This window comes from Suncus etruscus, chromosome 12, assembly GCF_024139225.1.
Source record: "Suncus etruscus isolate mSunEtr1 chromosome 12, mSunEtr1.pri.cur, whole genome shotgun sequence".
In the NCBI taxonomy this organism is placed as follows: Eukaryota; Metazoa; Chordata; class Mammalia; order Eulipotyphla; family Soricidae; genus Suncus; species Suncus etruscus.
The window spans coordinates 98936402-99008490 of NC_064859.1; positions in this window are offsets into that span (position 1 = coordinate 98936402).

The following is a 72089-nucleotide window of genomic DNA, read 5'->3' on the forward strand; positions in this document are numbered from 1 at the left end:
TACAAATACAATATGTGGCCCGTGGGTCATAGTTTGAGGACCACTGGTTCGGGCAATTAAAATAGTTAAAGTTTACAGTATTAATATACAGACTTACTGGACTTCTCCCCCAAAGTGCCCACTGACCCTTCATCACTGACTGTTACCTCTAGTCTGGTCTTCTGACCCCCACTTCCACAGGCTCCATTGTCATTGGTTTTCTATCCTATGCTGAGAGTTAGTCATTGTTCAATGCTTTCTAGTCTCTTGTTTTTTTAATTCAATTTTATTTTTTCTAATTTATATTATAATTCTGTGATTTATAAAGCTATTCATAATACAGTAATTTCAGGCATTAAATGTCCCAACACCAATCCCACCACCCATGTGACCTTCCCTTCACCAGTGTCTCCAATCTCCCATTCATCACCATAGCCTGCCTCCATGCAGGCACAAACATATTTACCTCATATATTCCAACACAAAGTCAAATGGAATTATCAAAACTTAGATCAACAAGGGTCAATCTGAAACAATCATTACATGATGCGTCTACAGTTAATGTCTGAGGATTTATTGAACTATGGTTGGTACAGGTTGAGCCTTCTGTGTTAATGTTTAGGCTCACCGAGTTTGGTAGATTTCTTTGGAACATTCCCATCAAATTTTCTGTGTTATTACTGGGTTAATACTACTACAAAATAGTTGAAGTGTTGCAAGGTCTTGTGCCATCATGTAGTCCAGGATTTATAAATCTAAACCAAATTTGGTGACTTGGCAGTTTGATAAAGTTAAATCATGGAGCTGGGCGGTTTCTGTGGGAGGGTGTAGGGTGTGGTGTTGGGCTGCTGTAGTTCACACAGAATGGGGAATCTGATCCCCTCCCCCCATTTCTGAGAATGTCATAGAGGTGTTAGCTTAGACTGGGCTAGCTGGGAAGTATTGGTGGCCATTATTTTCTTTTGGAGCTTGGTAGAAAAGCTGAGTAATTTTTCTGCTGGAAATCTGTTTTCTTGTTTCTCTCTGTTCTATAGATGAGAAAGATATTCTGACATCTGTCCTCCTTCTGACTTACTTTGCTTAACATGATACCCTTCAGTTTCATCCATGTTGTATCAGGCATTTTATTTTATTTTTTTCTTACAGCTGCATTGTATTCCTTTATACCTGTATAATATATAGTATACAAATATATATATAAAAACATATATAAATATACCTTTATTCCTGCATACCACAGGTTTTGTCTAATGACATCTTTATTGCTGCTCATTGCAGACAACATGAGAAAGACTAAAGCAGAGATTTAACCATGTAGAGGGACAGAGACACACTTTTCTAAGAGGAAAGTGGGGGAATGATGAGAATGATTAAATGAGGTGTTAATTATTTTTTTATTAATTTAATTCAACACATAGGAAAAGCTAGCCATATGTTATATGTTGTTTTTTTTCTTTTTGAATAAGTTTGAAATAGAACTCCAGGCTTTCTAAACCAGTAAGACATAGATCAAATTCTTATTGCCTTCCTTTAGGAAAGCTACCTGCTAGAAAAGACAGAATGATTGAAACTTCATTTCTCAGGTTGGAGAAACACATTACAGGAATATATTTGATTCCGAAACATTCATTGAAAAAATGATCCAAAAAAGATCATCTTGTGCTTATGTCTTTTGTTAAGACTTTGTTTTTCTTATTCTACTGTGACTGATGTCTTTGATGACATGTAGTATTTATTTTATTTTATTGAGGAGCGGTGTGTTAGATCCTACTGTACTTAGGGCTTACTCCTTGTGCTCAGGAATAATTTTTTATTATTTTTTCTTTTATTTAAACATCATGGTTACAAAATTATTCTTGGTTGAATTTCAGTCATACAATGCACAACATGCTTCACCAGGGCATATTTCCAGCCACCAATGTCCCCAATTTCCTTCCCATCCATCCTCCCCCCACTACCTCTAGGGCAGGCATTTTATTTCTTTCTCTCTCTTCATTTAGCTATCTTTATAATGGGTTGCACTATTGCTAATGCAGGGGTGCAACGCATATCACTTTATCACCTTTCAGCTCCCAATTCTCGTCCAGAATGATCAGTTCCAATTATCATAGTCACAATGGACCAACTGTTCACTATCATAAATGCATTCACCACTCTCTGTGGCAAGCTTCCTACCATGGACTGGTCCTTCTTACCCTCATATCCATTATCTCTGGGTATTATTGCCATACCATATTTTATTTTTCTTATATCTTACCAATAAATGAGATTATTCCATGTCATTCTTGGCAGTTTTCTGGGGACAATTTGCAGTGCTGGGGACAGAACCTAGATTGGGTACTTGCAAGGCAAGTTCTTTAACCCCTGTGCTATCTCTATGGCATGAATATTTTAATCCTTACACACTTGCACAAAGAAATTCATTAACATGAAAGGTGGCTTCTTTTATATTTTTGAAGTGCTTGGAATATGGGAAGGCTAATTTAGTTCTTTTGGATCTTCTAGAGTAAATTAATTAAAATTGAGAAACCCAATGTTACTCATAGGAATAATGTCCTAAAAGTGTCGAGCACACAAGATATTGCCCTTTCCATTCATGTCTGGTGGTTCCTAGAAAAATATCGTTAAACAGTGGTAGCATAATGTGTCCATGGAATTCAATTATTTAACCACCTAAAAAGGTGGATTCCAGGTCTATGTTTCCAGCCTTATTTTCTGCAGTTCTGAGAGGTTGAGAACTTGGAGTATCTAAGACCATTCAGGTCTTTTAACAGAGTTCTTTTCCCCTCATCCCACTCATCCCACTCATCCCAGTACTGCCACCATCATGGCATGGTGAAATCTGAAATATGGACCCTGTATATATTTATTGATTGCTAACCAAGGTTTCTTTTATTCAAATACATTTACAGCTGAAACGTAAATCTTACTGCCTACAGTATTAGTCACCAGGATAAAAAGGGGTCAGCCAACAGTCATGGTGCTATCACATCACAATTATTTGACTGTAATTCATTTTGGCACTTGACCTTCGTGATATTTGTGTGAAGGTAGCTGAGCCATTCAGGCTGTTGTTGAGTGAGTTTCAATTCAGGAAGTCCCGAGTTGGCTCCAACCTTAAAGTCTATTCCTGAATGTTCCATTATGTGCTCATAGTCACCAAGAAAGAGTTTATGGGGGAGTGGTCTCAGCAACGTAAGTTGGATTGAGAAATAAATATCAGTGCAAGAACTATAGAGTGGATGCTAGCTGAATTTATTATGCTGGTGGCATAGAGAATTGGCAAACAATTTATCTTATGGCTCGCAACTAATCTCCCCTAAGCACAACTTTAATTTCCATGAACAAGGCTTTACAGTGGTGTCTCCATGGAGCCTCATTTTCTCCTCAATAAATGAGGTATTAAATGACCTTGAGAGAACAGTATGGGAGTAGGGATTGGGTAATTACTTCCTGAGTTTCTCGACCTGGATTGCCCTCATACTTCAGTAGCCAATGTGGAAGCTAGCATACTTAGATGAAATGGACTATGGGCAGGCATGTATGAAATAGCAAATTGTTTGGTTATCAGAGATAACCAATGTTAGGGTATCTTCTTGGTGCCAAATGAGTTATATATTATGAATATACAATAGATTGTGTTCTCACAATATTGAAAGAGGATTGAATAATTTTTGCACTGGGGAGCTAGAATGTGTGTGTGTGTGTGTGTGTGTGTGTGTGTGTGTGTGTGTGTGTATTTGACAGTAGTACAAACTTGAATAAATGCTTACCTGGAGAACATTTGAATTGGAGAAACTATTCACCCAATACCCATCAGATAAAGGACTAATATCCAAAATATACAGGGTACTGACAGAACTTTACAAGAAAAAAACATCTAATTCCATCAAAAAAATGGGGAGAAGAAATGAACAGACACTTTGATAAAAAAGAAATACAAATGGCCAAAAGGCACATGAAAAAATGCTCCTTATCACTGATCATCAGGGAGATACAAATCAAAACAACGATGAGATACCATCTCACACCACAGAGATTGGCACACATCACAAAGAATGAGAAAAATCTGTGCTGGCGGGGATGTGGAGAGAAAGGAACTCTTATCCACTGCTGGTGGGAATGCCGTCTAGTCCAACCTCTATGGAAAGTGATATGGAGATTCCTCCAAAAACTGGAAATTGAGCTCCCATAATATCCAGCTATACCACTCCTAGGAATATAACCTAGGGACACAAGAATACAAAACAAAATACCCTTTCTCACACCTATGTTTATTGCAGCACTATTCACAATAGCCAGGCTCTGGAAACAACCAAGATGCCCTTCACCAGACGAATGACTAAAGGAACTGTGGTACATATACACAATGGAATATTATGCAGCTGTCAGGAGAGATGAAGTCATGAAATTTTCTTATACATGGATGTACATGGAGTCTATTATGCTGAGTGAAATAAGTCAGAGGGAGAGACGCAGAATAGTCTCACTCATCTATGGGTTTTAAGAAAAATAAAAGTCATCTTTGCAACAATCCTCAGAGACAATGAGAGGAGGGCTGGAACTCCAGCTCACTTTATGAAGCTCACCACAAAGAGTGGTGAGTGCAGTTATAGAAATAACTACACAGAGAACTACCATAATCATGTTAATGAATGAGGGAACTGGAAAGCCTTTCTGGAGTACAGGTGGGGGTGGGGTGGAATGGAAGGTGATTTGGGACATTGGTGATGGGAATGTTGCACTGGTGAAGCAGGGTGTTCTTTACATGACTGAAACCTAGTCACAATCATATTTGTAATTAAGATGTTTAAATAAATAAAACATACTAAAAATAAAAGAAAATTAGTCTTGGAAAAGAAGTGATTTGTGGTGAGTAATCTGTCAGTCTCCATTTCTGGGATCACAGTTTGATAATTATCTATACACTGAAACTGTTGTTTATTAATTTGTAGAGTTTAGAATTATAATTTGGCAGCCTGATGGCCTCATTGTCTTATATATGAATATGATCTAAATTATGCATGGGGAGATGGTAATAAATGGGCAAGTATCCACCTCTGGCCAATGAGTGAATTTAGAAGAAGAATTTTGGGGTAAATAACTTTTAAGTCCATCTGAATTCCAAGGTGAGTGACTTCAACAAGACAGGGACCCAGAAGTTGTGATAAAATCACCCTGGCAGAGTATATCTCCACTGATGAGTGGTGTGTCCCTCATCCACACGAGTACTTCTCTTCATTTATTTTTATATAGTTTTGGTTTTGGAGTCACATTCAGCAATGCTCAGGGCTTACTCCTCACTCTGCACTCAGAAATTACTCCTGGTAGTGCCCTGGGGACCGTATGGGATGGTGGGGATAAAACTTGGGTTGGCTGCATGCAAGGCAAGTGCTCTACTTCCTGTACTATCACTCAAACCTCCAAAATACTTATTTTATTTATGCTTCTTTAGCATGTGGCTTTGGATGTGATTCCTTTACTTGGAGTTTGATTTCTGGTCCAGAAGAAGGCATGAGGTTTTGCAGGTTGTTGTCAATTGTGCCTGCAGTTGACCTGATGGGCACAAGATTTTTTTTCCCTCAACCAGTTGCTTCTGTTTTTACTAAATATAGTTTGGCACTTCTTAATAGGACTGGGCCTTCCAGGACCAGCATTTGAGTCCCCAAGGTACTGACAGTCTGAGCGGAAGCAGCTTTCATCCCTGTGGTTGTGCACTGAGATGAAGCACTTGTTTTCTCAAGCCTGAGAAGGAGCTGTGAGCACTGATGTGTGTGAGGGAACTGATGAGGAGCGGGCCCGAGAAGCTGCAAACATCTACCACATGCCCAAGGGGAACTGGCAGCTCTCACTGTTAGAATTTCCAAGACAGATTCAAGGGCTGGAAGTGCTGAGACCCAGAGCCCAAGATTTGCTGGGAAGACAAAGGCAGGGAGTTGGAACAGATGTCAGGCAGCTACTGATAAACCTTGAAACACATAACTGAAACCAATTTAGCTCCTCAATGTGGAGGCACTTACAGGCACCATGTTTTTGTTTTTGTTTTTTTAAAGAGGTAATAGACTCTTTATTGCTACTAAACCTCAAATAATCAAGGGACTTGATCATTTTGTTTACATTCATTGGCAATGAATCAATGACTAAGCATACCATGCAGTTAATCACCTAGTTACTGTGTGATTTATAAATTCACCATTCCAGTAAAAGGGCTTCTATGGACCCTGGGTAATAGGCCCCAGAGATATGGTTGTCTTATGACACATCAGCTGATGTCTCCAAATATCTGGGAACTCTCACATCTCATTAACTCTTGGAAGAATGGGTTGAGTTACTGAAGCTGGTTTTCACAAGAAAGATTTTTCCTGGGGAAATAGACTTATAGATATCTGATTCTAATGAGAAAGTAGGTCTTTATAATTCCAGGGCTTGTAACAGCTTAAGCAAGTTAAAAAACAACAGCAACCTTTATTCATTCTCTTTTCTTTCAGAAACAATGTCCTGAGAATAATTTTTCATTTCAGTTTATTCATGCATGGATGTATGATATTTTAAGGTCACACCTGGCAGTTAGCAGGGCTTGCTCCTGAGTCTGTACTCAGGGATTACTCTTAGAAATACTCATGGAATCATATGCAATGCCAGGGGTCAAACCGAGGTCAACCATATGTAAGATAAGGACTTTCATCACTGTACATTTTAAAAAACATGCATTAATGAGCTCTTGCTATTTTCCTAACACAGAGTCACAATCTGCCTGCAGGTAATTGTTGGAGACACACACATTTGGGTAGACCACTGGGTTGAAAAATTCTTCTGCAGCTCTGGATGGTGACAAAAGGTCTATGCACTTAGCAGCTGACACAGTCTTTTTTGGAGCCTCTAAGGTTTTGTTTTTTGAGTAGTCTGCAAAAAAGACTGTCTTTCCCCCTTAACTTAAGCAAAGGCTGAAATATTTAATAAGAAAAAATAAAGCATAGGAGTGTTTGTTATATCAGTTATACAAGTGTGTATTTAGACAGTGAAATATTTAAAAAGTCTCCAATTAAATTTAAATCAGTTTTAAAGAATGCATATAGGACTGGGCCAGGTTAGAAGGTGCTGAAGGAACAAACATGTCCCAGTATCTCAGTGGCATTGAAGGGAACCATGTATCCCTTGCTCAAGCAAAATCAGCTGCAGGCTCTGTTCAGCTTTCTTCCTCCTGTCTAAGAGAAGACTCTGGTTATACTATCTTTACCCCATCAGTCAATACAAGCTCTATGGTCACTATAGTCAGGGTAGAGAATAGAGGGGGATTTATAGTTTCTGGGAAAGGACAAATGTTAAATCCCAGCCCAGTTTCTATGGGAAGCACTCGCTGCTGGATTTCATCCACTTGCAAAGTTCCTGAGCAGCAAGATCTGTTTGAGACTTTAGAAATAGTTAATCAGACACTGGAGAGCACAGATAATAGAGTAAGTCCTGCAGTGTGACCTCCTGGACAGAGGGTGGAGCTAAACAGGTGGGGGGTAGAGTTTGCCCAAGTAAGGATCTCACAATCTAGTGGTTTAAAAATGGAGTGGAACTCTTATTCACTGCTGGTGGAAATGCTGTCTAGTCCAACCTTTATAGAAAGTTATATGGAGAGTCCTCCAAAACCTGGAAATTGAGGTCCCATATGATCTAGCTACACCACTCCTAAGGATATGCCCTAGGAACACAAAAATACAATACAAAAATCCCTTCCTCACACCTATATTTATTGCAGTGCTATTTACAATAGCCAGACTCTGGAAACAACCAAGATGCCCTTCAACAGATGAATGGCTAAAGAAACTGTGGTACATATACACAATGGAATATTACGCAGCAGTCAGGAGAGATGAAGTCATGAAAATTCCCTGTGGTACATATACACAATGGAATATTACGCAGCAGTCAGGAGAGATGAAGTCATGAAGATTCCCTATACGTGGAAGTACATAGAATCTATTACACTGAGTGAAATAAGTCAGAGGGAGAGAGAGAAAGACGCAGAATAGTCTCACTCATCTATAGGTTTTAAGAAAAATGAAAGACATTTTTGCAATAATTCTCAGAGACAAAAGAGAGGAGGGCTGGAAGGTCCAGCTCACAACATGAAGCTCACCACAAAGAGTGATGAGTGCAGCAAAAGAAATAACTACACTGAGAACTATCAGAAGAATGAGAATGAATGAGGGAAGTAGAAAGCCTGTCTCGAGTACAGTCGGTGGGTGGATGTGGGGAGGAGGAAAATTTGGTACATTGGTGGTGGGAATGTTGCACTGGTGAAGGGGGGTGTTCTCTACATGACTGAATCGTATTTGTAATCAAAGTGTTTAAAGAAAAATATTAATTAAAAAAGGAAAAAATGGAGTGGGAATGATAGCTCAGAGGGTAAGGCATTTGCTTGGTATGTGACCAATCTGGGTTCTATCTATATGGTTCCTGAGCCTGCCAGGAGTGATTCCCTGAGTGCACAGCTAGGGGAAACCCCTGAGCATCTCGGGGTGTGCCCTAAAATGAAGATCTATGGGGAGGTCAGAGTGATAGTACAGAGTGTAGGGCATTTGCCTTGCATGCTGCTGACCTGAGTCACATTCCTATGTTCCATAGGCCTCCCCCCTCCCACCACCTAAGCCTACCAGGAGTAACCCTTGAATGCAGGATCAGGAGTAAACCTTGAGCCTACTGTTTCCCCCACCCCAAATAAACCAAAACAAAAATGCTGACAACACTCAGTCAAGTAATGGGAATTCTCCATATAATCTAGGAAGAGAACTGGTCTGGGATGGCTTCGATTGCATCAAGAGTAATTGGGATCAGTCATTCCACAGAATGAATAGCACACACTCAATAAAATAATGGCCTCTAAAATGTAAAGTTATTTACTGAGATTCAAATATCATTCTGCATCTACCTAGAAACTTGGACTTCTTACATCTTAGAGGTATTGAAAAAATGTATAGGGGATCAACAATCCTGCTTTGTTAATATTTTTGAGCTGATTCTGAGGGTCAGGGGAGTGTCTTCATGGCAAAGAAACTCTAATCGGGCTCAAGGGGACAGATGGAAGTCAGTTTTTAGGGGAGGCTGGGCAGAGGGGACCCCAAGGAGAAACTAGGGTTCCCTGTAACTAGAAAAGATTACCACTGTCTCCCTCATTTGCCAGTTTGATTATCCAAAGGCAACACCTGGCCAATTCTTCCCTCTTTTAGTTTCTGAACCAGAATGGTTCAGAAAGCTGCCTATTATTGGCTGGCTTTGGCTCCTAGACTGGTGTGTGTGTGTGTGTGTGTGTGTGTGTGTGTGTGTGTGTGTGTGTTCATGGCTACTTCTTCTCATGTATTACTAAGTATTCTTGGTAGAAAAGTAAATTTCGTCTCCTACCTTCAAATTACTGGGGATAGCAATGAAAGAAACTGTTCAGGATCTTCACTCCCTCCAGGGCCACCAGAAATCAAATATTTGTAGCTCGTTAGTCTGTCTTTGGGTGGTTGCCTTGCCAGAGGTAGTTGGCATCTAGACACCAAATGGGGGGGGGGGGAATAATACTCCAGATATTCTGTGCAAATCCTTCTATTCATCATCTAGGGAGTTAATCCCTTCACTCAGGAGTCAAGACATTGTAATAACACTCAGAGACAATAGAGATGAGGGCTGGAAGAACTGGCCATGATATGACGCTTACCAGAGTGGTGAATGCAGTTAGAGAAATAACTACACTGACAACTAGTGTGACAATGGTAGTGAGTGAGAGAAGTAGAATGTCTGTCTCAAATATAGGCAGGGGGTGGGTGGATGGGGGTTAAGAAGATGGGAGGCTTTGGTAGAAAGGTTGCACTGATCAAAGGGGGTATTCTTTTTTATGACTGAAACCCAGCTACAAACATGTTTATAATCATGGTGTTTAAATATATTATTAAAAAATTTAAAAAATCACTAAAACAACAACAAAAATATACAACTTCATCCACTCAGTGCTCTATTGAGTGATTCTAATGAGAAGTAACTTGATTGATGGCAAACCACCAGTTCAGGACTCCAGTTTAAACTCCTGATGTTTGCTGTATGGATGAGCGTGTCCTCCTGCTCATGTCTTCCTTTGGTACCCCCATGGTGCTCTTATTTCAGTCTGTTTTGGCTGCGTTGGTAAACGGCTGTCTCCCTGATCTCCCCCAAAGGATCCTAGAGCAAATTTCACACATGCCATCCAGCCTGTCTCAAACAGCATGCAACTCACAGCTACTCGACAAATTTCATGCAAGTCCTGGAAAACTGATGTTGCTGATGGTGATAGCAGCTATGTAAGAGCTTATGCAAAATATGGTATTTATGTATGTGTTACATATAGAGGCATGCAAAATTGGGCTTTAGACTCAGAAGGGCAAAGGAGTGTATTTTGAGTATGTGGTTGGAATGGCTGAGAATTCAGTGCTGTTTCTCACCTCTGTTGGAGGCTGGGAGTAGTCAGTTTCTTCAATGCCTGTTTAATCTTCAGAATCCTCTGCTATGTGTCTTGCTAGGAAGATCGTTGTCTGAATTGATTGTTCCATATAGTCAGGATTGGCTGGTGGCATGGTTCACTCCAATCCGCAGCTTCCCCCACCATCCCTTCCAGCATCTCTGTGAAGAGTTGCCTGTCCACTTGCCCCGTTGGCTGCTGGCCAAGTGCTCTGTAACCTCTCCCAATTCCCAGGTCCCCCTTGTTTCTTTCTTTATTGCTTAGATGTGTTAGAATTAAAGACTTCCTTTTGACCTTCCCAGATTGCTTAGTAAAATGCTGTCTTCTCATCCACCGGAACATCTCTTCACCTTGCCCTTCATTTCTGGAGACACATCGACTTTTCTCAGAAAGGAGGGCTGTGTGTTCTTTGATGTCTTTGGAAGTTATAAATTCACCTTCATGTTTTTCTTCTGCAAGTCGCTGTCGAGAGAATTTCGGGCAATTTGTTAAAGCGAGCTCTCTCTGCATTTGCTGTCTGGCATAGTTCTCCCTGACACAAACAACTGGGATTTATCGCTCTATTTATTTATTTATTTCCTCCCAAGTGCTACTCAGGAAGTCTGGGGGCCACTCTGGGCAATTCTTTGGGCCAGAGGGTCAGAGGACCTGAGCATGTGGCACTATTTGGGCCTTGTGATGTGACCATTCGTGGGGTTACCACTAATGCTCAAGGTCCTTTGGAGCTCAATCCAACAATTCACTGAGGCCATGTGGTGCTGAGGATTGAATCTTGGTTTTATTTGACTTTTAATAAGTTAAATTAATGTTTATTTAATAAGCAAGAGTTTATTTGACTTATAATAAGAAGGAGACTCTGCTCCTCTTTATTTTTGTAAGGCTTTTGGCCACAAATCCCTTTTCCACTATTTCATCTTTTTTTTCACCTACTTCCTCTACAATTGCATTGCTCATTTTTTAATATAATTCCTTATTGCATGGTATTACATGGCAGCAAATGCACCCCAGGGTACTGAGCTGAATAACTGTTGAAAAGTTTCTAAATACAATTCTTATGTGTATGTGTTTGTGCAGTTGGTGGCTAGCTCTCAGGAGGATGTTGCCATCAATAATATATATAATCAAGGAACACCGCAGAGGGGGTGTCTGCTCTTATTCTCCTCTGTCAAACATTGGTCCATGGTTCTTCCCCGACTTGCATTTTGTTGGAGCTGTTGTTATTCATTGCTGTAGCTTCAGGGATCTCGTAGAAGCAGCAAGAACCAGAGAACCTTAGTAACATGCCACACAGGATCATCCTTTCAACCATTCTGCTTCTTTCCTGAACTCTTGTTCTATTCATATCAACTATTCAGCCTTTTCACATTATCTCTTGTTACTTGTCAATAATCTTCATGAAGTGGACATGTTGGAGGAGATTAACATGGCTCCACGTTTGGAAGGCTAAATATACTTACTTTTGGGAGAACTAGAATATAAATTTATTGCTGTCGATACATAGCTATTTCTTTCACTCTTCAAATTAGAAGAGATCATCGAACAAATTTCTAGGCATAAATAAAAGACTTAAATTAGAGCTGTGGTCAATTTCTAACAATGAATCAATAAAATGCTGATAATAAAGTTACCTACCGTATTTGCCGGCATATAAGACTACCCTTCAACCCATGAAAAACTTCCTAAAAGTCGGGAGTCATATTATATACTGGTATACGGCATGCTGAAACTTGTTCCAGCTTCAGGGATGAGTGATCTGCACCCCTCTTACTTTTAAGAAGTAACTTACTTTTAAGACTTTTAGGAAGTTTTTCATGGATTGAAGGGTCATCTTATACGCCGGCAAATACGGTAATTACTGACCATATATAGTATTTATACTGCATTGTTTGAATTTTAAGCAATAAATTTATTTAGACTTGAATAAATTTTATTTAGTTAGAATTCTGTCCTAGCTGAAGTTATATTAAAGCAGAACATATATGAGTAATTCTATCTCAGAATGCTTGTCTCTTCTTCTATTCTTAAATTCAGAAATTTCTGGTCTTAAGTATTGGGCTAAATTTGAACTGTAATTGAGGCTTCGCTTGTTAATTCTATTTTTCTTGCACTCACACATTCAACCAACACATACTGAAGGTCTATGAGGTGTCAGATATTATTCTAGGTGCTGTAAGAATTACTGAGCAAAAACACTCACCATATAGCAATGTAACCATCATTGAAGTGTGAAAGAGAAGGTAAAATAGCTGCTGAATGAAGACATAAATATAGAAACTCCTGAAAGTAGCCACTGCAATCACAATATTTTTTCCCATTCATAAAGTGATAGGATAACAGGACTTCAAGGAATATATTTTAACTTCCTCCATGCAGAAAGAAATAAGCCCATTAAATAATGCACTAATAGCCAAGAACAAGAGAATCTGGATCCAACTTAATATTCCTAAATATAGATGTGAGGAAGGCATTTTTGTGTTGTGTTTTTGTGTTCCTAGAGTATATTCCTAAGAATGTTATGGCTGGATCATATGGGAGCTCAGTGTTCAGTGTTTGAGGAATTTTCATATTGTTTTCCATAAAGGCTGGACTAGATGGCATTCCCACCAGCACTGATTGTTCTTGCTATTTACAGTAGCCAGAATCTGGAAACAACCAAGATGCCCTTCAGCAGATAAATAATTAAAAAACTGTTGTACATACACACAATGAAATATTATGCAGCCACCAGGAGAGATGAAATCACGAAAATTTCCTATACAAGGATGGACATAGAAACTATTATGCTGAGTGAAATAAGTCAGAGGGAGAGAGAGGCACATAGAATAGTCTCACTAATCTATAGGTTTTAAGAAAAATAAAAGACATTATTTTAATAATACCCAGAGACAATAGAGATGAGGGCTGGAAGGACCGGCTCATGATATGAAGCTCACCACAAAGAGTAGTGAGGGCAGTTAGAGAAGTAACTGCTCTAACAACTACCATGACAATGTTAATGAGTGAGAGAAGTAGAATACCTGTCTTGCATAAAGGCAGGGGGTGGGGGAAGAGGGAAATGGGGGCATTGGTGGTGAGAATGCTGCACTGGTGAAGATGAGTGTTCTTTTTATGACTGAAACACAACTACAAACATTTTTGTAATCATGATACTTGAATAAAGATATTATAATAAAATATTTTTAAATATTAGGTTGGGGTCTGTTAAGATTATTAGGAATGGTTTTGGCATTGGTAACTTCAACTCTCAAGGAAAGCCATCTGCCTTCATGAGAAAATAAATAAAAAACATTTTGAATGGTTACAGAGTCATATTTTAGTTTGGCTATAGATTTATTGTTACTGACTAGTCCATGAAAAAAATTTCCAGATACATAATGAATACTTTATACAAGGAAAGTAAGAGAGGAGATGACATTTGGGATAATTTTTCTTAAGATGGAGCTGATTTTTCACTGCATGACCCTAAACCCCCTCTTGCACTACTTAACAGAGTGGTATGAACATGACAGAGACCAGGAAATGGATGGGGGCAAGAGGGAGCAGCATTTAACCTTTTGATTTTACAGTTGGGTGACAGAAGCTAAATAAAGAGAATTGCTCAGTGATGTACACATAGTGGGAGGCAGACCCAGGGGTCTTGATGGCTAATTCTGTATACTCCTCTCTGTCTTATGTTCACACATTATTTGGTAGAATTCTAGACCCTCTGTGGGGGAAATAGCTAAGGGGATAGTAAATATTTTGGTAAACATGGTAGGCTTTCTGCCACACTCAGCATGGTTAGATCTGAGGCCTGAAAGTGATATTTGCCTAAAAGGAGGTCCCCCATTGGGCTACCTGCCTAATGAGAGACTGATTTGGAAATAAAATCTTTGATTTTGGTTAAAACAGCATTACCTAGATGAAAGGGACCCTGGGCATGTCCTTTAGAGAAAACAAGTCCTGATGGACTTGAATCTATGCCTAGTGTTTGTGAGAAAAGAAGTTTTCATAAAATCAGCTTTGCCCTTTTTCTCTGTAAAAAGGGGTTCTCCAAGATTGGAGGGGTAAGTGTTGGAGAATGAATAAGCTAGAGTAATGACTGAATGAGCAGGAAAGCAAGACTGAGAGAGAGAGAGGAGAATGAGAGAGAGAGGGAAAGAGAGGAGCAGATTTTACTTTTGTGCATAGTATTAAAAGAGTTTGAATTCTTTTTTTTTTTTTTTTGCATGTGGTTGACCAGTTACTGCAGTGCCAGAGGTTCTCCTTGTGTCACTTTGTACTTTTTGCAACTTTATCAAATATTTATTCTCCATATACCTGAAGATCTGTCTCTAGACTCTCAGCTCTATTCCATTGATTTGAGAGTCTATCTTTGTTCTACTACACTGTTTTGATTAGTGCTGCTTGATGTGGGTATAATTGAAAAATGTTAAAGAAAAGTCTCTCATCTTTTTCCCCCCATAGGATTATTTTGGCTCTTTGGGGAATTTAATATTTCATATGAATATCAAGAGAATTTTATCTATCCTTAAGCATGTCATGAACACTTTTATAGGGATTTCATTGAATCAATATAATGCTTTGGACAAGGCTATAATTTTGACAATGTTGAGTTTAGAGTTAATGAACAGGAGAATATCTTGTATTTCCATTTTTTGTTTCCTCTTTTATTTCTTTCAGTACTGAGTTATGGTTTTCTTTGTATGTATTTTTACTTTTTTTCTAAATGTTTTTCCAGATACTTGATTTTCTGAGGCACATCTGTGAGTATGGTTATTTTTAAAATTTCTTTCTTTTAAAATTTCTCTGGGTTGTAACTATGTCTCTCATTGTAGTCTGTGAATATCCCTTCTCACTATTTCTTATTTATCCCACCTGAAAGATGAGAAATGCCCACATCTGGAATGGGTGGGTAGAGGAGTCTGGATGGGGAGCAAGAGGGATTAAGAAGGAGACTTATGGCCTAGGATTCATAAAAAAAACCAAGATTTCTAACCCCAAAGTCTGACTTTGACAACTTCGACTGAGCAGAACTTCTGGAACAATTCTGAAAGACTATATTCTAGGCTCTGTCCTAGGATCTGAGCAAAAACCAAGACCACTAATTACAGAAGACTGATTGCAACAACAGCGATGGAACAAAACTCCTAGAACCATAAAGAAAAAAAAAACCTCTCTCCTAGCCTTTGCCCGATGACCTATGCAAATAACAAGATCTCCAGCTACAGAGGCAGGATGTCATCACCCACATCTGAGCAGAAAATGTCCTGGCACCATAAAAAGACCTTGGGGTGTGTAAATGAGTGAGTATGGAGCCTCTAGATGTTCCCATGGCAGTATGCTTTAGGGATAAGAAAATCCTGTATCTCCTAGGCCAAGGGAATTCCCGTTCTAATTTCCCCAATGTTTACCATACCAATGAAAAAAAAAGAAAAGAAAAGAAAAGAAAAAAAAAAAGAAACACAACAGTTTTTTTTGAAGTTGCTGTTTTTTTCTTGTTTTGTTTTGTTACCTTTTTCTTCTTTTTTCTCTTTCTTCTTCGAAATGGATATTTATAACACCTAGTTTTTTCTTTTTTTGTTTGTCTTTTTTCTTTTCTTCTCCCATATATTTTCTTATATTTCCAATAGAACAACATTACTGGAATCACCTTAATCAGCCTCAAAAATTGAGGGGGGAAAATGGATGGTACCAAGACCAGACAGTCGTATGTTCATTTGATGGAAATAAAAAGTGATCAGACATGAATACCAAATCCTAAGTCATTGACAACAAAATTGATACCCAATCTACAACAAGCTGTACAAGGGGGGAACAGTTACATTAGAATGTGGGATGCATGCTGGGAACAAGGTTGGAGGGAGGACAACATTGATGGTGGGAATGCCCTTCATTCATTGTCACTAAGTGCCTCAAATATTACTGTGAAAGAATTGTAATTTACTTTGACCACAATAAAAATTAAACACACACATGGGGAGGGAGGGAGGGAGAGAGAGAGAGAGAGAGAGAGAGAGAGAGAGAGAGAGAGAGAGAGAGAGAGAGAAGTGAGGCAGAAGTGAGAGGAGCAGAAGCGAGAGGAGCAGAAGCGAGAATCAACAGTGAAATTCAAGAGAGGGATTTGGCATCAGATCCAGCACCAGCAAAGAAGCATCAGCAGTAGCTTTAGCAAAGGGACTTAGTCAGCTAGGAAGCCTGGAAAAAGCAGCTGAAAGGGAGACATAGCCCTAGGGAGCCATAGGAGTAGAGAAGTAGCTGCTAGGAAAAGGCTTAGAATAGAGGCCATGTGAGGAGGTGTACATGGCGGTAGGAACTGTGAAATAAAGCTGGCTGACTCCTGGAATTTCATCTGCCTGCTTTGGGAATATCTCCGCCCTCATTCTGCAACCTTCAGACCTGCCAGGCTGGAGGGGCTACGGGAGCCTGGTCAAGCCCAGAAAGGCCTCACCATCCCCCCGCCAACACTACAACTCATTAATTTATATTAAGACAAAGGCAATCCAATTAAATAACTTATTTATCATTAAAAATAACATGAACTATTTTTATTACCTCAAAAAGTCAAGTACTTTTGCTTTTCTATTCTCACAGGTAGTTGGCTTTTATTAATAATAACAAACAACATGCACCTGCACCTATGTACATATATATGCAAAATTGTTGAGTCTTTTGGACCTAACAAACTCTATGATGTAGACTCCATTTTTTAATTTTTTATAATACCTTTATTTAAACATCTTGAATACAAATATGATTGTGATTAGGTTTCAGTCATGTAAAGAACACCCACTTTCACCAGTGCAACATTCCCACCACAAATGTCCCAAATGTCCATCATCCCACCCCACCCCCACCTGTACTCTAGACTGGCTTTCCAGTTCCCTCATTCATTCACATGGTTATGGTAGTTCTCAGTGTAGTTTTTTCTATAACTGCAGTTACCACTCTTTGTGGTGAGCTTCATGAAGTGAGCTGGCAGTTCCAGCCCTCCTCTCATTCTCTCAGAATTGTTGCAAAAATGACTTTTATTTTTCTTAAAACCCATAGATGAGTGAGACTATTCTGTGTCTATCTTTCTCCCTCTGACTTATGTCACTCTGCATGATAGATTCCATGTACATCCATGTATAGGAAAATTTCATGACTGCATCTCTCCTGACAGCTGCATAATATTCCATTGTGTATATGTACCACAGTTTCTTTAGCCATTCATCTGCTGAAGGGCATCATGGTTGTTTCCAGAGCCTGGCTATTGTGAATAGTGCTGCAAAAAATATAGGTGTAAGGAAGGGATTATTGTATTGTATTCTTGTGTTCCTAGGGTATATCCCTAGGAGTGGAATAGCTGGGTCTAATGGGAGCTCAATTTCCAGTTTTTGGAGGAATCTCCATATCACTTTCCATAGAGATTGAACTATATGGCATTCCCACCAGCAGTGGATAAGAGTTCCTTTCTCTCCACATCCTCGCCAGCACTGATTGTTCTCGTTCTTTGTGATGTGTGCCAATCTCCGTGGTGTGAGATGGTATCTCATCGTTGTTCTGATTTGCATCTCCATGATGATTAGTGATGAGGAGCATTTTTTCATGTGCCTTTTGACCATTTGTATTTCTTCTTTGTCAAAGTGTCTGTTCATTTTTTCTCCCCATTTTTTGATGGGATTAGATATTATTTTCTTGTAAAGTTCAGTCAGTGCCCTGTATATTTTGGAGATTAGCCCCTTATCTGATGGGTATTGGGTGAATAGTTTTCCCCACTCAGTGGGTGGCTCTTGTATACTGGGCACTATTTCTTTTGAGGTGCAGAAGCTTCTGAGCTTATTGTATTCCCATCTGTTTATCTCTGCTTCCACTTGTTTGGAAAGTGCAGTTTCATCCTTGAAGATACCTTTAGTCTCAATGTCATGGAGTGTTTTACCAACGTCTTGTTCTATATACCTTATGGTATCAGGTCTGATATCAAGGTCTTTAATCCATTTGGATTTTACCATCGTACATGATGTTAACTGGGGGTCTATGTTTGCTTTTTTGCAAGTGGCTAACCAGTTCTGCCAGCACCACTTGTTGAAGAGGTTTTCCCTGCTCCACTTAGGATTTCTTGCTCCTTTGTCAAAAATTAGGTGCTTGTATGTCTGGGGAACATTGTCTGAGAACTCAAGCCTATTCCACTGATCTGAGGGTCTGTCTTTATTCCAGTACCATGCTGTTTTAATAACTATTGCTGTGTAGTACAGTTTAAAGTTGGGGAAAGTAATGCTTCCCATATTCCTTTTCCCTAGGAGTGCTTTAGCTATTCAAGGGTGTTTATTGTTACAGATGAATTTCATAAGTGTTTGATCCACTTCTTTGAAGAATGTCATGGGTATTTTTTAAGGGGATCACATTAAATCTGTATAATGCTTTGGGGAGTATTGCCATTTTAATGATGTTAATCCTGCCAATCCATGAGCAGGGTATGTGTTTCCATTTCCATATGTTCTCCTTATTTCTTGGAGCAGGGCTTTATAGTTTTCTTTGTATAGGTCCTTCATGTCTTTGGTCAAGTTGACTCTAAGATATTTGAGTTTGTGTGGCACTAATGTGAATGGGATTGCCTTCTTAACATCCATCTCTTCCCTATCATTATTTGTGTATAAAAAGGCCATTGATTTCTGTGTGTTAATTTTGTAGCCTGCCACATTGCTATATGAATCTATTGTTTCTAGAAGCTTTTAGGTAGAGACTTTAGGGTTTTCTAAGTAGAGTATCATGTCATCTTTAAACAGTGAGAGCTTGACTTCTTCCTTTCCTATCTGGATTCCCTCAATATCTTTTTCTTGCCTAATCGCTATAGCAAGTACTTCCAGTATTATGTTGAAGAGGAGTGGTGAGAGCGGACAATCTTGTCTTGTACAGAATTTAGAGGAAAGGCTTTTAGTTTTTCTCCATTGAGGATAATATTTGCCATTGGGTTGTGGTAGATGGCTTCAACAAGATTGAGGACGGTTCCTTTCATTCCCATCATGCTGAGAGCTTTGATAAAGAATGGGTGTTGGACCTTATCAAATGCTTTCTCTGCATCTATTGATATGATCATGTGATTTTTATTTTTCTTGTTGTTTATGTTTTGTATTATGTTGACAGATTTACGGATGTTAAATCATCCTTGCATTCCTGGGATGAAACCTACTTGGTCATAGTGTGATCTACTTGATGATGCATTGGATCCTATTTGCCAGGATTTTGTTGAAGATCTTTCCATCTGCATTCATCAGGGGTATTGGTATGTAATTTTCTTTTTTGGCAGCATCTCTGTCTGGTTTTGGTATCAAGGGAATGTTGGCTTCATAAAAAGCTGTTTGGGAGTGTTCCTGTTTTTTCAGTTTCATGGAAGAGCCTGGTAGGATTGGTAGTAGCTCCTCTTGAAAGTCTTGAAATAATTCATTAGTAAATCAATTGGGCCTGGGCTTTTCTTTTTAGGCAGATGTTTGATTACAGTTTTAATTTCCCCCATAGTGATGGGGGTGTTTAGATATGCTGCATCCTCCTTACTTCACAGTGGAAGGTTATAAGTGTCCAGGAATTTATCCATTTCTTCTAGGTTCTCATATTTAGTAGCGTAAAGTTTCTCAAAGTAGTCTCTGATTACCCTTTGGATCTCTGAAATATCTGTCGTGATCTCCCCCTTTTCTCTTCTAATATGGGTTATCAGGTTTCTCTTTCTCTTTGTAAATTTTGCCAATGGTCTATCAATCTTGTTTATTTTTTCAAAGAACCAACTTCTGCTTTCGTTGATCTTTTGGATTGTTTTTTGGGTTTCCACTTCATTGATTTCTGCTTTCAGCTTTGTTATTTCCTTCTGTCTCCCTATTTTTGGTTCCTTTTGTTGGTCATTTTCTAATTTTATGAGCTGCGTCATTAAGTTATTCAGGTATGCTCTTCTTCCTTCCTGATGTGTGCTTGTAAAGCTATAAATTTTCCACTCAGGGTCGCTTTTGCTGTGACCCATAGATTCTGGCAGTTTGTGTCTTCATTATAATTTGTTTCCAAGAAAGTTTTGATCTCTCCTCTTGATCTTCATCTCGGACCCACTGGTTGTTCAGTAGCAGGGTGTTTAATTTCCAATTGTTAAAGTTTTTCTTCTGTGTGGCTTTGTAGTTCACATCTAATTTCAGAGGCTGTGGTCAGCAAAGGTAGCCTGCAAGATTTCTATTCTCTTGTTTTATGAAGATATGTTTTATGTGTCTCAGCATGTGGCCTATCCTGGAGAATGACCCCATGTACATTGGAGAAGAATGTGTATCCAGGTTTTTTTGGGTGGAATGTCCTATATCTGTCTACTAGTCCTTTTTCTTCCATTTCTCTTTTCAGGGCTAGTATGTTTTTGTTGGGTTTCGTCTGGTTGATCCTATCAAGTGATTGACAGGGCCATGTTGAGATCTCCACAATGATTGTATTATTATGATGTCTTCTTTGAGATTTGTCAATAATTGTATTAGACAATTTGCTGGTATCTCATTGGGTGCATATATGTTTAAAAGTTGATTTCTTCCCTGTTGCACATATCCCTTGATTAGTACAAAGTGTCTCTTAAAACTTTTCTGAGTATAAAGTTGGCGTCATAAGATATTAATATGGCCTCCGCAGGTTTTTTAAGGGTGCTGCTTGCTTGGATGATTTTCCTCCAGCCCTTGATTTTGAGTCTATGTTCTTGTTACTGATTATTCAGATATGTTTCTTGTAGGCAGCAGAAGGTTGGATTCATCTTTTTGACCCATTTTGCCACTCTGTGTTTTTTAATTGGTAAATTTAGTCCATTGACATTGAGGGAGATGATTGTCATAGGATTTAGTGTCATCTTTGTAGATAAGTTTGCTGTGTTTGTTGGTCTCTCTTGTCTTAAAGTAGACCTTTCAGTTTTTCCTTTAAGGCTGGTTTTTCATCTGTGAAGTTTCTGAACTGTTGTTTATCCATGAAGCTATGTATTCTTCCTTCAAACCTGAACATGAGTCAGGCTGGGTGCAGTATTCTCAGTGAAGCATTCATTTCATTCAATCTTGTCACAATATCCCACCACTGTCTACTGGCCTTGAGAGTTTCTTGTGAAATGTCTGCTGTAAGTCTTAAGGATACTCCTTTGAATGTAATTTCCCTTTTTAATTTGCTACTTACAGTATTCTATATCTGTGGGATTTGTCATTGTAAGGAGGATGTGTCTTGGGGTGTTTTTCTTTGGGTCTCTTTTAGCTGGTCCTGTTCAGGCATGCAAGATTTGATTGCATGTAGTTTAACTCTGGGAGTATCTCTTTGATGATATCTTTGACAGTTGATTCTTCCTGGGGATCTCCTACCTGGGACTCTGGACCACCAATGATTCTTATGTTGTTTCTGTTGAGTTTTTCAAAGATTTTTATTTTCATATGTTCGCATTCCTTGAGTACTTTTTCCATTGCCTCATCCTTTGTCTTAAGTGAAGCGAAGCGGCCCTGCTCTTCTGTGCCCTCTAAATGACAGTTTTTTCAGGGGTGCGGTTCCTAGGCTTCTGAGGAAAGCTTTAAGTATTCAGGAAAGACAGACAAGCAAAGCAAAGAGTTCCCTTCAAGTCCTCAGGGTCATCCAAGGCACAGCAGGAGAGCAGAGCCAGCCAAGAACTCTCTGTAGCAGGCAGGATCCCCGGCAGGAACCTGATGAAATATAGTCTCAGGCACACTGATGAAATCCAGTCTCAGGTGGAATCAGTGTGTGTATGTCCCGACCCACCTCTGTAGCAGGCAGAATTGCCCGGAAGAACGCTAATGAAACCCAATATTAGGTGGCTGGACCCAATCAGGGGTCTCAAACTCAATTTACCTGGGGGCCGCAGGAGGCAAAGTCGGGGTGATCCTTGAGTGCAACGTCAGTAGTAAGCCTTGAACATTGGAGGGTGTAACCCAAACAACTAAAACAAAACAAAACGTAAAAAGATTCCTCTAGGGCAGGGCCACAAAATGTTGTATAGTGGGCCCCAAATGGACCGTGGGCCGCGAGTTTGAGACCCCTGCGGCCAAGATGGATTCTGTGCCCTTCGGACACCCAGCAGAAACCAGCAGGAATCAGTGTGTGTACGTCCTGACCCACCTCTGTAGCAGGCAGGATCGCAGGCAGGAACGCTGATGAACTCCAATCTCAGGCAGCTGGAAACACCATGGCCCAAGATGCCTTCTGCACCCTTCTGACACCCAGCAAAAAATAACATGAACTATTAAGTGAAGAATTTACTTGACACCAAAAGAATTCTTTCTCTTCCATTTCATTGTTTGTATCTAGAAAAATGATGAATTTCTTTGTGTAGATTTTGTAGCCTGGCACTTTACTATACAAGTCTATCTAGAAGTATATCTACTAGAAGCTTCTTTGTAGAGTCTTTCATATTTTCTAAGTAACATGTCATCTCTGATTACTGAGAACTTGGCTTCTTTTCTGATCCGAATGCACTTAACATTTTTTTCTGGCCTAACTGCTATAGAAAAGACTGCCAATACTGAATAGCAGTGGTGAGAGTGGGAAATCTTGTGCCTAATCTTGCAAGGCTTTCAGTTTTTCACCATGAGTACATTGTTTGTTGTGGCTTGGTAAATAGCTTTAATTTTGTTGAGGAAGTTCCTTCAGCTCCCATTTTATTGAAAGTTTTTTTTTATCATAAGTAGATTTGGAGAGTATAATTGTGCACTACTTATTTGACAAAGGGTTAACACCAAAGATGTGTTAAGTACTGGTAGAAACTTGACAAGGGGGACAAACAACTGATCCTATAAAAAAGTGGGGAGAGGAATGAACAGAAACTACCTCAGTTGAACGAAAGGTAGAGGAAAAAAGTGTTCAGTATCTCTAATTACTGGGTAAATGCAAATCAAAACTGAAATATTATGTCACACGATTGAGATCGTCACATATCACACTAAAAAAAACATTGTTGAGATAGATATGGGGATAAAGAGACCCTAATTACCTGCTGGTGAAAATGTTGACTACTCCAGACTTTTTGGAAAATAATATAATCATATCTCAAAAGACTAGGAATTGAGTTTTTATATAATCCAGAAATTCCACTTCCTGGCATCTACCCCTAAAGTCAAAGTATTCTATTCAGGAAAAACATTTGCACTCTTTATGCATTTTCTAATAAGAACAGAAATTGCTCTGCAAAGCGGGGAGATTTCTGTGGTTCTACTGCTTTGAACTTGCATACATTGCTAATTTTCCATATGTCATTGGCTCCTTACCCTAAAACTCTGAGTTCACTGAGATTTCTCTATCATGTTTTTCCAGGTAAGGAAATTAAGTCTCACTGAAGTGGTAAAGAGACACAAAAGTCACTGAATCACTTGAGAATGAAAATAAGATGAGATTACTGGTCTGTCTCCAACTTTTAGAATCAGACTTTTCCTATGGGAAATTCCAGATTTCTCTATTTTCCCATCTGCATATTTAAGACTTGTTTCCGCACAACATCAACAGTATCCTGAGCTTATGAGCTAATATTACATAGGAAATAAACCTTCTGCATCTACAGTCGGATCTTTGCTGCCAAAAAAAACCTGACCATGGTTGCCTTGGGTAAGGGAGTTGATCATAAGAATCCTGGTTGTCTCTAGGTCATGTAGGCACCTTCTATTTGTGGAGGAGGAACCTCTTTATTTGAATCATTTGTATTTTTATTCGGAGGTTCAAATAACATATAGGCTCTCTACACAGAAACACTGAAGTATCCCGAGGCAGTTAGATGTTTTCTGCATCTTTTTAATGGAGTGATGTGAGACTCTGAGAGTTTAAAGAATCAAGGTCATGTGCTAGAAGAGTGCATTATGATGTATACAACGTATTTCATCTTCTTTGAATAACATTTGACTTTTCTATCAGAGCACAGCTACTCACTAACCCACTAAAAAGAGCAGGATGTTCTTCTATACTGTAGCAGTTGATATTTCACCAGTTAAATAAATAATAAACAAATAAACTCCAGGGCTAGAGCTTTGATTTAATCAAGTTGGCTCTATCACTGTCATCATCAAACTTGGAAAACTTCAATGTTTCTGGTCTTCCTGGTTTTTCTAAGAATAAGAGTACATACAGTTTCATTTCAATGGGTTCTCTTTCATGATGAAATCTTTAACCACCTGTTCATAGGGTGTCATAATCATATGTTTGTATTTTCTAGCACCCAAGGGAGTACTGAGAATTTTGGCATAGGTGCTACTTTTTTTAGGGGGGGGGCACACCCGGCGGTGCTCAGGGGTTACTCCTGGCTGTCTGCTCAGAAATAGCTCCTGGCAGGCACGGGGGACCATATGGGACACCGGGATTCGAACCAACCACCTTTGGTCCTGGATCGGCTGCTCGCAAGTCAAATGGCGCTGTGCTATCTCTCTGGGCCCAGGTGCTACTTCTTGACTATGTTTCCAGCAGTCTCTGGATACTTTCAAGACTAAAGACAAACAAACAAACAAACAAACAAAAACATTTCCAAGCTTCCAAAATTGGTGAAATACTGTTGACAAATATTTTGACAGTACACTGTAAACAAAAACTCCTGCCAGCAAATTTTATTGACAAAACCTAACATTTCCATGAAGTCAACAGCAATAGAAACAACAACAAAATCAATTTCAGGTTCTGCTAAAACTACACTTAGAAAGGATGGTTCTGATCACTTATTATTAGTTTTTCATGGCAAAGTGTGCAGTGACATTTTTTTACATCCAGCCTCCTTTCTTGGCAATGATAAATCCCCCCAGATTCACTTGTCAACTTAATCATTGGCAGAGTTTTCCTTTCACCAATGAAGTAACAACTCCAATGACTGATGAGATCTGGATGGATCTAGCAGTAGATGAATAGTTAGCCAAACAAGATCCACAGGGTAAAGACTTTTCTTGGTATACTGTGGAACACAGTCCCCAAATATTGGTTTCCTTAGTCCTCCAATTAACACTTACTGAGATCCCAGCATCAGCCTTTGAAAGATGGGGGTTACCCTGAAGTAGCGTTGCAACTATAACGTTCTTTCTATTCGAAGGGCTGATAATCACGCTCCTATTTTTTTCTTGCTATGTAAGGCTGTGCTTAAAGTAAGGCTAAGGAATAGTTAGAAGAAAGATTATGAAGGGATAAAATTTAAAGAGTTGGAGCATAATATTTCATGATTATCCCTTCTGAGTTCAGATTCCCAGTTTTAAATGGCTTCTTCAAGGAACTTGATGAAAACACACCAATTTGTTTGCTTTCAAATATATCTATGCAAGAGGTTATAACTTGTTTTTAGCCAGGTACAATACAGGGTAAGCTAAAGCACCCCCCCAAAAAAAAAACACTCTACAATTAATAAGGCTCCAACATTTGCCGTAAATACTCTTACCACCTCTGTGCAACCGAAGTAAGAACTTGTTGGGTGCCTCATTTGCCATGTTTGCTCCACCTGATTATGCTGTGCTATTGAGTGACCTGGTCCATGGCTAAAACATATTATCTGCAATACACTTCAGCCAAGTGTGTGTGAGTACCACAACTAAAGGATGAAACCCTCAAGCAAGCATATCTGCCGAGCAGCCACCAAGCATGTGTCTCCTGGTCACTGAAACAGTAGCAGCATCAAGGGAAGGGAAGAAAAAAATACAGTTCTTGGTAAAAAATAAAGTGTTCTATAATAAATATAGGTGTGTACCACCAGTGGCTCACTCTTGGATGTGGTGTAATTAACACACCAATTGCACTGCTGATGTCAAAGTATTAAGCTACTTATATATCACTGTTCTACTCTATTTATTTTTGTTTTTGGGCCACACCTGGTGATGCTCAGGGGTTACTCCTGGCTATGCACTCAGAAATCGCTCCTGGCTTGGGGGCCCATATGGGACACTGGGGATGGAATCTCGGTCTGTCCTGGGTCAGTCGAGTGTAAGGCAAATGCCATACTGCTGCGCTATCACTCCAGTTCCTCTACTCAATTTATTAAATAAATTCATTATCTTGAACATGAATTTTTGAGTTTGTTGGATAATAAATTGTTGGGTCCTTTATGGACTATGTTATTATTTCTTCCAATGTTCTTTCTTTGTTTCTTTCTCTTCCCAAATTCTGAAAAGATTTCATTTAAGATATGGAAAAGGAAGGGAAAAGAAGACAAGGAAACTTCCACATTATGAGAAAGATCTCCTGAAGGATTCTAGAGAAATAGTTTCTCTTTTGTACAAAGGAGTGGATGAGCGAGCATTTCTTAAATATGTCCCAAGGATATGGGCTATTAAAATAAGGGCTAGAATCTAGCCGCTAGATGATTATCTTCTGAAACACAGTCATCCTGGTCATTCTCAGCATTTAGGCCATCCAGGTGATTGCAAAGAACTCAGGCCATCCAGGTTGTAAGATATCACATAAACCCAGCCTTGTGATATTCCATACAATGGCTGATTTTCCTAAATTCTATTCCTATCTTGTCCTGCCTGTTCCCCTTTTATCCTTATCATTCCCCCTTTTTAACAGAGAACTCCAATTGTGGCAGGATAATGGGAGAGCAATATAATATCTGGATGCTTCCTGTTACATGTGGTTTAGGGTCCTAGCCACAGTTGGAGCCCCATCTAATAGGGAATCTGTCCATGGAGCCACTATGGGAGTTAGATGAAATGTCCAATCTGGGTTTCACCAATCTGTAACCTAAAGGATTTTGCATACAAGACAACTTTTTGTTTTGTCTTACTTTTGGGTTATACCTTGCAGTGCTCAGGGATTATGCCTTGCTCTGCACTCAAGAATTACTCCTGACCATACTCAGGGCACCATATGGGATGCTGGGGTCAAACCTGGATCAGCTGCATGCAAGGCAAATGTCCTTTCCCCTGTTCTATCATATCACTCTAACTCCATAAGAAAACTTTTATTAAGATATTTGAGAGGTTTGAGCCAAATATTCTAATGTGGATAATTAATAGAATGATCAAAAACCTTATTTTATGCTTGACCCACTCTTTATTCTTGAAATAATTCTTAATTTGGTCTATGAATTAGTGGGGCTAGATCCAGTAGTTAGAGTATTTACTGCCTTGTCTCATGGCTTAGAGAGAGGAACAAGGGGCACAGGTATCTATTTAGAAGGGAAAAAAATTTGGGGGACAAGATATTAAACACTATTGGAAGTTATGCTTTTCTTTTAGAGAAGGGCTCCTTTTCAGGAAGGATATTATTATATATAAGTGGTGCTGTTGATTTGTAACTGTATTTGGTCTTTCTTTTCTTTTCTTTTTTTTGGTTTTTGGGCCACACCCGTTTGATGCTCAGGGGTTACTCCTGGCTATGTGCTCAGAAATCGCCCCTGGCTTGGGGGGACCATATGGGACGCCGGGGGATCGAACCGCGGTCCTTCCTTGGCTAGCGCTTGCAAGGCAGACACCTTACCTCCAGCACCACCTACCCGGCCCGTATTTGGTCTTTCTAATAACCCTAAAATGATTGGAGTCTTATAAGAGCACATCATCCTCAGCCCCTAGAAATGGAAAGAGCAGCTCTAGGGAAAAATTTTAGCTATAACATGAAACTAAGGAACCTGTCATATAGGGTCAATAGACATAGAAACCTGGGCTTATGTGTATATCCAGCTCAGACATGAGGAGTGCTACTCAAGTCTGCTTGTAGATTTAAACATTTATTTTGCAGGTGCCTCTGCAGAAGTTACACAGAGACATCTAGTTGACCACTTGCTTATCAGGCAGGGAGCCCTTCTTCATAATTTTCGTGGTGTTTGAACACAAGAACTGTATGAGTCAACATGCTTATCCCAAGAAGCATCAGCACTTTCTGGATCTCTCGTTGTGCTTGCCAAGGGAAGAGAATAAAATAATGGAAGGAGACTAAATCCTTAAATGACCCATAAAGGCTTTTTACCATCATTTTCTTCCCATAGTCTTTGAGTCTGACACAGTGTTCTGAGGCTGAATTAACAGACCTCCCCTTTTCTCTAATCCCAAACCAGCTCCAAAGCTGTTCAGTCAATAAAACTGCATCTTTAGAGCATAAGTGTACAGACTAATATGCATACAAAATTTATATAAAAGCCCTGGGCATCTTGATTCAATAGAGCTATCCAAGAGTGTCCAGGAAGTCAGATAGTACCCTCTTGGTGATTCTTAGCCAACTGAGGTGGTGGTTCAGTGTGATGGCCCAAAGATGTGATGAGATTCAGGTCCTCTGTAAATAAAGATTACCTGGGCCATCCTTGGTGGTCTGGGGTACTTTATGAGCTGCACCCAGTTATTTTTGGTTGAACCATGTGGTACCATGAAGAGATTAAACTGTGACTGGATGCATGTAAAGCATTCGCCTTGTCCCCTGTACTCCCTTATGAGAGTCTTAATGTTTTTTTGTGCACCAAGGTGAGGCAGGTTCCTGGTTCATCTGCCATGTGAGTAGCATAGCTCCAAAATCTAGAGTCTCTATGCAATTCTGAGGAAATCATATGGAGTTAATGTTTGCAAGTCACAAGTCAAAGTCAAATCATTCCAGCTAATTTTGGGGCACTATTTTACCCTCAAGATGCTGCCATATATTTAAAATGTCCACATAATCAATGAGACATCTGAAATTTATCTGTTTTAACTTTTCTCAGATCACCACATTAATATCAGCAAATCTAGGTAGGATCTCAGTTCCTCTAGCCACTAGCTTCTAGTCTATTGTCCTGTTAAGCTTTTCAAGTTTGTCAAAGAGCATCTCAGAGAATAATTCAATTAACAGATGATGCCCTCTACCCTCTATCCCCACCACTCAATCTGAGGAGCCCAAGAGTATAGCAGCAATGTGACTGTTTTTTAAAAAAAGCTATAATTGCAGAGGGATAAAGGGAACTGAATACAAAGTCTTTGAAATAGAGAGCAGACTTGCGAAGCAGAAGCTTCCAGAAGGTTTCAATGGAGTGGGAGGAACTGAAAGTCAAGTGGTAGCTTTGGGTAGTGATCTCTGAGCTGTGCCTGAGGGTCTACCTCAGAGTGCTGGGGAAATTTTAGGGCAACTCAAGGCCCTGACCAACAGGGAAAGGGCTCAGTTCTGAACTTTGGATTGTTGAAATACATTTCCCCCTTTCTGTCTCCAACAGTACTCTGTAAAGTAGAGGTCGAGTATAAGCTTCCCATGGTATTGATGCCAAGCATTTGGATATTATGTTAATGACTAGAGAAGTTATCTATCTCAACATCTTATAATATAAGGGAACTGATGACCCCCAAGGCCACCTCTCAGATCCTTGTTCTCTCAAGCACTCTCTGTGGTACTGAAGGGGCGATCTCTGCCATGATCTTTTTATATCTCTGTTATGTATCCCTTTCCTGAAACTGTGAAAGTAGCAGGTTGCCCCTTGCTACATTTGTCTATCACTATGCAAGCAGTCATCCCTTATTTGAACAAATCTTCTTGAAGAAATAATAATTTAAAGCCTCTCTCCATATTCAAATATTAAAAATCCCATGAAATTACACTCAACGAGTTAGCAGCCTGTGTCTGAGGTTTTAATAGAGTTATATTTTCCTCTTCTGTGCTTAAAAGAAGCTTTTCCAGATGAATTAGATGATCGGGGCATTTGGTTTAGGTGCCCTTTCTAAACTGTGGAAAAAAATTTATTAATGCAACACATGACTTATCCTCTTAGTTTGTTTCATTAAATGTGGTTTCTATTTTCTCAGAACTCAACTATATATACATATATAAAAAAGTATATGTTATCATTGTGGTAGTGAATTTCAATTAGTTACAAAATGATTTATCCAGATGAAACAGATCTGTATATTAAAACCTACATTTTAGAGCCAGGTCAGTGTGCAATTATTCACTTTGTCTAAAATCTTTATGTTTGCGCATATTCTTCAAAGGCAATATCTAAAGAGTATTTAACCCCATATTTACTCATTCTGTTATCAAACACTTCAATTTATTCATGATTTTTAGGATTTTATTTGTTTAGTTGGGTCAACCTGTGGGCTTTAGGACATATAAAATTTAAATGAATGAGTACAATACGAAAATTCACATTTTGACAATAATAATTGCATTTGGTTTGGAGAAAATGCCAAAATGAGGAGGTAAATTAAACCAAAAGAAAGCAAATAAAGGTGCCTATAGAGTAGTGAAAGGAATAAAAGTAATGTCCTCTATCTAACATTGAAACCCAACTGAATAGTCAGAGGAAACATACGAACTATACGAAGAAGTAAACTAAAATAATTATCGAACTTGTGAGGAATGAAAAAGCCCCCTAACCCCATTATTCCTGCTCATTTGCTTTATCGTATCTCTCTTTCTACTACACACAAGGACACCAAATGCACATACTGTGCACACAGATGCATAGACACATTTCAGGAGCAGTAAGTTCCACTGATGTCTTATCTCATATCAGAAAAAAAACAAGATTTGGAAATTTTAGTTCATTAGTGATATTTGTTACACTAGAGATTCAAATTGAGGACTATTCAAGTGATGATCTTGGATTCCCAGTGTGACAGACTTTATCAAGACCCACATTTCCATGCAAATGAATTAAACGTGTAAAATTCTTTAGGTAAGGGACCAGGTGGGCTCCAAGGATGGAACCCGACAGTTATTTGTCACCTACTGTGATCTAAATGTTGTGTTAGGTCAATTTGTGAGCAGGATGTTAATGTTACCCGCCATTTCACTGAATTTACCTCCTACATATTTCCCCCTCTTACGTCGACTCCCTAAAGTATATATCTAGTAGCTTCTTCTATAAACTGCCTCAAATATCCGTGTTTTCTCAAGGAAGTAGAGAAGAAATGTAATTCTGTGGACTACTAGGGAAATAGGAAATGTTGTTGGAGAAGGTTAGAGGGTAACAAGTCTATTTCTTTAATGAACTCAACAGGAAGTCCTTTCCCGGGAAAGACAATATTGGAGATCAACTCCCAAAACATGAGAACATTTGGCCAAGTTGAAGACGGAGTAGAAATATCCCAGATGAAAAGAACTTGGCTGAAGTTCATTTATAGGCTGAGTGACCTATACAAGAAATGCAGAAGGCACTCTTGAAAAAGAAATTGAGAGTAGAAAATATGGATATATTTTTTTAAAGGAAGTGAAGGTCCTTGAATCACAAAAGGAGAATTAGCAATTAGGAGACTGTCCCCCTACTAGCATAAGTCCCTGTGGACCTTGGCATCCTGGTTGGATGCAAAACGTTGGACCAAAAATAAAAATAACCAGTCAGTTGGATCAGAATTGCAAAGCTTTTGTTAAGGTTATTATTATAGCGCTAAGCTGGAAAAGAAGCCCTCACTAGTGAAAATCTCACTGCAAAAACATATTAGTGTAAATGTTTTCTCCTTGGACCTTGTTCTTCTCTAGGACAGATATTCCAGACTAACAGTAAACAGATGAAACACTTGCTAGATCTCTGAACTATGTGTGGACACCTGGATCATGTCCTTTCCCTGGCTTGGAGACCTGCAACCCCAGAGTCAGTGCCCAGAATTTGGGGACAGGAAAATTTGGGCAATGTAAACCTCATCTCCAAGACAGTAGAGAGACATCTCCCCCCTAAGGAACATTATCTTTATTGTGATAATAATTTCTTGTTTTGTTTTTATGTCTTGTTGGTTTTTGAGGAACCTGCTGTCTTGGAACTTCCTTCCATGTTTTGGAAACATTTTCTCACTAACCACTGGGCTTTCCTCTCCTGAAGTCATCATTGGCCATCTCAACGGAGGGAGGAAGGGAGAGAGGGGGGGGGGAGGAGAGAGAGAGAGAGAAATGAGAGATGTTGTATTTTTTCTTCCTTTAGACTTCCTCCCCTGAAGCTAGCAAGAACCCCTTTAAGTGGCACATTGGAACTTAGAAGTAAAGACAGTTTCAGATGGAAAGTTCATGGCACATAATTTTGGGTGGTGTTTTTTGTTTGCTTGTTTGTCTGTTTGGTTTTGGTTTAAGAGCCCACACCTGATTACACAGGGGTTACTCTTGGCTCTGTGCTCAAGAATTACTCTGGCAGCACCCCAGGAGACCATATAGGATACTGGGATTAAACTTGGGCCTGCAGCTCACAAAGTAAATGCCCTCTCTGCTCAGGTCCCCTGCGTGAGACTTAAATGGGATCTTAAAGAAGCAAGAATCCCATTCAATGCCATTATTATTTTTTTAGATGTTTTTTAGTTTGTTTGTGGGTCACGCCTAGTAGTGTTTATAAGGCTTACCCCTGGCTTTACACTCAGAAGTCACTTCTGGTGGGTAGCAGGAAACCATTATGGTATTGCCGGGAATCACACCCAGGTTGACTGTTTACTAGGCAAATATCCACCCTTGTACTATCCTTTATGCCTCTCAATGCTTTATTTCTTTAAAACAGGAATATTCCATTGAGAATTAATTATCTATAATTCATTTAGCTCTTGAAAACTACACTGAGTGTGGCCTCAAGAGACCCTGTAGTCTGGGGGACCAAACTTGGTGCTCTGGCATTCAATGCATGTACTCTAGCTTTCTGAGTCTCTTCAATGTTTACCTCTGGAAGGATTTGGGGAACCGAGTCAGAAGAAAACATTAGCAAAGACACAGATTCTGAGATCAAGGGGCAAGATTCTGGGAATCCACACTTTCAGACCCATCTCAGAGTTTGATCTACTCTTCCAGCCTATGAATGTTGGTGGCTACACACGGTGTGCAGTAAAATTCATGATTTAATACATACATGCAAATTCCTAGGAGCTTGTACATTCTGACATTAGTACTAGTCCTCTTGAACATGGGCTGATAGAAAATAGTGACTAGCAACCAGTTGTACTGGGGAAATGAGGCATTGGTTTATTATTATTTTTTAAATGAATATCTTTATATAAGCATCATGATTACAAGCATCTTTGTTTTGGGGAAGCATTTATTTTGCTGGGCCCTTTTGGCAGAAGACACTTGTGCCATGGAGAAATGCAGGCCTTGTCCAGTAGAGGGGTGCTAAAGGACGTCTCTCAGCTTCAGCTTTTCTAGTTGCTCCCAGGACTCTGCAGCTGACTTCCTAATGGCTCCAGAGGGATTTTCACCAGGTTCTCGGTGGATCTTTCCCCAGTGAATCCCCACAGCACTGCGGTGGAGGGGGGTGGTGGTGGAAGATGCCTTCTCTAGCCCCTTGAACACCCCTGTGTTGATTTGCAGGCGCACCTTCCAGTTTCCCAGCCTCATCCCTGCAGCACCCTGACCTGACTCTGCTGCACCACAGCCTTGCCTTAAGATTTAATTTGCTCTGAGCAAATTATTACCTGTAAGTTTCGTTTCGTTTCGTTTCGTTTCGTTTCTTTCTTTCTTTCTTTCTTTCTTTCTTTCCTTCTTCTTTCTTTCTTTCTTTCTTTCTTTCTTTCTTTCTTTCTTTCTTTCTTTCTTTCCTTTCTTTTCTTTCTTTTCTTTCCTTTCTTTCATTCTTTCTTTCTTTCTTTCTTTCTTTCTTTTCTTTCTTTCTTCTTTCTTTCTTTCTTTCTTTCTTCTTTCTCTCTCTTTCTCTCTCTCTTTCTTTCTTTCGTTCTTTCTTTCTTTCTTTCTTTCTTTCTTTCTTTCTTTCTTTCTTTCTTTCTTTCTTTCTTTCTTTCTTTCTTTCTTTCTTTCTTTCTTTCTTCTTCTTTCTTTCTTCTTCTTTCTTTCTTTCTTCTTTCTTTCTTCTTTTTCCTTTCCCCCTCCTTCTTCCCTCCCTCTCTCCTTTTTCCTTCCCTCCCTCCCTCATTCCCTCCCTTCCTCATTCCCTCCTCCCCTGATTCTTCCTCCCTTCCTTCCTTCCTTCCTTCCTTCCATCCTTCCTTCCTTCCTTCCTTCCTTCCTTCCTTCCTTCCTTCCTTCCTTCCTTCCTTCCTTCCTTCCTTCCTTCCTTCCTTCCTTCCTTCCTTCCTTCCTTCCTTCCTTCCTTCCTTCCTTCCTTTCTCTCTTCCATGTTGGTCTCATCCTGTGAGGCCACTGCAGTGGTGGCCACAAGCCAGGCAAGTGCCTTTCTCCTGCACTGTGTCTCTGCACCAGGAAATGAACCTGTTTTTTTGTTTGACGTTTCTCCTTCTGCTCTGATGGTCCCTTATATATCTACTTCTGTGTTCTGTGTTCCTTTGCCTTTAACAGTAAAATGTTCATTTCTTTTGCACTTGTCAGTGATTCTTGATATTACAGTTTTCCTGATTAAATTACTGCAGTGGTGACTGTATCTGATTGGATTCATCCTGAGATGAATCCCCTCCACATATAATTAATATCACCTACATGTCTCAAGGAGTAAAAGTACAGTGTGATGTCGGAATGCTCTTTTGCTTCCCACAAACTGGTCATCATGCAGTCAAAATCTATACTCAAACTTGAAGGACTCAAGTAACAAAGTATTTGCAAAATAAACAAAACAACACCATTATTGGGTCACTAGTTAAATGAACTTGAGAAATGTGTGAATTTTTTGAAACAGACATCCTAAAACAAAAACAAAGCAAACCTCCAAAAATCTAAACCCACAGCAGTTGCACAAGAACAAAACAAAAATAAAATGAAATTGAGATTTAATTGTGATCTGGTGAAATTGCATTACCCAAGGTAGATAGGACATCAAGTGGAAAAAAAATAAGAAAAATAAAATATGTTTTGTCAACCTCTGGGTCTATCCTAGTGCAAGAAGTAAAATAGAAATCCAGTGTGGATTAGTACTGGGGAGATTTATTATTGATTTTTGGAGGAAGCATGACCCCGAGACAGTCAATGATCCAGATGAGGGATCTCAACCTTTTTCTGATTATGGATCTCTTATGACTTTCTTTCTTACCTGTGAGCCCCTCCATGTCTTTCCAGCTGGCTCCTTGTTTTATACATTGGCAGTTTTCACCCATGGCCCCAGTGGAATATCCTGGGGTGATGAGAAAGAGAAACACTGGCAGTGTTTTTTGATGGTGGAGAAAAACTGGTCTAGAGGAAGGATGGTACAGCTGCCTGTTGACTTCCTATAGAGGATCCTCCTTAAGCAGAGGATTGGGGTAGAGTGAGGCCTCCCCCTTAAAACACTGTGAGTGCCACAGTGCAGTACAAAATGGGGGAAAAACTGACGATTCCACAGCATCTCCCCCTCTCTTTAGGAAAATTTACCAATCCTGCTGGACCCAGCTCCCCTGCTTTTGAGGAGTGCTAGCAATTATACAGGAAAGTCTTCACTTAAAATTTCAGGTCCAGATTTAGTAATTTGGGGGTTTCTGAATGATGATAGAGTGGATAAAATATGTCATATAGTCCTGTGAGCCCACCAGAAGGGATCTGGAGCACAAGGCCTGGAGTAAAACTTGAGCACTGCAGCATGTAACCCAAATAAAATAAACACAAAAGACAGTGATTTTGTTTCAGTTTGCATGTATTCCAAAAACATGAAAGAGGAAATACTCATTGATATCATCCATTATCACCTCTAATTCAGGGTTAAATTTGATGGAATGTTTATGCTTTTGCTCAGACTGGAATCCCTACATTATGCCTGTTGCTTGCCTACTTTCAGGCATTGAGAGTCGCCTCTAGGAGTAGCATACTTGTCAGCATTCCAGGTTCCTCAGATTTATCTCCTGTTCCCCCAAGATGCCCTGCATGAATGAAGGCTCACAGCCCATGCTTGGCCCTTCTGATACACTGAGGTGCAAAAGAAAGGAGATAATGAGTTAGTTAAAACATAACTGGGTTTTTATTATGGGTGCAACGTGAGTGTCTCAAATGGGAGCATTGGAACACACACATGTTGAATGGTTGGTTGTGCATTCCACGGTCCCCAGAGAGGGAGAGGGATTTCCATGACCTCTGTCTGGGTAGGACAAGAGACTCAGGTCTGGCAGCAATTATGACTCAGGAAATAATCTACATACAGTTGGGAAGGAATAGCAGGCCAGAAACTCACATTTCAGGCTGTTCACCCACAAGCCAGTCACTCCAAAATATGGAACCATGAGCCAAGGGGAGGGGGAAAAAAGCCAGATGAGGAGGCAACGGGGAAACAACTTTTTAACACAAAGACCAAAGGAATCAATTGAGAGACATCTAATTAGAAGGCAATATGAGGACCAATCCAAAGGCCTCTACCAACACACACACACACACACACACACACACACACACACACACACACACACACACTCACTCACTCACTCACTCCATATCCACACCTGACTCCCTAATCATAACAGCATAATGAAGATAAGACTACAACCTGTAGGGAGGTGGGGGATTTGGTGCATTGGTGATGGGAATGTCGCACTGGTGAAGGGGGAGTTCTTTATACGACTGAAACCCAACTACAATCAATCATGTTTGTAATTAAATTGTAGAAAGGCATTAATAAAGAAAAAAGACTACAACCTTGTGTGATTATTTTAAGGTTAAATGCAAAAATTTATTCAAAGATTCCCGCAGTAGGTAGTTCTTAATTGAAGTGTTGTTTGACTAACACTACTTTATATCGGTGCTTCATAAACTTAAGAAATTCCACCTGTTCCCCCTCCCCCAATTATATTTGTGGATTCTAATGCAAGAAATGTTTCATTAAAGTCCAAGTAGAGGCTGGGAAGCTAGTCCAAAGGTTAGGTACAGACTTTGTGTGTATTCACCTTGATTTGACCCCTAATGCTGCATCTTATCTTAAGACACCTCCAGAGAGGCTCTGGTGGTTCCCCTATACTGCATGGTCCAGATAATGTCACATCCTCAGGTCCTAGTCTTCAACCTTCTGTTCTTGATGGCCCAGAATCATGAGTAATGGCCACCAGATGCTCTCTCAACACCCTTAAGATGAATTCAAGGGCCGGGCGGTGGCGCTGGAGGTAAGGTGCCTGCCTTACCTGCGCTAGCCTAGGAGACGGACCGCGGTTCGATCCCCCGGCGTCCCATATGGTCCCCCAAGCCAGGAGCGACTTCTGAGCGCATAGCCAGGAGTAACCCCTGAGCGTCACCGGGTGTGGCCCAAAAAACCAAAAAAAAAAAAAAAAAAAGATGAATTCAAAATAAAAAGTTTTATTTATTATTTTTATACCTCACATTTAAGCTTTGACTTGCTTAAGCACTGACAGGCTAAAGCAAGCTTTTCTTTTTTAAGTATTCCTTGATCTAGATGATCCAAAACATGATTTTATTTTTAGATTCTCCACATAAAAGTTGTGGTCAGAACTTCCTTGGGTCACAGGAAGCCACCAACCAAGTCTCATTGGAGAAGCTTAGAATATTGTCTTACTGGTAAATACTCTTTTTACTCTAAGAGAAAATGGTTCTTGAACACAAAAGTTACATGTTTGGGTTTCTGTTTTAGAGCAGAAATGCATGTTTGTTAACAGGAAGGTGACTTAGTAAACTGAGCATCTAAATCTGAACCCCTATATTTAATGAATAACCTTAAATGTACAACTTTAGCCCAAGACACGCAGCAATTGTGTTTAGGGTTCCTTCACGATGGTCTATATGCATGACCTGGCTGGGTGGGAGATGGTTAGGGGGTTGGGTTGTGGGTTACAAGTCCTTCTCCCCTCTGTCATAGACCTGAGCAACCAGGTCTGTAGAATGTGGGAACCATTGTGACTCTTTCCTAGGTCCATCTCCTATTTTTCAGGAAGAAGCAAAGAAAACCACTCTACACAGGATGACAGTTGTGGGTATCCCCAAGTTGAGGCAGAGGAAGCTGGCAGAATAATCTATGCCCTACCTTGTTTCTAGTTCATTGTTTCTAGTTCTCAGGAGTGGATAAAAGGGAAATTAGGAGTCTGAAGCTATTCCTTATTGTCACAACTAGATCACCCTAAGTAAGCCCCCCACCCCTTAGTGAGAGTGTGATATAGATCCCTCACCAGGAAAGGCACATAGAAGACAGCCTCAGTGTGAAAGACGGGGGAGCATCTTGCTGTGCTGAAGCAGAAGATTTTCAGGAAGAGCAAAGTGTATGGGATCACTGGCTGGCCAAGTGCCATTAAATCATTTGAGAAAATAACCCACTGCAATTTTCATAAAGACATAGTGGATGGGCTACATTCTCTCTCTTTCATGTCCCCATGATGTTGGCAACGTGTATTGACTAATTTAGGGTTGTGAATGCCTTCATTTTCATGACTCTGAAAGATGAATAGTGGGATAGAAAGGTTGATTTTAGTTGGCCCAAATTACACAGAGTAGCCCACACCTGAACCTCCAATAGGTTCATTTGCTCTGGCTTCAGTTTTTATTTGAAGAAAACAACTCCCAGATGAAATTTTTTTCACAATGCAGACACAATAGAAAGAGCCTTAGGGCTGGAGAGATAATCCAGAAGTTTAGGCCATTGCTGGACATGGGGTTGACTCAATTTTATTCCCAGTACTGCATACGTGCCCCCAAGCACTGTCAGGAGTTATCCCTGAACACAAAGCCAGGAGTAAGTCCTTAATTAGTCAAATCTGACCTGGAAATAAAATTAAGCACAAAAACAGGTAAAATAATGAGTGCTTCAAACACTTTAGAGATCTGGCCTAATGTCCAAGCATGTGAACTCTCTCTTAGGCAAGAGCTCTTACTATGCACAGAGCAGACTTGAAACATATTGAATTGTTCAATGAATGAATTTTAAATTTGATCATCATGAGATGCACCGTTACAAAGTTGTTTATGATTGAGTTTCAGTCATACAATGTTCCAACATCCATCTTTTCACCAGTGCACATTTCCTACCATCAGTGAAATATTTTTATGAAGCCTCCTCAAAAGAAAGCAAGCAGTTTATCTACCCTAAAAGACTACACAAGTTAATAATTTAGATAACCGTAGGTTTATAATTTTGATGATGAGCTTCTTCTTTGTTTTCCCAGAATAGGTATAGCGATAAGTTTAAATTTCAGAATTTTAGATGTTCAGAATTTGGCAAGCTTTGGCTCAGAGTCATGTTTATAATTAATTTGGGGGAGGGCACAACCGTTTCGGTGAGTGCACAAGGCTTACTCAAGACTTTGCACTCAAAGATCACTCTTAGCATTGTTCAGAGTCCAATGTGGTATTGCAAATAGCACTCTTAGCATTGTTCAGAGTCCAATGTGGTATTGCAAATAGAATCATGATCATAGAATGCAAGGCAAGTGCCTTTCCCACTGTACTATCCCTTAAACCCTTTACTCTTCTTTTCTTTTCTTTATTTTCATTTTGTTTTTGTTTATAGAGCCACACCCAGTGGTGCTCAGAGGTTCCTCCTGACTATGCACTCAAGAATCACTCCTGAAGACTCAGGGGACCATATGGGATGCTGAGGATCAAATTAAGGGCAGCTGTGTGCAAGACTATCTCTCCAGATCATATTCTTTTTGTTTTTTGTATTTGAATTTTTTTTGTTTGTTTTTAGAGGAACCCAGGACCACTAGAGTTATACTCAGTGGTGGTTGGGTATGAGATTGGTATGTCCAGGTTCAGGCATTCAACTCAGTGTCATACACATGCTGGACATGTGTGTTACCAGTTAGGCCAACCTATCCTGAACACATATTTTATATACATAGGAGTCAGTCTGCTTCAGGGCATTTCTTGATCAAGAGGAAGCAAAGTGTTCTGTGTATCATGAAACAAGGACAACAAGGAACAAAAGAAGTGATTTTGGTGAGAGTCACATGTAAGGATTTGGATGATACCTAACAGTGAGAATAGTAGCAGAGGAGGCTGAATATCCCTTCCTTAGGGAGTCTGAGGTGATTGGATTTTCTTCTCCTAGGAGCCATTTCAGTTTAATCTTGATGAACTGGAAGATCTCTCAGCATCTTTTTTTATCCCTTTAATCTTCAGATTAAAATGAACCTGAAATCTTCTTTCCTGCTAAGACAGCAATTCATGTCTTCTGCATGGACTTAGATAATGCATTTTCCACACACAGTTCCCAGCACAGACATTGACTATGGACTCGGCCCTTTTGCTTTCTTCATTAAGTCCATTGAGCATATTTATGATTACTAGTTTTGATGTGTCATTCCAAAAGTCCTCAAAGAGTATGGGTACCTTTTTTTTTTTTTTACCTTCTTTTGAACACACCAAGGGCAGGTGGTTCAGGGCATCTGATTGAGTAATAAGAAGAGAGAGTGTCTTAATACTCTCACCACTCCATGTCTCTTGTTGGACCCAAACTTTATCAAATAAACTTAAAAAGGTACCTGTTAAAAAGGTACCTGGGACAGAGTATGGTAGTATGAGATAGTTTCTGAAAATATTGGTTGAAGGAGGTTGACACTTGTTGATAAAACTGGTCCTGAAACTTGGTATGTCTAAAACTGAACTATGAATAACTTTTTAAATCACAATTATTTAAATTAAAATTAATTTAAAAATGAAAAGAACTGTATGCTCATTGGAAACTCAGCTCCTGCAGTGCAGAGGATCTATTGTACCTGATCGAAAATATTTACCATCCACCTACAAGTTCATCCAAAGCTTTAGTTCAACCAACATGCTATCATGTCTAAAGTGGCCCATCAAGTGTCCATGGCCTTCGGCATGGCCTGAAGAATATCCTGGGGCATGTGGTATCCCTAAGAATCACATCTTCTCTCTCCCCTCACCTTAAAAATTTATGGAGTTTTCACACTACCAAGACACACAAAGAGAGGAAGTGGGACCTTCTTTCTTAATGATTCCAGAGGATCAAACACACTACTGTTTCTCAACCTTTTTGATCATTTAAATCTTTTTTTCAACCTGAGGTCCAAGTCTTGTGCCATGAACCTTCCCCATTAATATGACATCCTAGGGATCCAGAGAGGGTCAAATGGCATCTCAGTTGATAAAGCCAGCTCAAACCACCCACAAATGGGTGGAAGCCCACAAAAAAGCTTAACACTAGGGACCTGAAAAGAAAACAAAAAATGTTTTATAGAAACAACTACTCAGGAGCAGAAAGAGACTTGTGGATAGGGTTGATATGAAGGAACATAAAGTGGGCACCATGTTTGTGTCTCTAATATGAAGCCAGAGAACAGAACCATCAAGGAGAGGCAGGGTTATCTATCCTAAGAACAAGCAGAGCTGGATTTAGAGAGTGTCTATAAAGGCTCCAAACAAGGAATTTCTTTTTATCACCACTGCTATAGCTTTATCCACTGTTGAGAGAGCAACTTATTAACAGTAGAGAGATTCTAATTCTATGTCATAATGAGAAAAAGTAAAACTATGACATATTGTTTTAGGATGAAGGGATTATAAGTAACACAAGTGGGACATTAGGTACCTGCTATGACTTGTAGGCAGAAAAGAACAGTGACTGCCCACATGCCTTTATTCTTTGTTATTTCTGCACAAATGATCCCTCCTTTCCAGTTTCCTAATATTATGAAAAACAGTCTTCTATCAGCCAACTCTTGTTTCTCATTAGTTAAAAAGAAATATCAGAAATGAATCAAGTGGCTTGTTACCTTCTGAGTTGCCTCTAATTTATTGAAAGAAGGATGCTAGATTTGACTCTGCTCTGAAATTAATTCTATTGTTTCTAGATACTAGGATAGCTCATGGTGGGAAGACAGCCAGAAAAAGTGGGAGAATACAGCTAGGCAGACAATGAAACCACTATGACAATGATATTTGGGAATGATCACTCTGTACAAGAGCTGGGTAATGAAAGGAGATAAAGTGATAGGCATGATACTGCTTCAGAAACAACATTGCAAACCGTGGTGTCTAAAAGGGAAAAAAGGAGAGATAGAGGGAGAGAGAGAAAGAGAGAGATAAAGGGTGGGAGGTAGGAAGAGGGAGAGAGAGAGACATCTGCCCTTGAGGCAGGCAGCAGGGAGGTGGAGGGAAACTGGAGCCATTGGTGATGGGAAATGTGCACTAGTGAAGGGTATTGGACTTTGTTTGATTAAAATCATAAACAATCAATCATAATCAATCATAAACAACTTTTCAATTGAGAAAAAATACCAACTGTATTATGAACAACCTTAAACCACATGTTTAAGTAAAGTAATTATTTAAAAACATGAAATTAACTCTAAGGAGAAATAATGTGGCTTGTGATAAACATTGCATTGAAGGGGTTAGTTGTGTGGAACAGCCCTGTCAGCTCAGCATCAGCCTTGATTTGTGTATGTGTGTGTGTGTGTGTTTATGTGTGTGTTGGGGATAGGGTTATGGGATTTACACCCAGTAATTCTCTGGACTCTGTGCTTAAGGATCACTATTAGCAATGCTGGGGAAAGTAGAGGTGCAGAGGTAATGGACCATATGTGTTATCAGGCAACAAACTAGAGACGACTGTGTGCAAGGCCTGGGTCTTGCCTTAACCCTGTACTATCTCTGGCTCCTAAAATCACTATATTATAAGATGGATCCCTTATGAATTCAGCAATTGATTATTAATAAAATCTATGAACCTTTTCAGGGTTCCCTGCTTGTGTGGTTCTGGGTTCCAGTTTTCCAAAGAGAGAAATTCTTATAAGCCTTCGTAGGCAGAATGGAGAAGGGATTCTCAATCCTGGGAGCTCCTGGCAGGGGGTGGGGAGGCAGAGGTCATGGGTGGATGGAAAATAGTCCCAAGCATTCCAAAACTCCTCATGTATCCAGAGTTTTGTAGCAGACTGACAGTTGTGGGAACATTCCCAGAGACATTGAGAAAACTGGGGCTTTCCAGCCATCATCAACAAACCCCCAAATTTGAGGTCACTGGTAACTCTGTCCCTCACCCTTTTGCAGTAGCCTTCCCTACATTCATTTTTAGCTCTTTTTATCAGGGTGGAAACCCAAGTTCTTTTAGTGATTTTATTTCTAGAATTCCTGGAGTGGGTCTGATTTCCTGACCAAACCTAGAGTAACATAGCTGATTGCTTTTCCCTTTTAGCTATGTGCTTGTTGTCTCTATAAGCCTGATTAAAGGCTCACATGTGCTCCCTGGGCCAGAAAAATGGTCCCTAAATGCACATGTGACCTGCACCCCCCTCCTGAGTTGGGGACTTTCCTACTTTCACAATGAGACATGTTGGGGACTCTGCACCTTTGAACAAGCCTGTGCTCTCTCTTGAGCAAGTTATTCTCTCCCTTTCTTATCTCTCACCCCTTCTCAAAATTTCTAAATAAAACCTGTTGTTACTTCCAAAAATATTATGGTATTACATTTGGTATAGACCACAACATCATTATACAGTGATAGACATTTAAGTTGTTCCTATGTCCTGGTTATTGTATTAAATGCTGCAAAGAACACAGGTGCACATGTATCATCCAAAAAGAATGTTTACGTAATTTAGTAATTTAGGGGTAGATGTCAAAAAGTGGAAGTAAGGGATCACAAGAATCTTATAATTCTCTACAACTGGAGACTGTTATTGTTAAGTTAACTAGGTCAGAGAGAGAAAGACAAATACTGAGTGATCTCCTTCCTCTATGGTCTACAGAGAAATAAATTAAAGTTAGATACAGACAGCATCAAAGGATGACAGATCTCAGATCTTAGATCCCCAAACTGAAGTTAACAAGAAGTGGGAGATTGGAAGAAACAAGGCAATGAAAAGGTGGTGAGAAGTGACATCAGGACATTAATGGAGAATCTTGGGGCACTTCGGCAGTTCTGAGGTCTGGTGACTGTGGGCATCAAAATTGTGATCATTGTCGCTTTGATAAATATGTGCACTGAGCTAATTTAATTTTCAAGCACCCAAGAAATTAATTTTTTTAAAGCTAAGAAAAGAAAGCCTTTTTGCTCTCCCAGGTTCAATTCAATTGTGATAGCAGATATAGATCCTAACCCGTTATGACATTTGGACCGTGTGATTCCAAAGAACAAGGTTTAGTTGGGAAGAAGCATTTTTCTGGGGGCATGGGCACTGATATGAGAATGGATGTGCTTGGCAATGGACTGAGCCCACATCTGGGGATATCCATGGGGAATTCCAGCTTATTTGGTTTGTGAAACACAAAGCCTTCAACATGTAGGCTCCGAGCAGGCAAGGCCTAGAAAGATGGTTTTCTGTCAAGAGAGAATAAATGAAGTGAGTCAGGAGGCACGGCTTTCTAAAACTGTCTCTTTCTTACTATTCTCTGAAAACCTACCCCAGTTAGAAAAGAAGGTGATTGTGTTATCTTCTTTATGGAAAGCCACCGAGAGGCATGGAGTGGTTAGAGGCACAATAATTGCATTGTTGTTGACTCTGTTGCTTGGATATTTAGTTCGGTCATTTATTAATACTACCAATGCCCTGGAGTTCTCCTTGGCCCCTCTTCCTCATTATGTCTTTTTTGAGGGGGGGCACAGTTGGTGATGCTCAGGGGTTACTCTTGGCTCTGTGCTCAGAAATCACTCCTGGCTTGGGGGACCATATAGGATGCCGGGGGATCAAACCGAGGTCCATCGTAGGCTAGCACTGCCAAGGCAGACTTCTTACTGCTCCGCGCAACCACTCTGGCTCCTCATTATGTCTTTCTCCTCCTCCACTCAATTTTTTTCCTTCTTCTAATGAGCATATTTTTTAAAGGAGAGGGTATGATGAACACTAGAATATGCCCAAGCCTTTCCATTAGCTCACAATAGGGTCTATTCACAGGTTCAAGATACAGTCCCATCATAAATTCCCCTCCCTCCCCTCATGACTCTGATGTGATCACATCCTGTGACTCAGGTTCAGAACAACTTGACAAGCATCATGGATTCCTGGTTCAGCCATTGCTTTAGACTCCACTAAGAGCTAGAAATCTCACCAGTTACTCACCTATTTGTCTAAGCATCTTTATCTACATATCTGATTTGGCCTTCAAAACCCAATGTGCCCAACAGGTGTTGGCTTTTGTCTTGGCGATGCTCTTGTCAATGCAGCAGCAATTCCCATAGCTCAGAGTTGCTATGTAGTTGTGGCCTGTGGACTTGAAATCCAGAGACATTGCTGAAATTGAATATGCTGAGCTTGAGCTGTCAATATGATTCTCTTATGTGTGACTGTGATTCATGGCCAAGATTTCTAGGAGAAGCTCTGAAGAAGTTAACTGGAAAAGGCCAGAGAGGCTGTGTTTTAATTTTGGTTGATCCCATTGTACTTAGTATAATTTATTTTGTGTTTGTTTCATGTAAACCTCCTAGAAATGTAAGCAATCATTCCTAGCTCATGGCCTGTGCCAAAACAAGCTTTTGTTTTAAATTATCCCTGCCTTGCGGGGCAGTATTTACCAAATCTTATGCATATGCAGACTTTTTTTTTTTGTTTTAACTTTTAAATTTCATTTTATTATAGGCTGCTACTTGGATAAAGGCTGGAGGGGCCAGAACTATGGCACTGCGGTAGGGTATTTGCCTTGCATGTAGCTGACCCAGGATGGACCTTGGTATGATTTCATGTGTCCCATCTGGTCCCCCAAGTGAGGGGAAATTTCTGAGCACAGAGCCAGGATTACCCCTGAGTGTCACCAGGTGTGGCCCAAAATAAAAAATGGGTAGGGCATTAGCTTTGCATGTGGCTGATCTGGGTTTGATCTCTGGCATCCCATAGGGCTCCGGAGCTTGCCAGGAATAATTTCCAAGTGAAAAGCCAGGAGTAACCCCTGAGCATCCTTGGGTGTGGCCCCCCAAACAAAAAAATACAGTAAAGATGAATGACAAAAATAATCACAAAGAGTAAAAATATCTGTTAATTTTTAACTATTAGGCTTAATAGGCATAAAATTATGTATATTTATTTACTATGTCAACTTATGTCAAATTTATTCATTTTCTAAATTCATGGTTTACATTTATGTGTTTCACTCATTGCAGGTGATCCCCAGTTTTTTGTCCTCACTGGGATGCAGGCTGATGAAAGAGGAACCTCACTAAACACTGAAGGTGTTTGCTGCTTCTCCCTGTCCAAGCTGTTGGCTCTCAGTTCAGTGAATTCTTGTCAGGATCTGTGGAGCAGCCAGATGATCAAGTGCCTTAAGCCTGGATGCAAACAGGAGGCTGGAAAGCTAATATATCCCTGAAAGAAACACAAATTTATTGCTAGTCCTTGGTTTGCTAAAGGAAGAGAAAGAGCAAGTCACCGGCTTAGCTGCTCAACAGCTCTAAGAGTTTGTATTGATTCACTGGCACAACCATGGCCTCTGGAGTCTTTCAATCCTTGATTAGTTTCCATTAATCCCCTTTAATTTTCCAGCATTTGTTCTGCTCCTTTAGAGGTGCCTGGTTTGAGGCTGTGTACAAAGAGCCTTCACCTATCTCTCAGGTCATTGGCAGTAGCATTCCTTCCTGTAGCCCTTCAGGAATGCAGTGCATTTGTCATTTGCCATGAGCCAACTTCACTTCTTCCTTGTCACCAACTACCAGTGACTTGTTTTCAAGTACCAGAGCAGAACATCTCTCATCTATCTATCTATCTATCTATCTATCTATCTATCTATCTATCTATCTATCTATCTATCTATCTATCTATCTATCTATCTATCTTTTCTTCTCACATGCATGGCTAGACTGGACATATCTCTTTTTCTGGGCAGTCTAGAAGTCCTGAACACTTAGGCAAGATAAGAGTAAATTGATTTTTAATGTAGGATCCCAAGTCCGAAATTCCATTGATAGGAATCAGGGCCCTCTTCCTTCTATTTTTGATTTTGTTTAGAAAGTCAGAGTGCGTTGACTTTGAGATGCTGTAATTATGTCAAGGCCCAGTTTGGGCCATATGAGAAGTGGAGATGAAAACTCCAAATAGAACTTTGGCCCAACATACCTGGGAACTAAGAATCTGGGAACATGTTTAGACTTTTTGTGGAGGTTCCTGATGTAGAAAGGAGGCTTATACTGTGCATGAGAGAAAGAAACTAGGGGTTGTGTCCCCAAACTCTCAACCCCAGGATTGCCTGAATCACTCCAGCTCTTCAGTTATTGCCTCTGCAATGGTCTTCCAATGCCTACACCCTGGGAGATTAATAAGATCTTTCAGTGCTCTAATCTTAGATCATCTTATTCTAATCTTCAAATACAATCACATCATCAATTATTGATTCCAATATTTTGGAGAGAGGGGTGTTTGGGCTACACTCAGTATACTCAGGAGTGACACCTTGATGGGTCTTAGGGAACCTCGGGATTCAACATATGTGGCTGCATGTGAAGCAAGTGCCTTAACTTCCTGTATCTCTCTCCTACCCTATGAGTCTTATTCTTAATGTTCCATTGTCCCAGCATGTTTGCCACATAAGTGCTATAGTAATTGGGGTCCCACCAAAATTGAGCCCCATAAAAATCATATGGGTATCTGGAGGTTGACTCTTGAGTTCAAACTTATCAAATGTGGGAAGGCCTGTGGGAAGGCAGAGATATGTGTTAGGGCTAGCAGGCCATAGTTCCCAATCCTGTCCACACCACAACATTCCACGATCTGTTGTTACATCTTCTTGCTGTCTCCAGCATTTGTTAAGAAAAAGTCCACCTCATGCAGCCAGTGTCTGATTGTGTAATTTTGACCTAAATTGCTGGTTCCTAAAGCTTGATTATTCAGATGTGGTCCTGTGTGTGCTGTTGTATATAGTTCTAACAAGTTTAGATGAAAGTATGGTATATCTCATGATGGATGTACCTGGGGACCTTAATGAAGCTTGAACTTGGTCCAAACTTCTGGCTAGTGTCCTTTGTGTTCCTGACCCAGGCAGTTGGACCTGCTCATGTTACCTCATCACTGTATGTCCATCAGCTTCCAAAAATGTATTTCCTCTCCAGGGCTTGGTGTTAGCCAGGAAATTGAGTCTTAAGGCCAGAATTAGTTTGTATCAGTTCAACTGAAGACTAGTGTGTATCTTATTATAGTAAACTTGCATTTAACATAATACTTGATTAACAAAATGATAGAAAAATGTAGAGGATATTTATCTTCCTGGGTAAGATGAGTATTCCTATTTTATGTACCTGATAATGATCTTGCATTGAATAAATTGAGTGTTCTCCAGGGAGGGAAAGCAGTTCAAGTTAAAGTTTGGGGTCAACTGGTAAATAATGTTTGCTTTGAAAATTAGTTTGTTTATATTTTTAGATAAGACTTTATCTTAAAGTAGCAATTTTTCCTGAAAAATTTTCTATCTTTAAAATATAGCTACTGTGATTTATTATACTATTCATGAGAAAGTTTCATGTTTCCAAGGGTTCCAATGCCACCCCCACTAACAATGTCTGTTTCCTTAAACCATTGTCTTAGTGTTTTCTGTCCCACATGCTATCCCTACTACTCCTCACCTCCTGCTCATCCTTACCATAGTCGGCTTGATTTTTCTGTAGACCAGTTCTCAGTTTTTGTTGCCTTTAGTCATTTGTTTTTCCAGATCCCATACATACCTGAGAGTGAACATTCTGGATATGTCTCTCTCCTCTCATTGTGATTAAATCTACTGATACAAACCAAGACCTTATTTTATATTTGTGGAAACTTAGAACCATAGAAATAAAATGAACTTGCTTAGGTTCATATTAAGAAGCCATGATGAACCAGAGAATGAATGAATGATGAATGAATGGTTGATGAAGCCAGGTACATAGTTTCTGGTACACTCTGCCTAGTGTCCTTACTGTACAGATCATAATGACCATAGACTTCTTCAGGCTCTTGTGAGAAACAGCAATAAAAATACATGCCATAACAACTCCCATGACTTAAATACAGATTGTATTTGTTCTTCATCAGAAAATCAATATAATATTCTACATTTTATATTTAACAATATTATAAGCTACATATTTATTATATTCTTCTTTTTTGTTTTGGTTTTCAAGTCATACCCAGCAGCACTCAGGGGTTATTCCTGGATCAGCACTCAGAATTTACTCCTGGCAGGCCTGGGGGATCATACAGGATGCAGGGAATTGAACTTGGATTGACAGTGTGCAAGGCAAATGCCCTTCTCATTGTGCTATCCCTTCAGCCCCATATTCTTCAATGTTATATTCAACTTTTCCATATACACATAAACAGTCCTTTATACAAATATCAGATACACACAACTTGAAATTGAACACATTTTATTTTTCTCACATGATGTTTTTCTCTCAAGTGGGAAAAATGCAATTTTGGTGTCAGGGAACCTGAGTTGACTTGAGAAATGTTGATGCCCCCAAGTGCAGAAGTGGAATTTAAAGACCTGACACCATTTTATGCCCTCTCTCTCCCATACTGCCTCAGGCACTGATGTAGAAAAAAAAAAGCCATTACCAATGCTTCCAGTATTTGAAGTTGACATGTTCTTTATGCAAAATTAAAAGTAATTATTTATTTCCTCTCTCAAGTCTTGAGGAAATAGGGGTTGATATTTGATCAGAGCTTTCACTGGCATTCTAAAGTCAAGTCTTTTAAGGAGCCATATCTGAGTTTGGCCTTCCATTGAAAAGTGCATATTCAGGGCAGGGCATTCAAGCTGCCTGAAAAATTATTATTTTCTTAAAGAAAAAAAAAAGAAAAAGCCAAAATTCATCTCCTACAAGTTTGTCTTTTCCCTTTTAAGATGAATCAGCACTTCTTGCTAATCTAAAGGGATTAATGTATCTTGAATAGTTCAAGCACATATTATGAGGTTGAGTGTCATAAACATTAACAAAAAGTTGCCAGAAGATATCAAGATAAAAAGGTTGAATCAGGTGCCCTTAAATAATCCTCAGAATTTAACCTCTTCAGGGCACTTTACTAGATATTTCTCTTATCATTAGTCTCACAGGGGACAAAGAGTCCGAGTATGCAGATGATCAATGTAGGTTCAGAATTTCTTTCTACCTCCTTGTTCTACACCCAGAGATTCTGAAGTTCACCTTTAAGCACTCCTATTTGGAAGTTAATTGTAATTAAAGACCTTTTAATTTTGTTCTTTAGGGGACAGATGACTTGGACCATTCCCAGTTTTGCCCTGGAGTTACTTCTTTTTCTGTGCTCAGGAATCTCTCCTAGTGTTACTCAGGGAATCAAATGCTATGCTGAGAATTGTACTGGGGTCAGCTGTATCCAGAGTAAGTGCCTAAACCCTTGTACTATATCTCCAGTCCTAATGTTAATTTTTAAATTAGATAAAGCTGTTATTAAGGATTATTCAAGGTCATAGTATGCTATGTTGACTGGTCACACGGATCAGATGGCAAAGATCAAAGTTTGAATTTGGTATATCAGGCATCCTGGGGCTGGTCCAGGGGTGGCCAGGGGATGAGAGAGGATGATTCTGAGTGAAGAAGCAGGAAGTAATCTCTTGAGTCACTAGATTAGGAACTAGAATCAAGTAGGTCATTACAAAAGATTACAAAGTGGCCAGTACTTAATTTTTCTAGACAGAAATAAATGATGAATGAAAAGCACTGCAAAAAAATTTGCTCCTGCTAAGAATCTCAGGAAACCTTAAGTTCAAGGGGATGAAAAAGATCCTCTGAGGAGCAAATAGAAGTGACTGAATCTGAGGTTGAGATAACAAAATGTTGATTGTGTAGGTACCCAGGAGACTGAGATAGAAATCTAGTCTCCACAGTGAAAGTAATTAGTGTGAGAATGAGAATGAAGATGAGTTGGCATTGACTTACCAGAACACAAGGACAAAGAGCCCTCCAGACTCGAATTAATTCTTTAACACCAGAGAAGGTGAACAATTAATTAATTGGCCTGGGAAACTTGGTGCCTGTCTCAGACACTGTGTTTTAAGATTTCTTCCTTTCTTTAGACAGGGCTGGTCTGTAATGCTATGTGTCTCTTGCCACTTAGATTTTCACGCACCAGGTTCTATGAGTATAAAGATCACAAACTGTGACCTCCCTCTGGCAGGCACCTATGACAGGATTCGCGTTCAATTTGAATCTCAGAGAACTTCTCAGCAGATGGATATACAATGTTTAGAAACACGAAAAAAATTTCATAGTCTCTCTTATATTCCAGTTTTACTAGGTGTCTGTTATCCCCAACCCCCATTCTTCCTGTGTAGCCTTACCTGATGGTAAGACCTGCCCATTTCTGGGAGGGGTCTTTGGAAGGTAAGAAAAGGTTTACCTTGAGGCCAGAGAGATAGCATAGAGATAGGGTGTTTTGCCTTGCATGCAGAAGGATGATTGTTCGAATCCCGGGATCCCATATGGTCCCCCAAGCCTGCCAGGATTGATTTCTGAGCACAGAGCCAGGAGTAACCACTGAGCATCACAGGGTGTGGCCCAAAAACCCAAAAAAAAAATGAATAAAAGAAAAAGAAAGAAAGAAAAGAAAAGGTTTGCCTCAGGGGCAGGAAGAGGGATTTAAAGAACTGATTAAGGGAGATTCAGGGAGAAGGAGAGGGAGGACTGGCAGGATGGAGAGTTAGAAGAAACATGTTGAATGCAGGGCTGATTATGAATCCAGAATAATGATTATGAATCCAGAAGTCACACCTATTGGCTAGGGCCCTGAGAAAAGCTGATGTCTCCTGAAACCTGATTACTGTAAGTCTTTTACTTGCCGCCAAGCTAAAACCCCCCAGCTGGCATGTGGTCTGAGCCAGAAGAGAAAGACCTCACCCTCCATCCATCTCATCATTATCCAGCCCCATCCAGGTCTGCTATTCAACAGGTGTCCAGAATTTCAAGATTGTTGTATTTAAAGAACCATGATTTACAAAGTTATCAGCAGTTGACTGAGTTCTAGACATTGAATGGTCTAGCACCAATACCACCACAAGTATCAATTTTCCTGTACCTGCCTACCAAAGCGTGCTACCTTGATGGGCACATTGTATAGTTTGGTGGCTGTTGTTGAGATCTCATTTTAGTGTTGTTGAAGCTGTGGTTTAAATATGTATCTCTAACCACTCTCACACACCACTAGATCCCTGATCTCACTTCCTCTGTTACTTCCCTTTCTTATATTTTTCTTCTGACATTTAATTTCTTTCTTTTTCTGTCCTCCCTATACTCTGGAGAAATGGATGATCTGGGCATTTCCCCTTTGCTACATTCCAGTTTTTCATTCAGTTACTTTCTCTGCCACAGAGATGTGAGATCATCTCGAGTGTTGTTCTTCTGTCTTACTTCACTCACTATCTTATCTTCCAGTTTTATCCAGGTTGCAGAAAATTGCATGTTTTGATCAACCCTTTGTGCTGCACATTATTTTATTGTATTTGCATATATACATATATAAGTATATGTGTGCATGTTATATGTTGTATACATGTATATTATATAAATAAGATATATTATGTGTATATATACCACATCTTTATAATTTATTCATCTGTTATTGGACTAGGGCCCAACATTTTACATAAAAATTCAGTGCCACAGCTTCTTTCTCCAGCTAATCTTTCTTTCATCCAGAAGCTTTCTTTTCTGCCACTTTCTAAGAGACACGTGTCTTCTTTCTAGGACTTACCTGTTCATCTCCTATTCCATTTTTTGAATTATTTTTTGCAACCCTCTCGACCTATCGCTTCCTCCATTTCCCCCTGTGATTTCTTTCTCCTGTCTTTTCTTGTCTTACATAGCACCCTCTCCATTTGTTATTCTCTCTCTCTGAATTAAATACATCTATCTTCACACAATTATCCCTGAAAGTTGTTCTCTCTCAAGTTACTTCCCTGAATGGCTCAGTGGTTTGAAAGAATGATCCATGTCTCTTGCTCTTTTCTCTTCACAATGACATGCCTGGTAATTCTCATTTTGGAGCCTCATGTATTTTCTAGGGAGTAACACTCCAAGTCATTAGAAGTCTTTGTTCAAGGAAGGATAGAGAGACCCATCATCCTAAAGTATACTTCAGAAAATGTCAATTTGATAAGAGACCCAATGACCAGAGAAAAAAGGAAAAAGGAAGCAAAACTAACCATGAAAAGACAGGGGCTTTAAGACAGATAGACATAGGGACTAATATAAGTTGTCCCCACCTAATACAACTTCTTTTGGTCTAGATACTCTGTCATTTACACTTATGATTCAGTTCTTCCTCACAACAATTACAGGTAATTTCCTCATAGATTCTCAGATGAAATACAGAGGTTTTAGTGGGGTCTTTGACAAATAAAAGGTTTGTTTTTGATCAACATCTTCTTGGTGGGGCGCATGCATTTGACCCTGACTCCCATGGATGGGAACTGTGAGTGTCCACTGCTTAAGCAATTAAACAAACATGGGCCTCCCCATCACTCAGAACTGCTTCCGTTAGCTCTTGGACTCTGTGTTCTGTCATTAGTGTGATTAATATTTGCTCTAGTTATTAATCGGGTGAAACATAAGTGCTTAATTTTTAATGACATGATTGCTTGATTGCTTGGGGAAAGGCAGTTTGGATCAATGAAGACTAACATTTCCCTGTTATTCATTTTTCAGATGACATTTTTAATTGCCTGCCTCCGAAATAATAACTTGGTTGACTGCAAACATTTCTGAGTCTTTTTTAATTAACCAAACTTCTGGAAGACCCAGTGATTTAATGTATCATATCTATATCACGGTGTGTACGCAGGCATTAGCGAGTGGAAACATGTAATTGGAAAGTCTGGAGTGAGCATTCTCCTTGATGGCCATGTAGAGAACTCTCTACATTTTTTAAGTATTTTCATCTTGAAATGTAGAGGCCAAAGAGATAGTTCAGGAGTTTCATGCCACAAATCAACTTCAGTTGATGTCATTACCACATGGTCCCCAGAGCATTCAAGGGGCCTATAAGGCCTATAAGGTCCTGGAAGTCCTATAAGTAGGGATGAGGAAGTTCCCCCCAATTAGGTTAATTAATTTCACAATAACTTCCTCCTTCAGTCAAACACGGGTTTATTACATTTTAATATAGGTAGAACCTAGTTAAGCCTACTGTTGATAGTAGAAAAATCCCAACTTTGTTAGAATAGTGTCAGAAGTGAAATCAGGCATTTAGACTGGATGGTACCCATCTTGAAAGCATGAGCCAGGATTTTGAGCAGGAGGTGAACAGAAGATATCCTTTTTTGGAGTAAGCTTAGTTATTAGAAACTGACCAGAGAAGGATCTTATAAGAAAAATACCCCCCCTTTTTTTTTTCGTTTTTTTTTGGTCACATCCGGTGACGCTCAGGGGTTACTCCTGGCTATGTGCTCAGAAATCAATGCCTCTGGCTCAGGGGACCATATGGGACGCCAGGGGATGGACTCGAGGTCCATCCTAGGCTAGCGTGGCAAAGGCAGATGCCTTACCTCTTGCACCAATGCTCCTGCCCCAGAAAATCCTCTCTTACAGTGACACATGAAGACAATTGGAAAAGAATCAAAGAAAAGAAATATGGAAGTTTCAGCAATGTAGCAAGTTTGGGCAAGCAATCATTGATGTAATTCAACTTACATCTTCTTTCAATGTTTTCAATTTTACAACACTTATTTTCTATTTCAGCTTTTCAAAACAAATATTAATTTAGATGGAATTTACTCTCAATCTACCTTCTTTACCTGGTTCTATATCCTTCCTTGTTCCAAAGCATCCCAGTAATTTTCATAGAAGTGTAACTGTATGAGAGAAAAAAAAATGTTCAAAACTTAGCAATAATAGATTTGGGTAGAGTATTTTAAAATGTAATGAGAAGTTAACCAGTTGCTTCTATTTAAGACAACCCTTACTTCTCTTCCCCTGTTCCAATTCATTCCAATCATTTTCATAAAAGTTTAACTGTAAGAGAGAAAAATGTTCAGAACTTAGCAATGATTGAATTAGATAGCACCTCCTCCTATTTTAACAGGTAATGAGATGTTTACCACCTGCCTCTACTTAAGACACAATTTGGGATAAAAATTAAGAGTTTTCACTTGCACATCAGGGATCAAGATTTTAAAAGGAAAGAACCTGTGTAAAGAGACAATGTTTGGCATTTAGGGCACATCATTGTGACTGGCAATTCAGTTCCAATTTCATAACCTTTGGGTCAAGTTGAACAGAAACCAGTAGTGGTTTTTTTTCCTAAATAAAAATGCTGATCTTGTTTTCAGTTGGTTGTTCAATTTTTTGCTTTTCAGGTTCAGTGAAGACTTATGAAATACTTTCTACATGCATAGCCCAGTTCTGGCAGCGAAACTAAGAGCCAGCATTTTTAGGGTTGCCTTTGTCAAACAGTTAATTACAGAGCTCTCTGTTCCTTAGGTTATTCTCACAGTTCATTGCAGGAATGAGAAGATCCTTCTACTTCTGCCCCTTGCAAAGCTTTCTCTTCTGCTGAGAAAGCAAAGCTTCCTTTGCTGACTGAATAACTGGTGTCAAAATATATCCACTTTCCCTTTAAGTTCATTCCTTGGACTGGCCTTTCCTAGAGGTGCAGATTTAAGCAAGTTTGCTTTGTGATTTTTCCATTTGGTCTCATGAATTTGATTTCCTGGTGGGTTAGTGAGCCATGATTCGCTCAGTTGTAGCACGATTGCATAAGCAGAGACATTGAATTCATACAGCTTTTGCAAATGACTTCATGATTTTTAAACAGGTCAATTTTCCCAACTAGCAAACTAAAACATAAGGAGAGGTCAGGTATCCTAGATACTATCTTGTCTTGTGGTTATCTGCTCTCTGTACGTGCTGTAAAGATAGCATTCACATCAGCAGAGATTTTAGTACATTTATCTTCTTGGTTTTAATCTTGGTTCCTCTTAGGAAGACCAAAACTTTTCCTAACGTTGTCTTAGGAAAGAAATTCCTTTTTGTTAACAGGTTTATGGAAATATACTTTATAAAGTGTATGATTAACCCAGGAAAAGTAGAGAACAAAATATTTTTTCAACATAGTCCAAGGATGGAATCATTATCACCACAATCACCATTAGCACATCTCATCATCCTTAAAAGAAACTTTGAACTCCTGAGCTATAAGGTTCTAATTTCTCCATCCACTTTCAGCTTTATGTAGCTACTAATCTATATTCTGTCTCAATAGATTTTTCTTTTCTGTATATTGTACATAAATGAGGTCAGGAAGTATGTGATTATGTTATGGCTTCTTTCACTTAAAAGAATGCTTTGAAAGTTCATACACATTCTTGTTTTACTGGCCCTCCATGCAAAACATGTACTCTACCACTGAGTCCATCATCAACATTTTATTTATTTTGATGGTCCAATAATATTCCTTTATATTTTCATATCACTTTAAAATTTTTATTTTTTTTAAAATCTGTGTTTGGATCACAGCCAGTTATGCTCAGAGTTTAGGGCTTGTATAAGACAAGTGTCCTACCTCCTGTACTATCTCTGTGACTAATATATTTTGTATGATAGTAGATATTATATTATATTTACTTAACAGTTGATAGAATTTTGCATTGTTTCATTTTTTGAATCCTATGACTTTTGCAATTTGTTTATCTGTTTTTGTGTGGACATATTCTCACTTCTGTTTGATATTTGCACAGAATTAGAAATACAATCAAATGGTGCTTCAGTGAGAAATTTGTGAGGCATTGCTTAAATGTTTCCTGAATTAGCTGTGCTACTTTACACTGCATTACAGTAAAGGGGTGAGCTGATTTTTCCACACTTTCATCATCATTTGTTCAGTACCTTCAGTTATACTTGTAGGTTTAAAATACTGCTTCTGAATGTGGTTTGACTGTTTCCCTTTTTCTGTGGTCACTAATGATGCTTAGCATCATCTTTTTCATGTGATTTTTGTTCATTAATTTTTATTCTTTGCAGGAAGGTCTTTTCAGATCCTCTGCTTATTAAAATTATAGTTATGCATCTTTAGTATTGACTCATAGGAATTCTTTATATATTCTGAAACAACTTCTTATGAGACATATAATACTCACACAGACTCCTCCATTCTCTGGGTTATTTTCCAACTTTCTTGGTAGTCTCTCTTGAAACACAGAAACTTCCTTAAATTTTATTTTATTTTATCAAAACCATTGTGATTTACAAATCCCTTTATAGTTGGGTTTCAGACAATCAATAAATCAGAGATAATCCCATCACCAATCCCATCACCATCCACTCTTCACCAATGTTCCCAGAATGCATCCCATAGCACCACCCCCCACAAAACACAGTGCTTTTTTAATATTGAGAAAGTTCCCTTTGTTATCTGTGATTTTGGCATCATAGTTAAGAATCTATTGCCATGTCTAAGATTGTGAAGACTGACCTCTGTATTTCCTTTGAAAAGTTGTACTGCTTAAAAAAAAAAAGTTGTACTACGTTGACCCTTTGACATAGGGTAGTGATCCAATTTGAGTGGATTGTTGCATGGGCTGTGAGGTCGGGTTCCTATTTATCCCACTGGCATACACAGGTCAAATAATGTTAGCCTTATCTTAATACTGTACATCTTATGGTTAATTCTTAGAATTTCATTAATCTCTGATTTCATCACTCAGTCAATGGAGCAGATTAGTCCATCCAAAATATTTTTTGCCAGATACTCTATAATGTGTTTCATCTTTCTAGTTACTTCTAAGATAAGGTTTGGGGATGGCAGGAGAAAATTAAGATATTTTTTCAGCTGTTAGATCTGAAGGATTTATCCTAAAAGAACACAGCACTTTACTTATGACATTTATTATCTTTTATTATACATTTTATATTTTTCCTATTTATTATTTTCCCTTCTTTTTGAGGATCTCATAAGTAGTGCTCCAGAGATTTGGGGCACCCACCATATAGTAGGTAGTTGGAACACTGATGAAAGGTTTTATGCTGTTTGGATTTTAAGGTTCAGTTGGAAGTACCTGGGTTAGCCCAGCTGTGCTGGAAACCTTCAGAGCCTCATTGGGTGAGACTGGTAGGAAAATGTGGTGTTGGGAATTAAACCCAGGTCGTGCTGTCATCTCTGGGCCTTATTTCCAGATGTTGATATTGAGAAGAGCAATGTGGGCATATTGGCACGAATCACAAATTTTTTCCAGTTAGATGTTTATCAAAGGAGCTGAACCTGGGTAACCAACCAGGTGTTACAGATTCTTTGTTCTAAGTCTCACATTCACAATGTGCCAGAACGTGGAATTTAGACTAAATATTTCACTCGTATTTGGAACATCTGGCATCTCTTCTGAGATCTTTCTTTTTTTATAAACCATGCAAACTGGGGCAATGTTCCTTTTTCGAAGTCACAGTTTCCTCATCTGTAATTAGAGTCATGCACTGTCTTTTCCAGGTTCATTGGGGGCTGTGAGAGTCACTGTGACAGAAACAGTCGAAGAATTGAGTTATCACTGAATTACAAAATGAAAGAATCGCATCAACATAATGCATTGGTAGGGCTTATTAAGATATATACTGTGGGGCCGGGCGGTGGCGCAAGAGGTAAGGTGCCTGCCTTGCCTGCGCTAGCCTTGGACAGACCGCGGTTCGATCCCCCGGCGTCCCATATGGTCCCCCAAGCCAGGAGCAACTTCTGAGCGCACAGCCAGGAGTAACCCCTGAGCATTACTGGTTGTGGCCCAAAAACCAAAAAAAAAAAAAAAAAAAAAAAAAAAAGATATATACTGTGAAGGCTTTTACCACTTTGGAGAAGCCTGTCTTTTCTCTTAAATCTCTCTCTCTCTACCCCCTCTCTCTCATATTTCCCAAGTAAAGTTCTTTGAACTAAACAATTTTACTTCATTAAATGTTGGGACTAGAGCAATGTTACAGTGGACAGAATGCTTCCCTGCACACTGCTGACCTTTGATCCCCAGCATCTCATATGGTCCCCTTAGCCCCATCATGAGGCATGATCCTTGACCCAGAGCCAAGAATAAGTCCAGAGCTCCAATTGGTGTGACTCAAAAACCGACCAAACAAAAAAGATGCATACTAAAAACTTTACAAAACAAAGAACCCCCAGAGTCATAAATATAGTTAGATAGACATTTAATCACATCAGTAATAAACATGTCAATTAAATCCATACAGAAATAAAATTCACCATCAAATACAAAATATTTTATAGATTACTAATAATAATATTCGTATCAGGATGTCAGAAAGCTTCAGGCACTCACATATGCTGGAAGAAGTAAGAGTTTATAAATATTTTGAGGGTCAATTTGTAAATAAGCAGTAGAATGCTTCCAAAATGTGTATTTACTTTGACAGAGCAATTTAATTTTTGCACATTTTTCCAAGGAGGAAACCCAAAACAGAACCAAATGAATGTGTAAGTAAATTCACATTAACATTAGAAGTTGATAAAAAATGAACATTGGAGACATTGGTTGAACCATAATAAATGAAAATGTGTCATGTACTCAGAGAGTATATACCCTACTTATAATATTACACTCATCTTCAAAGCCTCCTGTCGGCACTTCTAGGTATTTTGGATTTTGATCTCGTGACCCAACCCATTTCCTCTGTAATTCTTTTAAAACTTATTATCCATATACTGACCACCCCAACACTGACCCCTTGATTTCCTGAGCTCTGCACTTATGATGTTTAGTCCACAGGGATTTTCCCAGTGCAAGCATCTGTATCTTGGAATATGAAAAAATTTTCTGAATTTCTCTTTGGTGTTCTAAGAAAGTAATTTCCTAAATTGTCCACCTCCATGTTCCTTTCTTGAAATCTTTGAGTAGGAGGAGTCAGAGGTGCCCTTCTTCTTCTTCTTCTTCTTCTTCTTCTTCTTCTTCTTCTTCTTCTTCTTCTTCTTCTTCTTCTTCTTCTTCTTCTTCTTCTTCTTCTTCTTCTTCTTCTTCTTCTTCTTCTTCTTCTTCTTCTTCTTGCCATTTCTGCCTTCACTTCTGCTACTGCTCTTCTCCTATTTTACCATCTGCCTTTAACTGTTGGTTGCTACTGTGGCCAAGAGCCATCAATATTGTAGGTTAGAACAATGATGCATTTTCTTAGAGATCTGGAGATCAAAATCCTGAGGATAACTCTTTGATCTAAAAGGAAAAAATTGACAGAACATTTTGCCTAGAAAATCTACCAAAGAAGTGATTTCCTTGCAGGTTTTTGTTTGTTGATTTGGAGCTTGTTTGTTTGTTTTTCATCTTTTTATCTTTATTTAAACATCTTGATTACAAATATGATTGTGATCAGGTTTCAGTCATGTAAAGAACACCCCCCTTTACCAGTGCAACATTCCCACCACCAATGTCCCAAGTGATCATTCACCATGGCTAGTGGCCCTGCTTTCAACTTTAATGCCTGTATTATAACATCTCGCATGGCTTTCTCTGACTCAGAAACTTTTCTCTTTTAAAAAGGACACTTGTGAAGATAACAAAACTTCCTTGCAATTCTGCAGGCAATTTCTTATTACAAGATTCTAAATTTCATTTCTCTGCTCTAAAATAATACATTCATGGCTCCTAGAGATTAGGCAGTGTGCTGTGTGTGTATGTATGTATTTGTGCATATGTGTTCATATGCACATTGCAAACTAAACAACCAGTTTTTGTTCTTGTTTATTGTTTCTGGATATTAAAAACTTTCTGGAATGCTGAAGAGATTTATTAAATATTGTGATTGACTTAGATGTCTAGTTCATAATAAAAGCTTTAGTCTGTTTATTTTTTTACAAGTTTACTGCTTTAAATACAATTCTAATAAATAATTTAAGATTATTTCTTTTAAGTTATTGAGTGATTTGAGATATGTAATTTTAGAGTTCAGATAATTCGGCAAAATTAATATAACCATCTACTTCTCTTCCCATTTATTTATGTAAATACATTTTCTCAGTGTATAACTTGTGAAAAACAATCATATGTAGAAATAAATTTGATCCTAAACCTTTTTCTATTTCAGTAATAAGCAGATTGACCTCTGCATACAATACTTCAACTAAAAAAAGTAAGTTTTATGAAGCCAGAGAGATAGTACAGCAAATAAGGCACTTAATTTGCATGTGGCCTACCTGGTTTCGATCTCAGCACCTCAGATGACCCCCTGAGCAGTACTAAGAGTGATGCCTGAACACAGAGCCGGGAGTAAGCCCTGAACACAGCTGGGTTGTGTCCTCAACCCATTTTATTCAGTTAAATCAATCAATAGAAAGATTTGTTCACCTTATTTAGATGCATTTTTAACAAAATATTTTTGTTTAATAACTATCAAAATTTATAGCATATTATGTTTTTATCAACTGTCTATTATCAGTAGATGAACAAAATAGAATCTATACAAATTTTAATGTTTTAAAATTAATTTATATATATATTTTTTACTATGAAAATGAAAATAGGATAACAAATCAAAACTTTCCAACTTAAAAGCATTTATTATTGAGATAAAACTTTGGGGGAAAGTAGAATGGAAATACTAATTGTATTTATAATGGTATTATTTAAATATTTAAAATGTATTTAAATATTTAAAATGAATTTTAAAGTATTTAAAGTGGTATTATTACAGTAGATATACTCCATATGTTATTATATTAAAGCAATGTAACAGTTTAATAAAAAAAATATAGGTCCAGAGAGATAGTATACAACTGCTTAGGTGCTTGCTTGAATGCAAGTAACCCTAGTTCTATCTCTGGCACTGCAAATGATCTTCCAGAACTATCATGAATGAACACTGAGCATAGAGTCAAGAGTAAGCCCTGAGCACAGCTGGCATGACTCATCCCCATTATGGATTTATTAAACTCACATAACATAGTATAGACCTTAATATTCTATTAATTTAGATATTTACATATCAATACTCTAAAATTTCACAATAAATTAATAGGTCTGGCCTATATTTTAATATATTATGATGTTAAAATCAAGTTTTTATATCTACTATCTATGAGGAATGATATATCAACCTAAAACTTTTTACTGCAAAAATGGATACATTTTTAAAAACTTGCACAATAACTTTCAACCTTAAAGTTGACTCAGGGCATTGAACGCCAACAAAATTTTAACATCATCAGGACCCATAATTCATAGTTAATGAAACTTTTTAAGTGCCTTTAAGACTGCTTTTACCTTTCTTACTTTTGCATTTCTTATATATGCCCTCAGAATATTGACCCACATTCTCAATACATCATAATTCTCAAGAATACCTCAGTTTTGACATTGAAGAAGAAAATATTATTTCCATGTATTTCATTATAGCCTCCATTGCCTAGTTGAGTATAGCTGAGAAACAAAAAGGAATGAAAACTGGCTATTCTAATTTTATATTTAGCAGATAATTTTTATTAAATGCCTATGACATATTTCAGATAGAACTGTCAGACTGGCTAAAAATTATCAAGACTCTTATAACTTATCTGCATGAAAACTACTTCAAAGATGAAAAACACAGATAGGTTGCAACACAAATGATAGTAAAATATATTTCATACATAAGCTCACTGATCCCAGTAATATTGGACTGATTCTATAATATCAGAAAGGTACAGCTATTCTAGGAATAAATGGGACAAAATGATAATAGTTTCAAATAACCAACAAACATAGCAATCAGACATTTATGTGTCCAGTTACTAAATATAAAATTTTATGAAGGAAAAAACGATAGGACAGAGAGGAAAATTAGGTAATTGCAGGATTGCAGTTAGATATTTTAAGATTCTTTCATCAATAATGGGATTGCAAATTAGGTAAAAAATCAATAAAGATATGACAGATGAATGACATTATCAATTGACTTGAACTAACTGGCATTTCTATTCTGGTTTTTGGAGCACAACCGATTGTGCTCAGGACTTACTCCTGGTTCTGTGTTCAGGGATTTCATCTGGCAGAGCTTAGGGGGTCTGAACGTGGTACTAGGGACAGGTTTATCACATATAGCGCATGTGCCTTACCCCTGTTACTTACTCGTAATTGACATTTCTTAAATATACCACCCCAAAAGGCAAGGCTATCTTTCTATATATATTTTGTGTTTGTTTTTTGGGGGCCACACCCAGTGCATTACTCCTAGTTATGCGCTCAGAAATGGCTTCTGGCTTGAGGGACCATAGGGACGGTGGAGATAGAACAGTGGTCCATCCTGGATCAGCCACATGCAAGGCAAACACCCTACCGCTGTGCTATTACTCTGGTCCTTTTTCTATATTTTGAAGGTAAATAAAATGTTCATTAAAATAGACTATAATTTGGACTGGTGAGATAACACAGTGGGTAGGGTGTTTGCCTTGCACATGATTGCCCCAGGTTCCATCCCTGGCATCCTATATTGTTCCTGGAACCTGTCAGGAGTAATTTCTGACTGCAGAGCTCTGAGTAACACCTGAGCACTGCCAGGTGTGTCCTCAAGCCTCCCCCTAATAAAATATAATATGCTATAGTTTGGGCCATAAAATAAGTCTCAAGAGCTCTAACCTTTAAAGAAGGTTATATATATTAATATAATAGAATTAAAAACCAAACATGTTAATAAGAGTATATCTGAAAAACATCCCCAAAAAACTTTCAAAAACAAAAACAAAGCAAATTATTTTTAAGGGACTAATCAGCCAAAGAAGAAAGAAAAATAATTTTCCCAATTTTTTGTAATAAGTTAAGTATTTGCATTCTTTGGAAAAGAAAATAAATTTTGAAAAACTTGAAATGCATTTAATATAGATTTTAGGTAATACAGTAAGCACGTAATTTTTGATGACTGTATTAGAAAGGAAATACCCAAAATAAATGATCTAATTTTCTAAATTAAGTGGCTATGAAAAGAAGAAAATTAGACCCAAAAGAAGTAAGAGAAAGGAAATAATGATGAATAAAACATCAATCAAAAGTGATGAGTAAAAGCAATAAAGTCTATTCCTGCTTTTTTTGAAAATAGCAATAAAATTGATAATTCATTTTATGAGACTAGCCTTACTCTACTACAAAACCAGAAGATAAGGACATTGAAGAAAGTGAAATATTATAACCAAATTCTGCAGGGACATGAGCATATGAGTTAACAGAGTTATCTGTATCAAAGACTATAGCATATCAATGTAGGACATATTCAGGCAAAGCAAGATTTTTTTTTCTTTTCCTTTTTTTGGTTTTTGGGTCACACCCACACCCAGCAGCGCTCAGGGGTTACTCCTGCCTCAACGCTTAGAAATCGCTCCTGGCAGGCTCGGGAGACCATATGGGATGCCAGGATTTGAACCATCGTCCTTCTGCATGCAAGGCAAATGCCCAACCTCTACGATATCTCTCTGGCCCCAAGGCAAAGCAAGATTTAATTCAGAGACCAACCAAAACAATCAAAACTCCAGTTTTAGCCAAATTGAATCTCCTAGTCTTTCTGTCTCACTCACTGTAGTAACAAAGTTCTAGCACAGACACACACACACACACACACACACACACACACACACACACACACACACACATTATATGAGATCTCTGAGGTGGAACTATAGGGAGAAGAGATGATCAAGAAGCAAAAACCAAGGAATGTGAGGAGGTGTGCAGTGCTGGGGTGTGTTATCGTGCAAGTATTCAAACTTCAAAGTCTTTCTAGCAAGAAGCTACCATTTCCTCAGAGCAAAGCATCAGGGTCCAGGCATTACTTTAGCTGTCAATTACTTTTAGAAGTGAAGCTTGGTTGTGAAATCGTCCCCTCTGGGGGAATTCATTGCTGTCCAATGGCTGCACTCACATACTGCAGCTAAGTTGAGCACTTGATCAAGATTCAAGGCCCTGAAGCTGAAATCCTGATGAGACCTGTTGATGTTCCTCTTTCTCTCATCTCCTGTATCCAGTCTCTCATCATCACAATATTGGCTCCACTTCCAAGGTGGGCCAGAGCCCGATGATTTCTCCTAGTCCGGCTTCTGATCATGCTCACTTGTAGCTCCCATTATGAACTTTTCCATGTTTGATATTGGATTTTCTCTGCCTTTCTGTAGTCTATCCTATTAGCCATAGAGAAGAAAAAAAGACTTTACTTTTCAAAATGAATTCTTTACCAGAATCACTGCAAGAGACGCAGTTCCAAACTTATTCATGATTGAATTTAAGTCACACAATGTCCAACACCCTTCACCAGGGTGCATTACCTGTCACCAATGTCCCCAGTTTTTCTCCCTCTTCCTCCCCTCTCCACTGCCTGCCTTTGTGGCAGACATTAGAAAGATACTTTAAAATTGAAATCTTATAAATGTGTTACTCTGAAAATCCTGTTTTTCTGTTTCACTCAGAGTAAGAATTAAAGTGCTCTTGGTGACCAAAAACACTCTTAGCACCTCAACTTCCTGCAGCAACCATCTCTTATTTCCCACCTACATGCATTTTCCAAGACTCTTACTCTACCCTCTTCATTGACTCCATTGACCTCCAGCCATCCTTGACCTTAGAAAGTATTTGGGGATTTGTTGCAAGGCCCCGTGACCCATGATATCTTCTTTGAGCCCCTATATAACACGGTCTCATTGCTTAAGTTCCAGTTCCCAATCCTCACTTGGCTGTAAATCTTTGTATATCAACATCTCCATAAATATGTGTTGATAAATATACACAAATATGCTGGATGGGCCTTTATAACAAGCAGAGAACTTTGCTAAAAGCAGGGAGCCCTGAGAAGTAAATGTAACCATTTAAGGCTTGCATCGAGCCAATGAAAGCATAGAATTTTAACCCTGAGAAACTGAGTCTAACTTATCTGAAGTTCCCATTATCTGTACATTCTAACCCACTAGTGAAGGGTCCTGTTACCTAGGTATTCCTGCCTGTTCAATGTATCTATGCCATATCTGTATGCATATGTGTAGAATTCTCCTCTCAAAAAAGTATTTAAGCTGGACCTTGTGCTTCAATAAACACACTGTAATCCTTCTCCCATTCTTGTTTGTCCCTGTGTCTATTATTTGGTGTGTGTTTATCTGTTTTTATGCACGAACTTCCCCCAAGAAAGAGTAACCCATATTTTACTGGTGTCCTCTGCAGGTCGGGGGACCCATACAGATATACACAATTACTTTTTCAAGAAAAACTTAATACCAAGGAAAATTTAAAAAATCAATTCTGGTAAATATTCATGTATAAAACCACATCTCTAGATGTTCTTAATGTACAAAATTAACTAGTACACAAGGATATCTGTACAGAGAAAGAGGGGTGAATTTATCAATCACTCAGAATCTTTTGTGAGGAGGAATGGGAATAATTCTGAGTTTCCCCTATGTAGATACTATAAACAGATGAAATTATTTCTGAATTACAAATAAATTACCTGGAATTAGTGGTTAATTGGAAGAACACAAAATCTCATTTTCTGTGATATATTTGAAATACAGAGTCTTACAGAGTTCAGGGACCTCAAAGAGTTGACAATAGTCCACAAAGGTTATTCTGGAAATTATTCTGTTGAGCGCGAACTTCTTCCAAGGGATATATATTACAAGCAATTGTTTCTCCTTTTAAAAAATACATTACTTGATCTCTAATATGTCATGGATATTTTAGAGACATGCACTTTTAATTATTTAAGGCCACAGAAATATGCAGCTTTTCTATGCCATGTTAACTTAACTACCACGCTTGACGTGGCTGCCATACAAACTTTTGAAATATATGGCTGAACTTTGGGATTATTATTCATGCCATTAATCTGCTTCTGTTTTCTTCGGGTTTCTTTTTAAAAAAAAACTTAAAAATCCAAAATCTTAAATATCAAGTAAATTGTTTTTCTTTCTAAATATACACCTTTTTAAAGAATAAACTAAACAACATTGAAGTAGGCGTTATCAGATAATTTTACTGTCAACATTAGATTGACAGATACACTGAAAATGTGGGAACATCTCACAGGAAATGCTTTCATCTTTTCTTCATCTTTCAAAGAATCACCTCACCATTGGAGCTCTCAGTGCACATGAGACCTGCTGTGAACACCAGGGCACATCTCTCAAGATCTGAGTCTTCTTCAGAGATGCACCTTGAAAAGAACAAGTATGTATACACAATTTCATTCATTTTTATTATTATTCTTTAAAAAAATTGGCACATGACAAAATTGATGGTTTTCCACCTCTGCACTCAGAGATCACTCCTGGTAGGGCTCAGGGTACTATATGTGGTGCTGGGAATGGAACCTGGGTCTGCCCTGTGAAAGACAAGTGCCCTTTCAAATGTTGATTAGATTCCAATTAGAGTTCACTGCTTTATTTCTGGTTGGATTGTTTAGACCCCTCCTTGTTTCCATAAAACCTGGTATAGGACCTATATAGTACCTTGTCTTCATATCTGCATCAATGAAAATTAATATTTTATTTTTTAACTCCAGCCACAGCACTTGAAGTGTCCCTAGTGTTCTTCAAAGTAGACTTTACACCATATTTTTGGGAAGGTGTCTTGATCTAATTTTTCCAGACACATAATTTTCTTGAAGAGTTTCAGAGCAAGCTACTTTGGAAAAGATTTATCTTTGCTATACAATGCTAATCTATAGTCATGAAGTCCTATGTCATGAAACTTGGTGCTTTACTCTTCGCCTTTGCCCAGGAATTTCCCTATCCTTCCAACACAACTGTCCTCTTTTCCATTGACTTTTTTGTGACTGTGGCTTGGAGAAGCTCTGAATAAGAATATAAAATTATCCAGTTTGGGGAAATAATGAAAATGGATGGGATTCTTTGTTCAGTGTTGAGTAGAAACCTAATGGAGCTCAGACGCCTGCAGGAAATTAGGGACGAGCTCTTGGCCAGCAGACCTGTAAGGGAGAAAGAGCTTCCATTGGCAGTTGGAACAGATGGCATCTTAAGCATGACAGATTTCTACCTCTCCAAGTAGAATCAATATCCGGTAGCATGAAGCAAATGAGCTGGCAGTGGGTAAGAAGCCTGCCTATTAGTTTGATTTAGGTATGGGTTGATTTGCATAGTTTTACCATAATACTTTGTTTCACTTCATTACTTAGCCATATCAAATAGCAACCAGCACTGGAATGGATGAGGACTGGCTAGAGGACATAAACTTGCAACTGGAAAAATTTTAAATGGAAGGATGAAAGACTAGAAGGATCCAAGCCCTAGCTCCATGTTGGCTATTCAGCTATCACAAGTTTAATGACAAATGCACCTCTGAGAAAAGTAGAGAGGAATGGAAATAGATGGCAATATTATTATGGACTATTTTCATTTCAATGAATGATTTCACAGTGGCAAAGTCTAACTTCAAATTCATATTTTGGCCAACTGCGTATAAAGTCTCTGTTCTTTCCTCTGTTCAGCTACATGATGTTGAATGTTGCCTCTTTTCAGGGGCCAGAGGGATAGTACCATAGGTTGGTTACCATGAATGCAATCAACTTGGATGGGAATTGAATCCAAATTGACTTGGGTGGTCCGCTGAGCCACTAAAAGTCATCCCTGAGTACAGAGTCAGGAATGGCCCCCAAGATAAAACAAAACAAAAACAACCAAAGAAGAAAGTCCTTTTCTACATCTCAACATTCTGTTTAAAGGCATTCTTAATGCTTTTATACCTCATAAAAACCTTGGTATCTAGGATGCTTATAGATTACACTACATATCAGAGTCAATTTAACTTAATTCAAAGAAATGTTATTTCCTATATGGAATTGACTGACATTTATTTCCCGGGTGTTACTTCGTGAACTATTCACCAAGCTTAGGCTCTGTGCCAAGTACCATTCCCAATACCATTGTGTGTGATGTTGGAGAAACAGTAGTGAGAACTCAGAACTAGACTAAGCAGTCAGACTTCCATCACATCATCCACATCTAATTGTTAATTAGATATTGAATAATTTTAATTTGATAAATTGTTCAAAGTGCTCCAAAGGAGAATGAAAGGCCTGGGGGGGAACACTTCAGGGTTTCTACAATGTAAAATATTTGAGTCTTGTAGGGGCCAGAAGCTGTGAGAGGACAAGGAAGAAGCAGGAGAAATCAGAGAGAGAAGGTCATTGATGGGGTAGTTTCAATGAAGACTCAATGGACAAAAGGGAGTCCTGAAACTCAGCTACATGAGTTTGCAGGGTTGCTAACATTGGGGTGAAGGCTGCATCTTCCAGGCCCCCTCACTTTTCTGCTAGTATTAGGCTGCTTTGGGAGAGAAGTGTTTTGAGTGAGAGAGAATAGAAGGTGTGGAGATGGGTCCCTTTTCCAAGGGATTTGATTTGGAGATGAAAGAGGAACATGATGCGGTCTTGGAAGTTGTTGAGAGATGCACAGGACATTTCTTCACTGGATGAAGTTCAGGGCCTGGTCTCAGGGATCAAAGGTTGGGATCTTGTTGGGGATATGCTTCTAGGTCTGTGGATTTTTCAAAAGCTCAGCTGTGTCTGTCATAAAACTGGCTGCCAACCTTCCTGTGTCCTTGGGTTGGGTACAAGTAAGGGTGAACACATCGGCTTAAAACTTGAAACTATTTTTTTGTTTATTTTCTTTCCTTCTTGCCCACTGGCAGTCCTGACTCTGTGACACACGTCTTCCCTTGTTGAGGCAATTTCTAGTAGAACTGCCCAGCACCAAGAAGTGATGAAAGTCAGAGAAACTGGTAGTCTTTCCTGTGCTGTCCAGGAGACCATGAAAAATACAAGACTAGAGTCAAACGTGGAACTTAATCTTGCAGGCTCATCTATCCCATTCAGCTCCCAGGATCCCCATTGTTGCCCTAAATCTTCATTCATTCTCCATCTTTAAGCACCATCTCTCTCTGGCCTCTCACGTTCCTTTCTGTCCTTCCACAGCCTCTGCAGCCTAAAATACTCCTCTAAATTAAACATCCTCCATTCTAGAAACACAGGGAACCCAACTACTGCTCTCCTCAGAAAGTCTCCTTGCATCTGGCCTGAAATTCTGCATCTCAGTAGTTTTCTAGCTAGTGTGTCAAAAGCCTTTGTATTGGTTTGCTTGTTCAGACAATGTTTTCCCTACATACATTACTAGTCCCCCCCCCCCATCTTCCTTTCTTCAATTTCATAGATCCACCTGATTAGATCAGACCAATCTCCCTTTTGACTATCTTAACATCAAATTATTCTAGGACCTTAATTAATGTGAAAAGATCCCTTTATCTTGGTCATATCATGTAATATCAGGTTTAAGATTGGTCAAATTCATATTTGAGGGGAGTTTTTACAAAAAATGAATAGCAGGGATATGAACCTTGGGAGTAACCTAGACTTGTGACTGTCAGAGATAGGCTCTCCCACACAGCTCAGGTACTGCTGGTTCTGACATGCTTGGGATCCTCTGGGCTTGGTTGGTGTGAATGTCTCTCATTTGAATATCTCTCCAGTCTCAGCAACCTCCTTCCCCTCTTCCCCCTGAGTAAACCCAGCTGCTCAGAAGTTGAACCACAAGATCACGTACTGAGCTATTGCTTTGGCAACCAACATGTATGCGGTCCCATTTGAGCACTAGTTAAAATGTTTTTTTTGCAAGGAATTTCTAAGCAGGGTTGAAGCGAAAATGTTCAAGCTCGTCTCAGTCAGTCCTAGACACAACAGAAGCTCAATGTGAGAGATTTTTCTGAGGAACCAACATGAGTTTAAGACCCCAATATAAGACTCATTATAATTTGTAGTTTGGAACAATGCCTGCTTCCTTTCGCTCTTATTGGTTTCCTAACAAGAATGAGCTGTATAGGGAGCAGAGATAGGCATCATTTTTTTGTGAAATTCAAAATTGCCCTTGTGAAGTGGCTCTAGATTATGCATCTGAACTAGTGCTTATAAAATTTGAATTTTCATGATCTTAAGTGCCCCAAACCTGCCTTAAAAGAACCTAATTAAAACACACACATATGTGTGTATGTGTGTGTATATATATGTATTATATAACCCCTGTCAAATTCTACTTCCTCTAGCTAATCATGTTTTTTAGTAAAGCTTTTTGACACCTTTAAGAATCCTGCTTTTTTGTCAAGTGGAAACAACTCAATAGAGTTCACAGAGTGAGCAACTTACAGGCACAGCCAACCAACCCTGCAGGGAAGTGTTGATGGGGTGGAGACCCTGAAATGCTTCTGTAAAATCCCAGGCAGAGAAGATGCAGGGAAACAACTGTGATCCTTGAGACAACAGAAATTTTACACTGCCCTTAGAGGTCCAGACCCCAGAACCCCACTTATCAGCCCAGATTCCCCAGAGCTTTAGTTCCTTCCAACATGTGTAGATGTTTCTGCTGCACTGATTCGAAGCAGGAAACACCCTCCTTCGAGGGATTGAGAGATGGCAAAATACTTCAGCAATTGAAAGCTCCAGTCCTGGCTACAGGGGTTCAGTGAAGCACTTCCCAATTACTTTGGAGCACAGAAGCTTCATGCTCCTTCGTGACTCTGAGTCACTTAATAGCATTCAAGGACTCTAGAACTCCTGGAATGTAGTTAATAGCCAGGACTTCATTAATTTTCACAGGAACCCTTCCCTGTGTGGGACCAGCAAGTGAGAAAGTAATCTTGACCATTGCTGTTAGTCTAACTTAGTTCATTCCCCTGTCACTTTTGAGGTACCTTCAGTAGGATACTCCTTGAGAGGTAGGCACTGAAGCTAAGTAAGTTAAAACCCAGCTAGTTTGTGAAGTTTTAGGCACGGGATCTTTGCATAATTAGCAGAGCTCAGAAAAATGGTACTTTTGACAACTCCCATTTGCTCTTTTATATTTTTTTTTCTTGACAGTTTGCAGCTTTTATGTGAGAGTTCTGGAGAGGTCCTGGCAGAAAAAATAAAGAATCTCCAGGTAAGACTTAGAATATCCTACATTGAGTAGAGAGAGGTGCAGCTATTAACCAATTCTTAGGGGACCTGAGGCTGATTGTACTGAGTACCTACATAAAAAGGACAATCAGATCTCAGAGCCCTCTCCCTCATGCTTAGCTCCTCCAATGAAACAACTACTGGATTTGGGCTGTTTTTGACTTCATCACTTATGTCTGGCTCCTTAAGGTACCTGCTTATGAAATTTTGATA